Raw genomic sequence first — 72,089 nt, 5'->3', positions numbered from 1 at the left:
CATCCTACAAGTGTCTCTTCTTCGTTGACACACAATAGCAGATTAGCTTAATCTCTTTTGTTCGCTTTTTCACTCATTGTACTTACCAATTATGTACTATAAGGGCCTGACATGCACCTGGAGACATTTTTGGAGAGTTTAGACAACATAGCCTACCAGTACTTGCGGATGTCTCACCTGAATAAGACTTCTTCCCCCTTTCTTGCTAACTTATATGTATTGTTCTCAGTTTGCAGGTCTTTATCTTGCATTTATCTTTAGTTGCTAATGTCCTTTCCCTTTAATTAGTGGATTTTAAGTCCACACAAAGTTTAGGGCATACGAACTAAGGAAATGCCATTCCTTCACGGAAAGTGTGTGATTGCCTTGGTTGATTAACAAGATGCTTATGCAAGTTGAATGTGCTTTGGCAGTAGTGTTCTACTTTTTTGTTTTTTAATTTTGGATTGAAAAGATAGCATTATTAGTACTAGTAAAATTTTTCGTACATATTTAAAGGGACTAGTCCAGGGTGGTTTGTTGCTTGCAAATCTCTTACAAAAGAGAGTGATGAATCATAAATCAAAATAGCTTTGTATTCATCTCTACGCTTTGTTTGGTGATTTTATCCGCCACTTGATTTTCCTCCCTGAGGATAGGGTCTTCCAAGCTGGTCAAGCAGGAACCCTGAATCAGAAATTAAGTGTGAATGTTTGTTATTTCCAACCTTGATCATTTTAAATATGCTTCTTTAGAGATAAAATTGACTTCAAAAGGCAAAATAAGTCTTTTACATTAGTGGTCATAGATAGTTGTAATAAAAAGCGTCTTACCCCCAATAAATGTAAGTGTTTTTTCCCCAACTAGTATAAGAATATTTGTAAAAGACCAAAAATAAGAAAATATGATCTCATGAAGGAAAATATTTCCACTTCATGTCTTATCAGATAGCTGCTGAAGACTGTATATTTGATTGGTCAAAACAGAAAGTTAATTAGGATGTCATTTAGTTGCAAGTTAAAAAGTGTACTTGTCAACTAGTACTATATATGGAAGTATATCATTGTGAAGTCCAATGATTAGTTAGAAGAGCAAAATTGAAATCCTTACTATTTTAATACCAGGATCGCAGGATGCGGACATTGTAAACAATCAGCCGCGAGGAGACATTGCAAACAATCAGCCGCGACTCTGAAGGAGACCGGCAAACGACAGCCACAGAGGTAGCCAAAATTTTTAGTAAATTCGAGGGGCCCCAACAAGAGCGAACCGAGGATTTATCCTATCGGGCACAAGAGGCGAACAAGGTGACTGCCATGCAACAAATCATAAACAACTTGACGGGCCAGCTCAATGTTGTCAACGCTGCATTGCAAGGCTTATTTCGAGGTGGCGGAAAGCCGGAAACCACATTGGGGGTGCTGTCTGTGCCACAAAAGCTGAAGATTCTTGTATCAAAGCCCTACAATGGGGCTCGAAATGCCAAAGAAGTAGAGAACTTCATCTTTGACATCGAACATTACTTTGATGTCGTGGGGCAGTTAGATGAAGCAAAAAAGATAGCAACTGCTGCCATGTATTTTCAGGGTAATGCTAAACTCTGGTGGCGGGTGAAATACGAAGCCATCAGAGCTAGTGAAGATACTCTTGAGACATGGGGAGACCTGAAAGCAGCCATACGCTTACGGTTCTTCCCCGAAAACATTGAGTACAATGTGCGGAGAAAGCTCCAGGAGCTCCGCCAAGCCAAGTCATTCCGAGATTATGTGTGGGAATTCTCCACACTTACGATGAACATACATGATATGGGGGGATAAAGACAAAATCTTCACATTCCTCGAAGGTTTGAAACTTTATGCCCGTATGGAGTTGCAAAGACAAAGGGTAGACACTTTTTCCAAGGCGATCCAAGCAGTGGAATGCCTTGGGACAACCAAGTGGAAATTCGGAAGGATAGGCCTCAACTGCATGTCCGAGGAAGATACAAAGGGGCTAGCCTAGCAATGGTGGCCCTAGCAGAAGTGGGGTAGATCGGAGTGTGACCAAATCTAGGACTCCTTCCTCAAGCAGAAATAATATTGCGTCTCACAACAATGATCGATGGAGGAAGCCTCACTCAGGATGTCGTCATTACGGCGGGCTGGATTGGAACAATGAATGCCCACAGGCACAAATAAACGCCCATTGAACTTTTGATGATGGGACGGATGGCGACACATATGAATCTCACTATACAGAACCAATATGTGCCTTAACAGACTTGTTTGTTCTATTTTTGAGGCCTTAGCGGGAACCAGTGTCGGCATCTGTAAGAAGAAGGACTCATGCCTAATCACCAAGAAAAGGAAAACAAAGGCGGATGAGGAGCCTTCTCTTAACCAAGAGAAGACCCTAATGTTCGTCGAAATAAAAGTTAATGGCAAGCCCATTAGGGCGATGATAGACACATGCGCTACTCACAATTACCTAGCCTCAACTCAGGTAAAGAGCCTTGATCTAGTAGTAGGAAAGGGCAGAGATCATGTCAAGGCTATCAACTCACCGCCTCAGCTAGTGGGTGGAACAACCAAAGGAGTGACGGTGAAGTTGGGACCTTATGAAGGAAAATTCAACTTGCGCGTGATGATCATAGATACTTCGAACTTATAGTTGGATTGGAATTCATGAGGCAAACCAACACTATTCTGTGCCTTATGCAGACATGCTACTGATGATGGGAGAAAACGGGGCCAAGCCCTGTATTATCCCATGCACAACCATAAATATAGACGAGGGGAACATCTCGGCCTTGCATCTGAAAAAAGGGAGTCAAAAGACATAAACCTATGTTCTTGGCTACCCTATGTATTGAAGATATTGAACACTCTTCGGATCCCATTCCTGCACCCGTGAAGGTACTGCTGAAGGAGTTTGAAGACGTCATGCCACAGGATATGCCAAAGCGGCTCCCACCTAAGCAAATTGTGGATCATGATATTGAGTTGGTGCTGGGTGCGAAGCCACCCGCCCGGGCGCCTTACAGAATGTCACAACCCGAACTCACCGAGTTTCAGAGACAGTAGACGAAAATTCTAGACACAAGGATCATTGTGCCCTCCAAGTCCCCTTATGAGTCCCCGATGCTGTTCCAAAAGAAACATGATGGTACCCTACGACTCTGTGGGAACTATTGGGCTCTTAACAAAACACGATGAAGAACATGTACCCAATCCTACTAATGGCAGACTTGTTCAGTAGATTGGGTGGTTCTACAGTGTTCACCAAAATAGATATTAAGACAGGTTACTAGCAAGTCTGGATTGCTGAGGGAGATGAACAAAAGACAATTTGTCTGACAAGATATGGGTTGTACGACTTCCTAGTCATGCCATTCAGCTTGACTAATGCTCCAACCACATTTTGCACCCCGATGAACCAAGTCTTCCGAGAGTACATTGACGAATTTATGGTGGTCTACTTGGATGACATTGTGATATATAGCAAAACATTGGAGGAACTTTTGGGGCACCTGTGGCAGGTCCTAGCTCGACTGCCGGAGCACGAATTATATTTGAAGCTATCCAAATGCTCATTCTCCCAAAAACAGATCGACTTCCTCGGACATGTCACCGATGAAGGGCGAATCAAGATGAACCAATAAAAGATTTAGGTTGTCACATATTGGCTGCCACCTAAGGATATCCACGCCTCGAGGGCGTTCCTTGGCCTATGCAACTTTTATCGGTTTGTGAAAAATTACTCTCTCATTGCAGTGCCGTTGACAGGACTCATAAATAAAGTCATGCCATGGGATTGGGGTCCCAGGCGAGCGGAAGCCTTCAACGCATTGAAAACAGCTATGTCTAGTAGCCCTGTCTTGGATCTTTCTGATTTGGCCAAGCCGTTTGAAGTACAAACGGATGCCTCCGACTAGGCTGTGAAGGGAGTCTTGCTACAAGAGGGGCATCTAGTTGTGTATGAGAGCCGAAAATTGAAGGTTGCATAACGGCACTACGCCGCCCATGAAAAAGAGTTATTGGTTTCCTTTCACTACGTACGCCTTTAGAGGCACTATCTGCTGGGAACCCTGTTCGTGGTCAAGACAAACATTACAGTTGTTAGTCATTTCATGACTCAGCCAAAGCTGAATGGACGACATGCCAGGTGGCAGGAACTCCTAGCGGAATTTCACTTCAACTTGGAGTACTGGAGTGGGAAGACCAACCAAGTTGCTGATGCGCTTAGTCGGAGGGCTGACCTAGCATCAGTGTGCCTACTCGCCACCCTAAGGGGGAGTGAAGTGGCCACCACTATAAAAGACCAGATATATGATGTACTCACTAAGGATCCTTCTGTACAGTATTTGGTCGACTTAGCAGGACATGGCAAGAATCGTCAGTTCTACATGGAAGATAGGTTCCTAAAGGCGAAAGGAAACCGACTTTATGTTCCTAAAGGAGGAGATATGCGAATAAATCTTCTAATGGAATGCCATGATTGTGGGTCGGACACCCAGGGGAAGAACGCACTATGGCATTGTTGCGTCGTGCCTATTATTGGCCTCAAATAACAGATGATGTTGCTCAGTATGTGAAGACTTGTCTAGTATACCAGAAAGACAAGTCTGACCGCTTGACACAAGCGAGACTTTTGGAGCCATTGCATGTTCCAAAGAGACCTTGGGAAAGCGTGTCACTGGATTTCATCACCGGATTACCTAAGGCCGGGGATCTTTTAACTATCTTGGTTATGGTAGATCAATTTTCAAAATACGCCACATTTATAGCAACCCCAAAATATATATCAGCAGAAGATACAACTCAACTCCTTTTCTCTCATGTTGTCAAATATTGGAGCCAACCTAAAGACATCGTTAGTGGTCAACTATAAATTTTTGGACTCAGCTCTTTAAGTGCCTCGGGTCCAAGTTGAGCCACAGTTCAAGTTTACATCCGCAATCTGATGGCTAGACGGAGAGGTTCAATGGCATGCTGGAGGAATACCTTCGCCATTTTATTACCAAATCGTAAAAGAATTAGGTGAAGCTTCTGGATGCTGCTCAATTGTGTTTCAATTCACAAAAAAGCTCTAGTATAAATAGAAGAACTTTTGAAATTGTTACCGGACAACAACCGCTACTCCCACATACTGTGAATGCCCCAAACATGTCAAAATTTCCTTGAGCCGCTAGCTTCTCGAAAGAATAGAAGCGAAATTTGGAGATAGTGCGGAGCTATCTTGTGAAAGCCCAAAAGCAGATGAAGAAGCGTACTGATCAAAATCGTCGCTTTGTTGAATACCAAGTGAGAGACAAAGTAAAGGTGAAAATCTCAAAGTGATACCTATTTGTAGGGGACCATGACCCTCGCCTGTTGCAAAAATACATTGGGCCCTTCTCCATTTAGAAGCGCATTGGAAAAGTTACATACCGGGTGGATACCCTAGCCTGGTGTAAGATTCATCCAATCTTCCATGTCAGCCTTCTGAAACCTTTTTGGGAAGACATAGAGGATCCTTCGTGGAGCCAACTCACAATACCCAGTATTCGAGGCTCCAATTCAACTGGAAAAAGGCGTGCAGAAGCTGGTCACGATGATCGAGTGATTCACGCTTCAAGGAAAGATCACCGAGAATTCTTAGTGAAATGATAGAGCTGTGATACAAAGGAGAATACTTGCGAGAGGGGAACAAACCTCAAAGCGTACAAGAGCCTGATCGATGATTATCTTGCAAGTAAGGCGCCGAGGACCTCACCGACTCAGGTGGGGGAGAATGTCATGGGCGGCTTTCCAGTCATGCCCCGTGTCCCCTTGGACGAGTCCCATGGCGTCCTGGCAGAGCCTCTCAATGCTTAGCGCCATGGACGACCCCGTGGTCTTAGCCGCACCAAGCGACAAGCGCGCATGTGCCTATGTCGCCCCATTAATATCCCTCGCTAGCGCCAAGCCGCAGGCAGATGCCAATAGCGCCCCTCGACAGGATGTGCCCCAGCGCGCCCGTTGTCAGCGCAATCGACCCATGCCCTGCGGCCAGTGCTGCGCGCGCAAACCCTGATGCTAAATACAAGGTTGCTGCTAGCGGACTTGTTCTTAACTTGTAGGAATTTAATTACTTTTTGTTATAAATATAGAGTAGTTTTACATTTTCATTATGATTTTCTAGCTTATTTATGTCAAGTCTTGTAACTTTATTTTTTTTTAAAAAGTATTATTAGGGTGGATCAAGTAGTCAAACTTTCAGGCAAGCAAACAATTCTCTGTATTGGTGTTTCTCCCCCTCGACACTGTGTTGCCTTCTGCAATAGCTTTCATTAATGCAATCAAGCTTTCTTTCATTCTCATTCTCTTTTCTGTTCTCTCAATTACTCTTGACATCGGTTTGCACATACTGCACTGATAGTCTCGTCTAGCGTACGGAGGGGACCCTAGTTGGCGGATAGTAACCGCACGGATATCAGTTGCTTAGCCTTATGTCGCCCTTCCAAGACATCTCAGGAAGGTGTCGTGTGACAATACGCTTGTTAATAAAATATTAGAACAATTATATTTAAAAGAAAATGACATTCATTTAACTTTCTGTGAAGAATATATCAATTTTTTTTTTTTGGTCAAGAAACGATTACTATTTTGGTATGAACTAAACCAGAAGTGTGTAATTTCATTTTCCTAAAACAGAGGCCTCTTTCCCAAACATTTTGGGATAATTGCACGTTGGGTTCAAAGAGGAAGAGTGCAAAATTTATTTGGTTCTCTTCCTCTATCCCCCAAAATTAATGACAACAAAGTTAAATACATATTCTCCTTCTATTTTTAGGTAGGCATTGTATTTATTTTTGGTGCATCAACTTAATTAAGATGAAAAAAGTAGTTTTACATGGATCGGCTTTCACCTCTTCCATTTTTCTATCTAACTTGACATTGCAAAAAAGGTAAATCAGTTTTAGAGAAATGTAATAAGTCTGCTGAGTCTAAATGCAAATTACCAACTCCATTAACGTGGTTACAGCCTATTTAATTTTATAATATACTTTGTCAAAATCAATCATATTTATTTATCTTTTAGTCATATCTCTGCATAAAAGTAAAAATAGAAGAAAAGAAATTAGCTAGTCAGCTCATTTCAGAAGGCCGCTCTCGTGTTTAGTGTTTTGTTTTGGGTTCAAACTGCTACATTACAATGACTATTAATCATCAGATTGGACAGCTATAGAAAAATTTTGATATGCGCAATTTTAGCGGGCGTTTAGACATAGATTTGGTTTAAACTTGAAAAATGAGTTTTTGAAGATGAGATGAAAAATTATTTTTAAAAGTTGAAATTATAAGTTTTGTGAGTAAAAAATTTCAAACACTTCAGAAACTACTCTATAGCTGTTTTGGGATTTGAAGATTTTTTTTCAAAATCTATCAAAAAATGATTAAAATCTATAAACAAACATATATTTAAAAAATAACTCCCAAAATTCTATGGTTAAACGGGAGCTTATACCTCACAGAGTTGCAGGCCTCCTGCTACAATTAAAAGGAAAAAAAAAATTATTTGGATCCGTTAATTATACCAAACCAGTTAACTTTACCATAGTTAAATATAACTTAAATTGAAGTGAGAATACATATTATCAGCCGTGATCAAATGATAAAGTTGTATGCAAAAAAATATACATATAATATATTTATTGATTTAATATAAATATTGGATGTAGATAAAAAATATACGTACCTTTTTTTTTTCTTGTTATTTGCACTGTTCCTTTATGTCTTTTACGATGACTTGTTTTGTTTTTCTTTTTTTGGCACAAATACTTTGAAATCCCCTGAGAAGAAAACAAAAGAAAAAAGAAAAAAGAAAACTCAGAATTTATGACCAACACCAGCCATCTATGAGCTCACTTCTGATAGGCGTGGTGAATCGCCACGGAAAAGCTAAGGGCCCGTTTGGCCACAAAAGAAAAATTCACTTTTTTTGGGAAAAAATCAATTTTAACTTGAAGTTGAAATTTAGAAATTTTTGTTATTTGAAAAACTCCAAATTTTTTTTAAAAATTTTCACTTCAAATTAAAAAAAAGTTCTAAATAGTATTCATGTGCAAACGCAACTGTAATTTTCAAATACCATTTTCACTTAAATTCTTTTTCAGAAATTTCACAATTCCTATGTCCACACGGCCACTAAATCATGGAGAAAACGTTAGAGAGGAATTTTAGATTGCGTGCAGACTAGAAAATAGTTTGGTTCTGTTTTATTTTTGTTTTGAGTTTATTACTATGTTTCTTTTTTCTCTTTTGAGTGTTTGGATTTGATTTTGAAAGGTTTTATCTTGAATTTGTTTTGGTTGTGATAGTTTTGCCTAGAAAATAAAATAATCACTTGAGTTGAGTACTATTAGTAGAATAAATGATTGCTTCCACTAATAAACCTTTTGGAAATATTCATTTTCTTGGAGAGTTAAACATATTCCAACATATTGGCGTTTTGCTACCATTAGGACAAGAAAAAGAAGTTCCAAGAACTCTAAAAAGGAAAAAAGTGGACCTATATTCAACGTATAATTACACCTAGTTAAACAGACTTTCTCTAGTTTGACATATATGAAATAATGGATACCAAACAATTCGATTAAGGGTCCGTAACAAAAATTTATAGTTATTTCTATTAATTGTTATTTATTTTTAAGTTCATAATCTTCACGATAACTTCATCAAAAATACCTACCAAGTGAATAACATATTTAGGAAAATCATCTAATTCTCCAAAAAGGATCTATTCATTAAATTCTATAATTATATTTGCTAGAAAGAGCAGATAAATACTTCTGCTGCGAAAAAGAGGTGCGATAGATATAATGAAATTATCTTTTCTGGAATTTGTTCAATCCAGGATAGCTCTAATTAGGTCCTTTGTGACATTGCTGCAAAGGATGCTTAAAACAAGAATGATTCTTCTTTCTTAATTTGATCATGACCAACTAATCCGAATTCTACACCATTAAAAGAATATACTGTATATGATTTTTGTGGCAAAGGAGTAAGCTTTAAACTCTAGAATACGTCCTCGTTTTAAAATGTTTCCAGTATGTATTTGCATTTCAGTATCATAAATAAAATTGCTTAGTTGCTGCTCTATCTGTACTATACCTTATTATAAATCAGTTCCAATATTATTTATTAGAAGTTGGTTGATTATCATCTTGATGCGTCACAATCAATGTTCAATTAAAGGGCATTTTATTGAGGAACTTCGATGAGGTATTTTGTCACATGTCAGGACCATCAACTTATATATGCATTTATTGTAAGTTTTCGTGACAAAGAAAAATGGAAAACAATGGTATTTTCATTTTCATTAAAATGTTAAGTAAAAAAATAGAACAACGTTAATGGAAATACAAAATGTAGAGGCTAAGTAAGATAGAAGAGAGCCAAAGAACGGGACGAGAAGCACAAAGTCTAGAATGGTGATGAGGAGAAACATACACTTTACTCACAATACGACTGTCCTGTATCTCCTCCCGGATCCTATATAATGTCTTAGCATTTTATTCGGTTGTTTAATCATTGGACCTTTAGCTCCAGGCCCAATACTACCAACTGGATCGGCCCCGTTCCACATTTTTGGTCTATAATGCCTTGTTAAGTTAGGCTGGTTCACAACAATACCCCATCCGAAAAAAGAACCTTGTCTTCAACATTGATATCCTAGTGCTCGAGGTCCACTTGTGTGCCACAAACAAACCACCAGTCCCATAGTTCATAACGATACTAGTGTGTGAAGAGATGCTCAGAGTGTACATGATGTCGTCCTTTGAGTTGGATATGTAGATGAGTTCAAGTATCGAGGAAAGTACTCTTCTAATATCTTGCTCTCGATATTATAACAAAAGTTGTAGATTGCATATTGCCTTTCCAAGCCTCATTTTTCCATATATATGTGAAAGAGAGCATTTGGCTAAACTCCTTTGAGAACTTGAATAGACAAGATCTGTTGCGCAAAAACAGCCAGAGTTTCAAGGAAAATGAGAAAATCATGCCAGCATGCACACCAACTCATCTATTCAAGCAAAGTTACGACCTCATCAACCTTATGTTTAAGCAAACCAAAAAGCATCTCTTCAGCCGCAACACAACCATTAGCTAAAAGGAATTGTCTCCTCCCTCGCTTTGCAATTCTTATAGGAAATTCAAACAATGCCAGGTGGATGGATTGGCTAACACTAACGATAGATGTAACAATGAACTTTAGTAGAGCTCCACTTAAAATCACAATCATAAATCGAGCCGAATGCTTAGTCACCATATCATAATTATCAAGCTGGTGACCATAGGACATGAAATTCACTTTCTCACTAACTGCAACAAGTGTCTCCATTATCTATTTGCGATATTTAGAAAATAAAAAATAATTCACGTGTCTATAAATCACGTTACAAATTCAACTGTACCATTTTAGGGGTAAACGTGATGTATCAAGGGAAATGCAATATCCTGGACAAACTCTCTGATTGCATGAGTGAAAGTATACCATTTTCAAAAATTGATCAATAGATACAACCATAACAAGAGTAATATCATTAATAAATATATGAGTGAAGTTACTAGAGATCTGCTCATTCTAAACACTAACATAAGCATAACTCGAGCATCTTATAGTTCCTCTTCGAATTGAGGAATTCGCATCAGCACAAGTAAGTGCAAGAGCAATTTTACTAGCCTGAAGATCCAAGGGTTCAATGCAGGCATCCCACATGGTTGACGACAAATCCAACGCCTCACAGAAATCACCATTTTGTGTAGTCCCAAGGCATGTAGCAAGAAAACTAGTACCAGGATCAAAAAGAAAGTCACAACCGTCAAATTCAACATTCGTGTTTTCATATTCAGCATCATTAGGTACCAAGAATACAGATGGTTGTCCGAATATGTAAGAAAAATATGTTACAAATTCGACACATTCACATACTAACTCTGGGTGGGTGATAAGTGATACAAATCCGTCAAACTACTTTAATTCTTCAGATTCACTAGATAAAAGCGCATTGGAATCAGCCTGATAATCATCTTCCGAACCAAATGTCCATGCAACTACAGGATAGACTAAAATAAGTACAAGCAACAATAATATTTCTGGCATATTCAAGCATCTCAGATGCCTCCATGGAAGAGACATGTGTTGCACAAGCTGGAACTATAATTAAGGACAGAAGGCCGAAACTCGAATTGTTTAACTTCAAGGGCTGTAGACTTAGTCCTGGGTCCCATACATGAAAACTTACACCCTTTTCAACTAAATTACTTTGAGAAACCAGATTTTCATGTCATTACCACGGCCTTGAGTGAATCCAGGAGGCAGGTCCAAGGCACAAACAATAAAATAACTAGCATAGTGTTGACCATCAAAGGCAACTGCCAAGAGAATATATTTGTGCATACTATTTATAAAAAATTCTAGACAAGAACCACCGACCTCGATTATTTATCCCGTAACAACCCAATTGCATTTATGTAAGCTAAAATCTTGATGATGGAATAATATATTTTGATTAGCACCATCAAATGGAAATTATATCCCAGGAAATCTCCCAATAACATTCGACATGACAGATCCTTGACTAGCAAAAGGAATCTGATAACCTCTTTCTATCCCTCGGAGGAGAATTTTCAAACTCCCGAGCTACATTGTTTGGTGCATTTACCTCTTCTTTATGTTTATATACCAACGGTGGAGTTACATGATGATTATAACCAATTGAAGCCACTAAGGAAGTAATGGGAACAAAGTGCAAAGAAATACGGGTAGCATTGTCGAATGATGCAGTAGTCACCTCAGCTTGCAAGGTCTCACATCTAGACTGGAGTAAGATATTATTCTCGCAAAATTGTCATTAATCACCTTGTCAATGGTCGTGGTTGAGTTTTCTTCATCAGCGACACAAATTGGAGGACCAGGAATGATTGGCTAGCTGTTGTAATGGAAGAGTTGTCATTCACTGATTGTCCAGTGTCAAAAGTGGATACTGACTTAGATTTGTTTTTGTAAGGGCTTCCATCAAATACTTGGACCTCTTTTGATTTTGTAATGTTTAAAGTTGAGGACTTTTACATCTGATTGCTCAGTTTCAAACACCTTGGAAGTTTTGTCGAACACCTGGGCTTTGATCTTTGTGGAATATTCCTTGGCCAAATGACCTTTCGTGACTCGAGACGATGTTTACGTAAGAGAATCAACACTTTCTCAGTAAAATATTCCCAATACGCCAATTTTTTATTCCGGCAAAGCCTAAAATTGGTTTATAATAAATGGTCGAATGATAGCATTACACGTGGAATCAAAGACAGGTAAAAGGCGAGTCGATTAACAAATAGTGCCGGATACGACAACTGCGATCGACATCGGGTAAATCCCAAAGGGAGCGTGGTCAATGGGAGCAGATCAAGTATTTTCCATCGAGCCGCATTCAATGAGAGAGTATTCTCTAACATTAAACAGGCAACCTTTATAGAGAATATCTGCATTCATAACCTGCCGTTATATATTCATCAATGACTCATTTATTATCATTTAAGTTGGGTTTGTTCTTAGGATATTGTTTCCCTAGGTATAGCTATAAAAAGCAGGCTCATTGGCCATCATAACACACGAAATTCTTGTCGACCATATGCTATATTTCATTTTTGCTCTTAATTAAATAATTTTACTCATTCTTGTCATTACTTTCATTTTTGTCCTCGGAGACATAGCGCTCGGAGCTAGACTTGTCATCTTCTTCAATCTCAATTGCTAAGTCACAATTTTAATCTTATTTCTTTATCATTTTTGGATCAAATCAATTCGCTTTTCTATAAACAATGTAACAACTTTAACTGTACTGTTTTACGGGTAAACAGTTTGGCGCCCACCGTGGAGCTTAGACAGTTGTGTAATTTCTTTGATCCTTATGTTTATTACTAACTTGTTTGATTTTTCCTTAGCAATAAATCAGAAATTGCAGCTAATGGGTCAATATCACACACAACATTGAGGGACACAAAGATTTTCCTCAACATGATGACTCAATCGGCGACACTCGTAACGAAGGAGACAAAGCAACCCCTGTTCGTGAAGGGTAGTAACCCTGGCATGTGCGGTAGCTAACTCCTGATGACGCGGAGGAGGGACATGTCGTGGAAACAGTGAAAATCTTAAGAGAACAACAAAAATCAATCACGAGTCACCTCTCAAGGCAGGACCGGGTAATGACGAAGTTAAAACAAGTGTTGTCAGGTGCTTCAATTCGGAAGGGACCCGATTCCTCCTAACTTTCCTGTAAATCAAACGACTCAGAGGGTTGACAACAACACCCCAATGGGTGAAGTCGGTTTCGATGGCGCCGAGGGAACTGGTAGCGGATCTGGGAATGACCAATTCAAAGTCGTGCTCATGAGTTTTATGAGGTAAATGAATGAACAAATGGATCAAAATGCGAAGGAATTTCGCAACCCAAATAGATCATATTTCGGGTGCACCGCCAGTTTTGAAAGGCCCAGATTCGAAAAATACAGGCAATTTCCATTTAAGTTGAGCGCAGTGCCAGATTTAATTTTGAAGATTCAAGATGCCGGACATACCAGAATACGATGGGACTTCGGATCCGCTGGAACACATCACAACCTGCACCATGACTGTGAAAGGGAATGATTTGGTTCAACATGAGTTGAATCGGTTTTATTGAAGAAGTTTGGTGAAACCCTCAGAAAAGGGGCCCTGGCATGGTATTCACTCTTACCCGAATATTCAATTGACTATTTTTAAGTACTTGTAGATTCATTCATAAAGGCGCATGCCGGGGTAAAGAAGATCCAAGCTAGGAAAGCGGACATATTCAGGATTGCGCAAGATGAGTCCGAATTGCTACAAGAATTCGTGATCCGGTTCCAGAAAGAAAGGATGCTGCTATTGGTTGTACCAGATGAGTAGGCATCAGAGGCGTTCACAAAGGTTTTAAATCCACGAAGCTCCGACGCCTCCCGAAATTTGAAGAAAAACCTGCTCGAATTCCAAGCAACTACATGGGCGGATGTCTATAACTGTTAAGAGTCAAAAATAAGAATAGAAGGCGATCAACTTGGGTTCCAAACATCAACCCAGGGACGGGACTATGACAAAAACCAGGACAAGTTTAAAAGTGACTTCGATGTGGATCAATAGTTTTATAAAGGTCGTTTCCTGCCATATGAAAGAACCGAGGGACATGATTTTCCCCGGTTGACTATCAACATGATTTTTGGAGGGAATGAAATTAATGGTGTAACCTTCTCGGCGGCCAAGAAAATAAAGATATCGGTGACTCACAACAAAAGACTCCAAGAGTTTGCGGAAGATGATATCACTTTTATGGAGGAAGATGCTAACATACTCCTTCTTTCGCACAATGATACTCTAGTAATCTCTTAATGTTTTAGATTTCAAAATTAAGCGTGTTTTGGTTGACCCAAGAAGCTCAGCCAACATCATCCAATGGAGAGTGTTGGAGCAAGAAAAGCTGACAGGAAGAATAATTCCGGCAACAAAACTCTTAGCTAGATTCAACTTGACAAATGTGATAACCCAAGGGGAGATCCTGCTGCCCACGAATGCCAAAAGGGTAACCAAGACCACCTTATTTAAAGTAGTAGATGGCGACATGTGCTACAATGTAATCCCCGGGAGGCCATGGATACACGAGATGAAGGTTGTGCCCTCAACGTATCATCAATTGTTGAAATTCCCGACCCTAGAAGAAATCAAGCAGATACGAGCAGATCAACGCGGTAATTGTTTCCAGCAGCAAGGGAAATGAGCCCACCAAATAGCAATCACAGGAACCAATGCCTTCTCCCGTTTCGAACGAAAACGATAAAAATGAGGAGTCATCATAATCTTATCAAGTTCCAAGATATGTTCAGGTACCAGAGGAGATGGATGCGACCAAGTCGACCGTAGAGGAACTTGAGAAATTCTCCTTATTCGAAGAGTTCTTGGAGAGGAAGTTCCATATAGGGAAAAGACTAAACCCCCGAGCTCAGGTTAAGGTTTATAAATTTTCTTAAAGCTAACGTTGACTGTTTTGCATGGTCGCACACAGACATGACAGGTATCCCATTTGAAGTGGTAGTGCACAAACTAAGCCTGGACCTAAACTACCCACCTATAAGGCAGAAGAAACGTCTGATCACCACGATCAAGAACAAGTTTGTCAAAGAAGAGGTAACCTGACTACTCAATATTAGTTCCATACGAGAGGTAAAATACCCAGAATGGATAGCCAATGTAGTTGTAGTACCAAAAAAGAATAACAAGTTTAGAATTGCGTAGACTATAAGAATTTAAATAAGGCGTGCCCTAAGGACTTGTTTCCATTACCAAAAATTGATCAAATGATTGATGCTACGGTCGGACACGAGTTGATGAGTTTCCTTGATGCTTTCACGACCCAAAATCCCACCATAGGCGTCGTGATGGCACTTAGTCTCTAAGACTAGGTAAGGCAATTACAATTATAATTCAAGCCTTTTTTTAAACATATAATTTAATAAATATGTCAAAACCAACAACGGAAATAATTATAATACCTTCCCAAGACTGGTAATACTAAGTCACGAACTCTAACTGAATACATGCAATGAATCTCAAAGATTGAATATACAATACTGTTCGAATAAGAGTTGACAGTACAATAAAATGGAAAGACTCCAAGGGACTGCGACACACAGCTCTACCTTGAATCCTTGCGATCAACACACTAACTCTGCCCGAGTCCTATATCTCCAATACCTGGCTGCACAAAAATATGCAGAAATGTAGTATGATTGCACCACAGTCGGTACCCAGTAAGTATCAAGAATAACCTCGGTGGAGTAGTGATGAGGTACAGTCAAGACACTCACTAGTCAAATAACCTGTGCAATATAGCAGTATACAATAGTACTGGAAAATAACTAGCAGTGATAACAACAAAATCAACTAGTGATATAACATCAAGGCAACAAGAACATCATAATTATTGCTCAGACGAATAAGGAACACAAGTACAACCAATTAAACATGTCCTTCAAATATAAATATTTAACATATAATTCTTTCGAACAAATACCTTCCGAATATAATTCTTTGAAATAATATTTTGAATATAATTATTTCAAATAAAAGTCACCTTGTGACACCTCATTTCAAAATCATAAATATATGGGTCTCAGCCCACTTTCATATTTCTACGGTACCTCGTACCCATATTTCTATCACAACTACACGGACAACTCACGCGCCAATAATATCAATATATATAAGATCCACACGATCAATTTATTTTCACTAAAGTGAGTTTATAATTTTTAAATCAAGTAAGAAATCAACAAAGAAATGAATTTATTTTAGAAATTATTTGGGTGAAGAAAATAGCATTGCACTTATATTAAAGCATAATATAAACTACTAACTTGGATGTAAAACTATTTAATTTAAAACATAATAATAATTTATTTTACTTAAATCAACACAATCATCGAAAATCAGTAAGAAAAACCAGAATATACTTCTTCAGAATCTCGTGCTAAAAAGCCAATCCAACACAATACAACTAGGAGCACAAAACATATAATAATAAAGTCAACTAGTACATCACGGAAGAAGACAATAATTTACATATTAAATGAAACAAAATCACCCAAGACAAGAACATAAATAAAGAAATATCAACATGGCACTCCCGAGGTACCGCCTCATAGTCCCAAATCATAAATAAATTCACAATATCTCATTTTCTTATATCACCGTGGGAGCCTTCACATTTCATTTTTTTTAAAAAGAAATTATTTTTCTCAAAATAGCATCTCGCGTTTTAGCCACCCTTATCACACTGCATGAATTCTAGTAGTTTCCCTACTAGCCACGCGTTTCAAGCCACCATTATCTCACCGCATGCGTTTCAACACCCAGACCTTATATCACCGCATGCGTATCAATATCATAATATTTCACAAATCGCACCTCAAATGCCCAAATATCATAGCATAATACAACCTGCACCTCAAGTGCTCACATATCACAAATTGCACATCAAGTGCTCAAATATTATAACATATCACAAATTGCATATCAAGTGCTCAAATATTAGAACATATCACAAATTGCACATCAAGTGCTCAAATATTACAACATATCATAAATTGTACATCAAGTGCTCAAATAAGGAGCCCACGACTCGATCATAATGTGTACAACATCTTAACAAAATATTCGGGAATGAACAACTCAACCGAATAATATTTCACAATTTGTCACTTTGCCTCAATATGATTCACGGCCTTTATAAATCAAATTCTAAATTTTCAACAACGTGAACCGAAAAGTAATTCATCAAGGAACAACATCTCTTTCCATTTAAATTATTTGTAGGTAAAAATCAATAATGAAAGTGTTTTCCATAAAAATGGCAACTCAAACAAACACAGAGTTCACATAAAAGTCAAGTGGAAATCACACCAAATTATCATATAAAAACAACCTCGGCAAACAAGGAATGGGGCATGGCAAATAAGGGGTTTAATAAGTTACAACAATTTTCTAATTTAATATTTAAGGGCGTCTACGAATTTCAACCGATACAATATGCACATATAAACTAAGTACGTACTCGTCACCTCGCGTACATGGTTTCAATTACACAATTTTCACATAAGACTCAATACCTAAGGGGTAATTCACCCACTCAAGATTAGGCAAGATACTTACCTTTTTGAAGTTAGGCTGATATTCCAAAATTGCCTTGTTGCTTGAATTAACCTCCGTACAACTCAAATCTAACCAAATTCAATTCAATTTAGTGAATACTAATTATAGGAATTAATTCCATATGCAAATACTAGTTTTCCAACAAAATCCGAAATTTAACTAAAACATCGCCTGTGGGGCTCACATCTCGAAAACTGACAAAACTCACAAAATCCGATAACCCGTTCAATTACGAGTCCAACCATACCAGTTTCACTCAAATCCGACTCTGAATCGACACAGAAATCTCAAAAGTTCGTTTTTATGAGATTTCTAAAATTTTCCCAAATTTCAATCTCAAAACACTAATTAAATGGTGAAAACAAATGATGAATTCGGGTAATCTAACTATAATTGAGTTAAAAATATTTACCCTGATGTTTTCTCTGAAAATCTCTCAAAAATCGCCTCTCCAAGCTCCAATTTGTCAAAAATGGAAAATGGGACGAAGTCCCGTGCTTTATAACTTACAGTTCTGTCCAGACTGCCTTCGATCCTCGGCCCTCGATCATGGGCCTCGATCCTGGGCCTCAGATTCTCGACCTCGATCATGGCCTCGATCCTAGCCCTCGATCCTCGGCCTTCGATCCTGCCCCTGAATTTCCAGCAGAATAAAAATTGCAGGAGCTGTTTAAGTCCAACTTTTGATCCGTTCACCATCCGAAACTCACCCGAGGCTCTCGGGACCTCAACCAATTACGCCAACAAGTCCTAAAATATCATACGAACATATTTGAAACCTAAAATCACATAAAACAACGCTAAAACCACGAATCATACCCTAATTCAAGCTTAAGGAAACTTAAAAAATTTCAGACTTCTACATTCGATGCCGGAACCTGTCAAATCAAGTCTGATTGACCTCAAATTTTGCGCACAAGTCATAAATGACATAACAGAGCTATAAAAAAATTTAGAACTGGATTCCGACCTCGATATCAAAAATTTAACTTCCCGGTCAAACTTCCAAACTTAAATTCCTATTTTAGTCATTTCAAGCCTAATTTAACTACGGACTTCCAAATAAAACTTCGGACACTCTCCTAAGTCCAAAATCACAATATAGAGCTATTGGAATCATCAAAATTTCATTCTGGGGTCGTTTTCTCAAAAGTCAACTCTCCGGTCAACTATTTCCATTTAAGCTTCAAAAATGAGAATTGTTCTTTAAATTAAATGTTGAATCTTCCGAAAACCAAACTCAACAATGCACGCGGGTCATAATACATATTACTAAGTTCTCGAGACATTATGTAGCTAAATGGGGCATATATTCTTAAAATGACAAGTCGGGTACAATCAAATCAAGATGAACCCAGTGGATTAGAAAAAACTTCTTTTATAATGAACTTTGGCATATACTGCCATAATGTGATGCCATTTGGGCTTAAGAATGCCGAAGCCACATATTAGAGGCTCGTTAACAAAATATTTGAAAATCATATAGGCAAAACAATGGAGGTATACATTGATGACATGTTAGTCAAGTCTTTGAATGCAGGAGAACATTTGAAGCACCTCAAAGAAACTTTCGATATATTGAGGAAGCATAACATGAAACTCAACATAGAAAAATGTTCATTAGGGGTTGGTTCCGGAAAATTCTTGGGGTTCCTGGTCCCGCAAAGAGGGATCGAGGTAAATCCTGACAAGATTACAGATATCAAGGACATTCTATACCAATCGACAAATTTAAAGAGGTGTAGAGGCTGACCGAAAGATTGGCGACCCTAATTCATCTCGAGATCCTCTAAAAAGTGTCATCGCATCTTCTCACTCCTAAAAAAGAAAATCAATTTCGAATGGACTCCAGAATGCCAACAAGCTTTGAAAGACCTAAAAAGATACCTATCAAGCCCCCTGTTATTGTCAAAAATGGGGAAGGCAAGCATCTACTAATATATTTAGCGGTCTCAAAAGTAGCGGTAAGTGTCGTTTTAGTCCGAGAGGAAGAAGGTATGCCATTTCATGTTTATTATGTTAGTAAAATATTATCGGGAGTGGAGACTCGCTATCTGCATCTCGAAAATTTTGCCTTAGCTCTCGTAGTCGCCTCTCGAATGCTTAGGCCTTATTTTCACTGCTACCCGATAGCCGTTGTGACAACCTTTCCCTTAAGGAATATCCTTCACAAGCCTAAGTTTTCAGGCTGGTTGGCTAAATGGGCAGTCAAAATTAGTGAGTTCGACATCGAGTACAAACCCAGGACTGCGATCAAGTCACACGTTTCGGCCGACTTTATGGCCGATTTCAGTCTCAAATTAATGCCATTGGCTGTTAAGGAAGTAGTGCTAGTGTCGGAAATCACATCAGGAGTTTGGAAATTATTTACAGATGGAGCCTCCAATGTAAAAGGGTCTGGTCTCGGGGTAGTCCTAATCACGCCCTTGGGAGAAACCCTAAGGCAAGCCATTAAGGTTGTTCCATTAACTAACAATGAAGTCGAGTATGAGGCTTTAGTTGCAGGACTTGAACTGGCCTGAGGACTTGGCTCCGAGGTCATCGAGATAAAATGTGATTCCTAGCTGGTAATAAACCAAGTGTACAGGAGTTTTGACACAAAGGAAGAACGCATATAATAGTATGTGAACAAAGTTCAGGCATTGCTTGCATAATTTAGGAAATGGTCGATCAGTCGCATTCCAAGGGAAGAAAACATGGAAGAAGATGCATTGCCCAATTTAGGGTCATCTACGAAGATGAAAGGATCTGACTCTGGTACTGTCATTCAACTTCTACATTCGGTATTGGACGTGGATAGTTACTGCGAGGTCAATTCAACCAACCTAGTCTGGGACTAGATAAATGAGTTCATTGAATATCTTCGGCATGGAAAATTACTCGAAAACCCAAAGGCATCCTGGGCACTACGAACCAAAGTAGCTCGTTACTGCCTCATAGATGGGAAATTGTATAGAAGATCATACCAAAGACCATTGGCCCGATATTTGGGAGCGTCGAAAACGGACTATATGATGAGAGAAGTCTACGAAGGGATTTACGGGAACCATTCCGGTGCAGATTCGTTAGTTATAAAGATGGTTAGGGCAGGTTACTATTGACGCTGGATAGAACAAAATGCTAAGGCATTCATTGAGAATGCGACAAATGTCCATGCCATACGCAATTGGTGCACCAACCAGCAGAACTCTTGCATTCGGTGTTGTCTCCATGGTTATTCATGAAATGGGGAATGTACATAGTTGGTCCTCTGCCACCGGGCCCGGGAAAGGTAAGATTCATGTTAGTTTTAACTGACTACTTCACTAAATGGGTTGAAGCAGGTCCTTACCAAAGGATCGGTGAACACGAAGTGATGGACTTCATATGGGACCACATAATCTGTCGATTTGGAATACTGAAGGAAATTACTTGTGACAACGGGCCGCAATTCATAGGCTCAAAAGTCACAAAAGTTTTGGAAGAATTGAAAATCAATAGGATTACATCTACACCATACCATCCGAGTGTTAACGGGCAAGCGGAATTGAGCAGTTTCTTGATTGTGGACCATTTTCTATTGCTCACTCTGCTACAACCGAGCCTCGAGCTCACCCATCTCAGTAGCCTTTGCCTCCAGAACCGGGAGGCGCACAACAAGTTGATTCTTTTCGGCCAATAGTTAACCCCGCTCGAAAGCGAGTCCTTGTTTATCATGTATCAATCTCTGCAAGCCTTCGGAAGTGAGAAAGTTGGCATGTAAAAAAGATTATCAAGGCTAGGATTCCCATTGTAGCAGGTAAATAGAAAAGAAGTGATAAGAAAACAAGTACGGTACCGTTGTCGCATTGTGCATGGCATTATTTAACAAGCATTATCCCGAGAGGGAGCACATTTTCTTCCAATATTTTTCAGAAGTCAGTAACTTCATATAGGTCGCAAGCTCCACCGGCTTGGACAACATATGACACTCCTTCGAAACTTAAAGACTAGGATTTCTCCTCCCTCGAGGATCTAGGGAACGGGGTGAATAATTGCACCCTAAATTCCATGTTGCTGGTAACGGAGATGCAGTTGGTGCTGGTAGTGAAGGTGCAGTTGGTGTTGAGGGGCATGAAGTTGTTGGTGTGGACGGAGGAGAAACAGTTGCGGCAGGAGCATTACTGATTGTTGTTTGCTCAGTGGTCGAAGGTAGAAGAAGCCTAGTGTTCAAACTCCTTAGACCGGAGGAAGCAATGGGGATTAGAAAGCGATAATCAACATTATCCACCAAGTCCATCTCGCCACAAAGTGCTTGGGTTTCTCTTGCGGACGGGTTTTGAAGCTCCCCCGGCTGAGCATCCGGTTGAGCTGATGAAGATTTTTTCCTCCTTTGAAGGAAATCCCCTCCATCACTAGCTTTCCCATCATCATAGAGGATCACTATGTCTATAGCCGACTCGGTCGTTGTTTCCTTTATCTTTTTCCTTTGGGACCCAGCTGAGGAAGAGCGTCGTCTTTTTGGTTGATTTTTCTTCGGTTGTGGACTCCGAGAAGAGGAACCCTCACTGGAAGTAGGTCCACGTGCACTTCTTCGAGCAAGGGCACTTTGTAGCACCCTTCTAGCCTCTTAGGGGTCAGCTAAGACGTCGATCTCAGGGCAGGTGACAAAGCCTTGTTGAAGTCCCGAATCAAACAAAAAATGGAATTAACAACTTTTTTATGAAGTTACCTGTGTTTGTACAAAGATAAAAGGAAGAAAAACTTTGATTACCATGCTTTTTGGCCTTCCACTAGTATTTGAGGGCCATCTGCTTCCATCGACAGGATTTTGGTTTTGTGATTTCCAGAATTTTCTGGACCATTGGTCCAGACCTTGAACTCGTGGTGGCTCCCATCGGTTAGTTGGAACAAAAGAAACAAGAAGGTTATCAACAACGGAAAACAAAGTTTTCACGAAGGAATGAAATGAATCAAAAACTTACAGAAATGATTCCACGACTTAGGAAAAGACGGAGTTGTGGCCAGGATGATTCACTGGTAGCAATGATGATGAATTGCTCCATCCACAAACGATCATTGTCATTATCCATGCTGGTGAGAATAACGTGGTGGCCGCATTTGCTGAATTTTATTACTCCCCCATAGAAAATTTTGGGAGTGTAAATAATCATTGTGTGTGCAAGGGTTAGGGTTTCCCCGACCTTTGTGCACAATTGGCTAAGGAAAGCCACCATTCGCCATATAGATGGGCCTACTTGTGCTAATCAGGCCCTATACCGGTGGCAAAACTCCAAAATTATGGGGTTGATCCCTTCATTTGATCTCTGGGAGAATGGACCCAAGGTAAAGGGATACATATAGACATATGTAAAACCCTCCTTATTGAAGGTAACCCGCTCTATCATGTTCGGAGCGAGGATTGCAAGATAGGGCAGTTGCAATCCTCCTTCACAGTTGGGATACTAGAAGGGCGAATAGAGGAAAGGCTACCTACTAACAACCCAAGTCCGTGAAGATGCAGAAGGAGCCTTCTTTTGGAAGTCATTAGCAGTACTGAGGTGTTTTGGTATGGTGGTGTTTATAGTGGGAGGTTCAGAATGGTTATCACTTACTTTATCCTTGTTTCTCTTTGGGCCTCTACCGAAGAGGAGACCAGAATTTCCAAAAAGGGCAGTGAAAGAAGCCATGAATAATGGTCAGAAAAAACTTTTGTTAAGAGCGTTGAAGAAGATGGAGAACCCTCTAAGCAAATGCAGAGTAAGTATAGAGAAGGAGAAGGACTACTTATGAAAACTAAAACTTTGGAACTAAAGAAGAAAAGTAATGAGTAGGAGTAAAGATATAGATGGCAAAAATCGTGGTCATGAGTACCACGAAAACCGGCAAAAATATTTATTGAATCATGGGGCAACACGTGTTCGCGGTATTAAATGCGTGCAATTGTGTGTCCTTTCAAGTGTTAGAAATTGTTCAGGACCTTTCTCACCAAGAAAGGGATCTTCACCAACTTTACGGTAACACAAAGATATTTTACTGAAAAGTAGAGGAACTATCTGTATGGGGTAAAATTATTTTGTAATAAATGGCCGAATGATAGCATAACATGTGGAATCGAAGACAAGTAAAACACGAGTTGATTAACAAATAGTGCCAGATATGACAACTGTGATCAACATCGGGTAAATCCCAAAGGAAGCGTGGTCAACAAGAGTAGATCAAGTATTTTGCATCGGACAACATTCAATGAGAGAATATTCTCTAATATTAAATGAGCAACCGTTACAGAGAATATTTGCATTCATGGCATGCCGTTATATATTCATTAATGACTCTTTTAAGTGAATAGTTACATTCATGTTCTGTGACTGGTAAAATAGTGCTTGAGTTCAAACATTATGCTTGATTTGGTTTGTCCACTGTATTTTATTGGCAAAGGATTCGAACTGTGGTGTGTACAGTTAGATTGGCCTCCACAAAAGAGGCTTTCTACAATTATCCATGGGCCGAAATACTTTCAGATGGACTATTGATTATCTTATTAAATATATGAAAGAGCGTCAACAATCTAAGGGGGACTCGTATAACCTCTACGGATTTCCTTGGACTTTCATGGTAACTAAATAAATGTTGTTCATTACTTCTATTTTAGTGTTATTTATATAATTTTCTATTTACTTTTTTATCACACAATGTAGGCTTGGGCATTTGAAGCCATACCTCAATTCAGGCCAAATGACAATCCAAAAGAGATGACATTGCCAAGGATGAAGAAGTGGCTATTTGAAAAAGTAGAAAAAGACATGCCCGATCCATTTCAAATCAAAGATCGTCCGGTAAGGCTCATTCTGATAGATGTTTAATGTTTGAAAGATATTTCAAACATTAGATATTTGAAACATCTTTGAAACTGTCACGATCCAAACAAAGCCCTGTCGTGATGGCGCCTATCGTGAAACTAGGCAAGCCGGCTCATTTCCAAAACAAACCAATATTTTTATTTCAAATATAATTTTAATGCTATTTAACATAAAAACCTTCGCAAAGGAGTTCAAATCAAAACAAAAGTGCGGAAAAGAAAAGCCTGATATCGGGGTGTCACTAGTCATGAGAATCTACTTCAATCTGTCTAACAATATAAAGGCTAACTCAGCCTGAAAAATAGCTAAATACAACTAGACAAAGATAATAGGGAGAAGAGTAGGGGCTGCGGTCGCCAAGCAGCTACCTTGCTATCCCCGAAAATATCTGCAACCAAAATAATAAACAACCGCTACCGTGTCCAGCTACACCTGGATCTGCACACAAGGTGCAGGGAGTAACGTGGGTATGCCAACTCAGTAAGTAACAACAATAAATAAAGACTGAGCAGTAGTGACGAGCAATAAAGCATATAACGTTCATATCGAGAAATCTCAGTAAATTACCACATGCTTTAAAAATCAGGATTCGAATCAAAACATCTCGTTTAAACCCAATTCCAGTAAAAAAATCATTTAAAGATATTTTTCAAAAGTTTTCAAACAGAGGAAAAATGCAAAGGTTAGCAAAAATGATGAAATCATAAATAGCCCCTCGGGTAAAACATCACCCAAATACAGCACCTTGGGGCAAACCTCATAGTCACTCGTGCCACTCGGGCATACCTCACAATCACTCATGCCTCCGAGTCACTCAGCATTCAGCACTCGCACTCAGTAGGTACCTGCGCTCACTGAGGGTGTGTACAGACTCCGGAGGGGCTCCTTCAGCACAAGCACTATATCAAGCCAAATCATGGCATAAATCACTCAGGCACTCGGCCTATATCAAACATGCTGCAGCGTGCAGCCCCGATCCCATAAATATGCAACATGTTACGGCGTGCAAACCGATCTCATAAATATCCTCACAAATTAGGCCCTCGACCTCACTCAGGCATAAACCTCTCAAGCCACTCGGGAATTTCAGTAAAATAGGGCATTCGACCCAAAATATTTATATGCATCAAAATATAGTCATAAAACTGAGTTATGCATTAAACAAGTATAAACATGACTGAGTATAAATTTTCAATCGAAACCAGTGAGAGGATAGTCGAAAAGGCCCCTAAGGGTCCAAACAACACTGGCACAAGGCCCAATAGTGCACGCCCACACGCCCGTCACCTAGCATGCGTGTCACTAATAATAGTAGAATGATACAAAATCCGGGGTTTCGTACCTTCAGGACTAGATTTACAATCGTTACTTACCTCAAACCGGTCAAATCTCTACCCCGCAATGCTCTCGTCTCTAGACTCGGCCTCCAAATCTATTTTCAATCAGTACAATACCATCAATATACGCTAATGGAATGAATTTCACAAGAAAACTATCAAATTAGACCAAAAACCGAAATTGGCTCAAACCCGGCCCCCGTGCCCACATCTCAAAATCCGACAAAATTTACAAAACTAGAAAGCTCATTCACTCACGATTCTAACCATACCAAATTCATCAAAATCCGACATCGTTTGGTCTTTCAAATCCTTAAATTAAACTCTTGACAATTTCAAGCCCTAACCCCTCATTTTCACTAATTACAATGATTAAACAAAGGAAAATAACCATGAATAGAAGTATCAGGGCTCAAGCAACTTATCTCGCTGATAGCCCTTGAATCACCTTTCGAAAATCACTCCAAAGCTCCGAAAATCGACTTGAAAATGTTGGAAATGAACCAAAATTCGCTAAGTCCTATCTATACATTCTGCCCATATTTTCGCACCTGCGGCCTATTCCACGCGCCTGCGGTAACAAAATCCTCGCACCTGCGAGAATCACTTAAATTCTCAGCCTCCGCACCTGCGGGCTCGAAGTTGCGTCCAAATCCTTCGTGCCTGCGCTCCAGCCTTGGCCTCCCATTTTCCGCATCTACGCTTCACATTCTCGCGCTTACGGTAGCGCACTTACGCATTTCCTCCAGCTTCTGCAAAGCCTGTCCAGTGCCCTCCTTTCCGCATCTGCGGATTCCCCTTGCGTACCAGCGACCTCGCACCTCTGACTCCTCCTTTCGCAGGTGCGGAAATAGCAGTAGCAGCAGCTTCAGCTGCATTTTCCAACTTCGACAAATCCTTTAACCACCCGGAATCACCCCCGAGGCCCTCGGGACCTCAACCAAAAATACCAACAAGTCATATATCAACACACAAACTTAGTCGAACCTTCGAATCACTCAAAACAACATCAAATCACCAAATTACCCTCAGATTCAAGCCTAAGAACTTCTATATTTCCAAATTCGGCAACCGATATCGAAACCAACAAAACCACGTCTGAATGACCTCAAATTTTGCACACACGTAAAAATAATGACGCTACGAACCCATTCCAACTTCCGAAATTCCATTCCGACCCCGATATCAAATTTTCCACTGCCGACCAAAAATTGCCAAATTTCCAATTTTACCAATTCAAGCCTAATTCTACCACGGACCTCCAAATCACATTCCGGATGCACTCCTAAGTCCAAACTCACCTAACAGAGCTAACTCAGAATTCAAATCCCAGATCGTTTACACATGGGTCAACATCCGATTGACTTTTCCAACTTAAGGTTCTAAATAAGAGACTAAGTGTCTCATTCCACTCTGAAACTACTTCGGGCCCGAAACAACTAACCCGGTATATCATAATATAGCTTAAGAGCTTAAAGGAAACAGAAATGGGGGAAATGGGCCTTTAACTCCCGAAACGACCGGTCGGGTCATTACATCCTCACCCACTTAAACATACGTTCATCCTCGAACATGCCGAGAGTTATTCCAAAAGCCAAGAAATGGATGTGTAACCTTCCCATGCACATACTCGGGGGTGATCCCACGTCACCCTATTTCATACAGGTCTGATAGTACAACATAACTGAAATTCCTCAATTCAACCTAGCCCACAAGCCTTCGAATCAAATTTCCGACATCCGAAATTTCTTATAAGATTAGAAGTTCGCATCTACATACCATATAAATCTGAACAAGCTGGACCAAAAATCGTAACCATAACTCAAATACTCAAATTCAAATACTGCATAACTCGAATGCTCGAAGCAATGATTTAAAATCATAGTATCGACTCAAATTAACCTAGTGCTGGTAATAAACCTCGTTCTAAAACCTTCGTACACTGCTGATGATGAAAGAAACATACCGAATTCATAATCATTCATTAGACCAACAGATCATGGAGTTTCCGTTCCTTCTACAAGAACTATAGCCAATTTCAAAGCCGACTTCCGATATTATCCTCCCAATTATACCACAATCAAATCTGATAGCATCCATTCTAGGCCCAATGACCTCGTCTCATCCAACACAACCACTCTAGTGACATGACACATCAATACAATCTAAAGCTACAACCCGTGCAAGCAGTGCACCAGATAGCAACATTACAAATGTACCCAATTGTAATAATGACCTAAGCAGGAGAACCGTTCCGCAAGCTCGACGAGTACCACCCCGACGTAATCCTAAGAACCCATCACACACCGCAGAACCATAACACACGAATCTTACACGAGGGATCATATTTCTACATAACTCTGCTGCAATACACGACCCTATCCAATTATTGGTCCATATAAAACACCTCAAGCCACCCTGCTAAAATCAATAACCATGTGCAAATCGACAACAAGTACCCAAAGTTCATTACCATAACCGCGGAGAAGCAAACGACACCATGCCACACAAAACCCAAAAGAACATGACCAATACGCCATCAACCAAGCAATATCCAATACTATTCTCGCTCAAATTCTGCTATAAGGCCACAATAGAACCGCACCATAGGTGCATGTAACCAACGAATCACAACTCCTCGTAGCATAGAAGCGTAACTCATAGATCATTTCAGAATACGAATAATCTTCACATCAACTGAATGGCACATCCTTAAACAATAGCAGTATGGAGCCAGCCAATCCGGCTCGGTGTAGAATACACATCCTAATTGGGCCTACCAATGGCCCCCAAATCAACACTGGTCAGCCACCAATAGTTAAATAACCTCTGAAAGTCCACAATGACTGAATCATAACACATTCTATCATCTGGCTAGCTCCGTCCACAACTTCACAGTCCACAACCATGAAACAATCTACTCCTGAGAACTCTCAATCTCCAATTCCATAGAACACACGAATCACCATATTTGATTCCACCTCCACCACCCGAATGACTAATACATCTCTCATACACAATCATCCCATGAGAAATATTTTAAAAATTCTTCCGTTCCACCTGGCAAAAATTTGAATATCAGCAGTCGATCAACCGGGAGGGTGCCACAATATCAGCGAAGTACCCATAAATCAAAACACACTCCCCCTTCTGAAATGTACACTCTCATCAAGCCATACCAAATAGTAATATCATTTACCTAGTCATCGGAAACCGTTCATGTTGCCTAAGAATTTATGTCATTCCCTTCAAAACTAAACCGAATTCCTCTAACTCCACCAAGCCACACATGTTGCCAAATTCGAGAGCATTGCCACGAATCACCTGTAGATACTAGCCACATCATAAGTACCCAAAGAACCGATCATACCCATTACTGTGCTAACCCAACCTACTACCAAACTATCCTATTTCTCCAAGTTATTTCTAAATTTCCTTCAAATTTCCACTTTTTCCTTGTTAGAACACTATTATCCTTAACTAAAACTTACCCCACGAACTCTAGCATAGAATCACGCTGCCTAAGGCTTATAAGCCGCCGAATTCCCTTTTTATGTATCCCAAAGGTTGCACAACCAAAAATGCTTACTCTGAAGAGACTTTATGTGAACCTAAAATTGTTTCCTTCACCTTCTTGATACTGAAATGCATAATTCACAATGATATAAGATGCCACGAGTCTCAACATCATTCAATGCAACTCCTAGTTTTCTAGCCATATTTATAAATCTTGAATCCATTGGCATTCTCGAGAGTCATCCACTCTAATTAATTGTCGAATTAACCGACCAAACAGACCGAAACGACTTGTGCCCCATTAGCATACCAACACCCAAGGGAATAAAGAGTAACCCACACTCCTACGCAACCGAGCAAATTCCCGCTCCATGTACACTATATTCTCTGTGAATAACCACTCAATTATTTTATGGTCCTCCTATAACAATAGAGTGTAACACAACTTGTGTCTAGAAATTCCTTTACCCGAGTCATCCTCGATCTTGACCTCTGTAAGTTATAACTAATTCACTGGTATACCCTGAACCGAAACTAATACGACCCATAACCGTGCACTCAACTCGTCGATAGCGCACTCCCCCACTTAACCTTAAGCTGCAATTATATAAAATTAGAACCCGTAAGGATTTCACCTTCTCAATTACCAAGGTCTCGCACAGTTAACCTGCCAGAATTCTCGAAGTCTTTTATTAAGCCTTTCATGAACATTCTGAATCTCCAGCCAAAATCACATACGCGACCTCCTACTGGGTAGCAAGTAATATTCCTCGCAAAAGCTTCATCAACATCACTCCACCGCTAGCTGCACACAAGAGATAACCCACATGTGGAATTCCTTACCGACATCTTCCAATGACACTGCACTGAGTGCAACGACCACTAAATTCGTAAATTCTCCTGAGTTCATACTCGCCCACCATTTGTATAAGTCTGCACTTTCCCTATTGACATCAACTATACGTCAACAATACCTTCCGAACTTAAGTCATATTGCACCTGACACGATAATCAGATCTTCACGCCTCTATTCATTTCAACCACACTCCTTTATGCCATATTCAATTTTCCTTTGTACATTAACCATCACTCCAAATAGAGTCTTCAGGCTGATTCACATACTAACACAATTCCAAACCATTCTACACTTTCTCAAGGAGAACGACTACCCTACTAGTGAATTCATATGCTAACCTGCCACTCTTACTTCGGTAAAATCATCTCCTTTAAGAAACTTCTCAACCTCTACTTCTCCTACTTGACCTGCTAGTACTTCAACCACCGCGAAACACTTCCCAGCATGTGTTCCCTCATACTTTGCTACCCAACTGCTGCATCAAATTGAAATGTGTCTTTGTCACACCTGAACCAATAAAATGTTATCGACTCTAAGTCTCTTCGAAGATCATCTTTCTCGATCCATCAACATCAAAAATACCCATTCCACAATTACTACACAATCACTTACTTTTCTTGAGTCCAAATTCATTGACAAGACATGAGAATTTAATTTGCCCCACAATTTAACAATGTGAAAGATCCTTCAAAACATTCACACTCGAGACTGTACGTCACATCAAAATAAAAATCAAGCGCCCAATGGCCTTCCTTTACATTTCAAGGAAACACTTCTCATCTCATTCAAATCGTCTTAACACATCCCGCAATTACATCATACTCATCACAAAGCCATTCCACCGCTCATCGAGCCACGAATTCCACTCGTAGGGGCATTACCGAACATATGAGTCCAAATGTACAGGTTACAACTGAAGCTACAGAGCCAAAGCTACGGTTTAAACATAGCCTCAAGTCTTCCAGACTAGCCCATTACCAAAACACATAATACATATCTCAAACCTCATTCATAGAATCACAAGTCGACGATGCACAACTGATACTGAGCGCTCATGTGCGCATACGAATGCATGGAAGGAATTCAAAGAGTTATGTTTCAAGCTGAATCAATTTTGCACGATAGAATACAAGAAAGTGTAATTTTCCTAAGGGTTTTGTAGCCTCTCAAAGATAAGTAAATACATCTCTGTACCGATCCGTAAGACTCTACTAAACCCGCTCATGACTCATGAGACCTATGTAACCTAGGCTTTGATACCAATCTGTCAAGACCCAAACAAATCTCTGTCGTGATGGCGCCTATCGTGGAACTACGCAAGCCGACTCATTTAAAAAAGAAACCAATATTTTCATTTCAAAGATAATTTCAATTTTATTTAACATAAAAAACTTTGCAAAGGAGTTCAAATCAAAACAAAAGTGCGGAAAAGAAAAGCCTGATATCGGGGTATCACTAGTCATGAGCATCTACTACAATCTGTCTAACAATATCAAGGATAACTTAGCCTGGAAAATAGCTAAATACAACTAAAGGAAGATAAGAGGGAGAAGAGCAGGGGTTGCGGTCGCCAAGCACCTACCTTGTTATCTTCGAGAAAATCTGCAACTAAAATAATCAACAACCGCTACCGTGTCCAGGTACACCTGGATCTGTACACAAGGTGCAGGGAGTAACGTGAGTACGCCAACTCAGTAAGTAACAACAATAAATAAAGACTGAGCAGTAGTGATGAGCAATAAAGCATATAACGTTCATATCGAGAAATCGCAGTAAAATACCACATGCTTTAAAAATCAGGATTTGAATCAAAACATCTCGTTTAAACCCAGTTCCAGTAAAAAATCATTTAAAGATATTTTTAAACAATTTTCAAACAGAGGAAAAATGCAAAGGTGAGTAAAAATGATGAAATGATAAACAACCTCTCGGGCAAAACATCACTCATATACAGCCCCTTGGGCAAACCTCACAGTCACTCGTGCCACTCAGGCATACCTCACAATCACTCTTGCAACTCGGGCATACCTCATAATCACTCATGTCTCCCAGTCACTCAGCACTCGGCACTCGCACTCAGTAGGTACCTGCGCTCACTTGGAGTGTGTACAGACTCCGGAGGGGCTCCTTCAGCCCAAGCGCTATATCAAGCCAAATCATGGTATAAATCACTCAAGCCCTCGCCCTATATCAAACATACTGCGGCGTGCAGCCCAATCCCATAAATATGCAACATGTTGCGCGCGTAGCCCGATCCCATAAATATCCTCACAAATCAGGACCTCGGCCTCACTCAGTCATAAACCTTTCAAGCCACTCGGGCATTTCAGTAAAATAGGGCATTCAGCCCAAAACATTTATATGCATCAAAATAGAGTCCCAAAACTGAGTTATGCGGTAAACAAGTATAAACATAACTGAGTATAGATTTTCAATCAAAAACAGTGAGAGGATAGTAAGAAAAGGCCCCTAAGGGTTAAAACAACACTGGCACAAGGCCCGAACATGGCATTCAACCCAATTTACAGAAACTCTTCCCAAAACATATAAGTATCATATAGTTTCAACAAAGTATGCAACTTTACAGTTGCTACGGGACGAACCAAGTCACAATCCCCAATAGTGCACGCCCACACGCCCGTCACCTAGCATGTGCGTCACTAAAAATAGTAGAATGATACAAAATTCGGGGTTTCGTACCCTCAACACTAGATTTACAATCGTTATTTACCTCAAACCGGTCAAATCTCTACCCCTCAATGCTCTTGTCTCTTGACTCGGCCTCCAAATCTATTTACAATCAGTACAATACCATCAATATACGCTAATGGAATGAATTCCACAAGAAAAAACTATCAAATTAAACCAAAACCTGAAATTGCCCATTAAATGATGGATTCAAAGGTATAATCATGGAAATAAATCAAAACTTGATAAGAATCACTTACCCCAAACACCCACGAAAGAATCTCTCCAAAAATCACCTTCTACCGAGCTTCCAATTTGATTTTGTGTTTTGAACTCAAAACCCTAATTTTGGAACTTTTAATTCTACCCAGATATGCCTTCATCGCGAACGTGGAAAGAGCCTCGCGTTCGCGAAGCACAATGTCGAATGCCCGAGAAATTCTCTTACGCGAACGCGAACTCCACCTTGCGAACGCGATGCCTTGCCTAGCCTGGCCTACGCGAACGCGTCCACCTGACCGCGAACACGATGCCTTAGGGACTAAGTCCGTTTCACCCTTCTACGCGAACGCAATCCTAGCTTCACGAACGCGAAGCTTTTATACCCCACTCCCAGAGAATGCGACCACTACCCCACGAACGCAATGCTACCTCAATCTAAGCCTTCGCATTCACACCCTCTTCTTCGCGAATGTGAAGAACAAAATTCTTCAGCACATAAACACCCTTCGTGAACGCGAGACATCTCTCGCAAATGCGTAAGGGGAAACCAGTAACATCAAAAACTAACAATCATCAGCCAATATGTGGGAAGTAAAAATCAAATCAAGATGAAAGGGTTATGAATATGTACCTTATCCTCCAACCAAAATTGAGAATCTTGAATGTTCTTTAAGTCTTCATAATTGAACGTCCTCCATGTGAATTGTATCTGAGGTCCCCTATTTTTGATAAATGTCACGAGGGAATTTCTCCTCTCCTAGTCAATCGGTTTATAAATATCAACTCTCAACCTCTCCCTATTGATCGCTATGCAAGTTTTTTCCTTTCTAGTTTTCTTTCTCTTTCTATCCCTTTTTTTCTTTAGTGTAATTATCCCGAATAGCTTGGGGAAGAACCACAAGTCTCTTTGATGGCTTTTGAACCAAGTCATCCAGTGTCTTGTGCATAGAGGTCAACTGATTATTCATAAGGTTTAATTGACATTGCATGTCATCCTACCACTTTATTTGCTCATTTTCCTTTTCCTGACAATCAGGGGATATGCAAGGACAATGGATACTAAATGTACCCGTAATAACACGATCTTTTATTTCATCACCCGTTTTTTCCATAGAAGCAGCTTCTCTGCCATCATCATAATTAGAACCCTCCCCCTACCATTATCATCATTAAAGTGCATTCCACCATCACCATCATCATCATCAACAACTTCTTCTCCCATTTTACTATCTCCACCAATTGATTTTTCTGTTCTATCATCGTATCCTCCAACCACATGGCTATCTCCAACTTATGAGGTTTGCAAACTACCCTTCTCTATCTTAAGGGCACCACCCAAATGTCTTAAGACTGTCACTCCATCCAACTCTTTATTTAGGTTATCTATCATCATGTCCTCTTTATTAGATAAGATAATAAGATTTTGGATGTAAGGCTCCATCTTTTCAGCCTTTGTAGGGTAAAGAAAAGGGTGTACCACCTGGGTAGATAACAAAAAAAATTATACGCAAAAAATATTAGAGGCATGCTTGATGTTTAAAATACTTTCTGCTGAATATTGAAAAAAACATCCACATGTTGTTTGAAAGATGTTTCAGCCATTATGTGGATGTTTCAAATGTCATGTGGATGATTTTTGAAAGATGTTTCAAACATTCTATGGTTGTTTCAAACATCCTGTGGAGATGTTTCAAACATCATATGTATGTTTCTGTAACGACCCGGCCGGTTATTTCGGGAGTTATAGAACCCTTTCCCCCATTTCTATTTCCTTTATGCTCTTAAGATATATTATGATATACCGGGTTAGTTGGTTCGGGCCCGGAGTGATTTCGGAGTGGAATGAGACACTTAGCCTCTTATTTAGAACCTTAAGTTGGAAAAGTCTACCGGATATTGACCTATGTGTAAACGATCTCGGATTTGAATTTGGATGGTTCCATTAGCTCCGTTAGGTGATTTTGGACTTAGGAGTGCGTCGGGATTGTGATTTGGAGATCCGTGGTAGAATTAAGCTTGAATTGGTGAAATTGGAAATTTAGCGATTTTTGGTCGGCAGTGGAAAATTTGATATCGGTGTCGGAATGGGTTCGTAACGTCATTTGTGACGTGTGTGAAAAAATTGAGGTCATTCGGACGTGGTTTTGTTGGTTTCGGCATCGGTTGCCGAATTTAGAAATTTAGATGTTCTTAGGCTTGAATCCGAGGGTAATTTGGTGATTTGATATTGTTTTGAGTGATTCAAAGGTTCGACTAAGTTTGTATGTTGATATATGACTTTTTGGTATTTTTGGTTGAGGTCCCGAGGGCCTCGGGGTGATTCCGGGTGGTTAACGGATTTGTCGAAGTTGGAAAATACAGCTAAAGCTGTTGCTACTACTATTTCCACATCTGCGGAAGGAGGAGTCGCAGGTGCGAGGTCGCTAGTGCGCAAGGGTAGTCCGTAGATGCGTAAAGAAGGGCGCTGGGCAGGCTTTGCATAAGCGGAAGGAAATTCGCAGGTGCGCTACCGCAGGTGCGAAAATATGAAGAGCAAATGCAAAAAATGGGAGGCCAAGACTGGAGCGCAGGCGCGAAGGATTTGGACGTACCTGCGAGACCTGGGCGCAGGTGCAGAGGCTGAGAGTTTAAGTGATTCTCGCAGGTGCGAGGATTTTTTACCACAAGTGCGGTTTTGGAGCTTTGGAGTGATTTTTGAAAGGTGATTCAAGGGCTATCAGTGAGATAAGTTGCTTAAGCCCTAATAATTGTATACATGGTGATTTTCCGTTGTTTAATCATTGTAATTAGTGAAAATGAGGGGTTAGTACTTGGAATTTTTAATAGTTTAATTTAAGGATTTGAAGGACCAAACGATGTCAGATTTTTATGAATTTGGTATGGTTAGACTAGCGAGTGAATGAGCTTTCTAGTTTTGTAAATTTTGTCAGATTTCGAGATATGGGCCCTATGTTGTTTTGTTGAGAGTTCTCTTTTACCAGTAAATTATATATGCAGTGCAATTTGAGTTTGGATCGCTTGTGGAAGTTGACTTGATTTTACGAGGCTGAATGCGTAATTCGCAAATGATTTGAGGTATTATATGGTTTGTGTTACATGAGCTTAGGAAGGATTTAGTTGAATCATATTGCGGTGTTATGCCAGTATGGGGGTGCCTATTGCAAGTTATCAGATGCTTTATTTCTTGGCCTTAAGCCAAGTGGGGAAGTCTGCTATTGACGGGTTGATTGCGCGGTTATGTGTTGTATTGGTTTCAGTTTGAGATATACTGGTGAATCAGTTATGGCTTATAGAGGTTGAGATCGAGGGTGACTCGAGTAAAGGAAATTTTGGATAAGGGTTGGGTTATGCTTTGTGGGTATATGAGGAACACTGGATGATTGAGTTGTTATTTGTAAAGGATGTAACGTGCATGGGGTAGGGATTCACTCGATTACTTAGAAAAGTGGATTACTTCCTTGGGTGTTGTTGTTCTAATGGGGCACAGGTCATTCGGTTTGTTTGATCAATTTAATTGAGACCTAAGTAGAGTGGAAGACTCTCAAGAATGGTTCTAATGGATGCAAGATTTAAATGTGGTAGTTGAGAATTTTGCGGATTTGTGCATGGCTAAAATCGGAGGGTTACACTGGATGGTGTCGAGACTCGCAGTATTTCTACATCATTGTGGATTCTACATTTCAGTATCAGAAAGGTAAGATGAACAACTTGAAATTCACAGAAGGTCTCTTCAGAGTGGGTATCTCAATTGTAGTACTTTTGTGGTGCTTAAGAGAGCATTTAGTGGCTTATGAGCCTTAGGGCGATGTGGTTTTATGCTAGGGTCTCGTGTGGTGAGTCTTGGGTTGAGGATTTAAGTATTATGGCAAACATGAGTATCAATTTGAAGGTAATTCAGAAGGAACTAGGGGAATTAGGAAAATTTAGTAATGGATTGGATCATCATGGTAACTGATGCGATTGGCTCTTTTGGTTCTTATGATGTAGTGAGTTTCTACATGTGTTTTGTGGCGATACTCTTGGGTTTTGTCGGCCTGCGTATCCTGGTTGAGTTAGAGAGGTTCAGTCCTGACAGTTTGGTTTTGTGCAAATCGGATTCGGAGAGTTCTTGATGGTTTCTACCTCTGTTAGAGATGTATATTTCCTACTGGCGTGAGCAGTATGTGATGTATAGTGATTTTCTCCTGGATGGGATCAAATGGAAAGTTCTTGGCTAATTAAGTATGCAGTTGCTTGTGACTCAGAGTGGATTACGAAGCTCTCGTATTTTTCGTATGATGGCATGGTATGTGCGGTGTATTGTGTAGGATTGAGAATTTCATGTGTAAGGTCACAGTTCAAATTTGAAGGGAAGGTCATGAATACTTAGGCATCATAGACAGTTTCGGATGACTAGGTAAATGATATTACTATCTGGTATGGCTTGATGATGGTATACATTTCAGAAGGGGCAATGTGTTTTGATTTATGGATACTTCATTGGTATTGCGACACTCTTTTGTTTGATCGACTGTTGATGTTCAAATTTTGCTTTGTGCACAGAAGAATTATAGAAGTATTTCTAGTGGGATGATCGTGTATTGGAGAAATGTTAGACATTCTGGCGGTGGAGTTGAGATCAGATATGGTGATTCGTGTGTTTTATGGATTTGGAGACTGGGAGTTCTCATGAGTAGATTGTTTGGTGGTTGTGGACTGTGAAAACGTAGCCAAGGTTAGTCAGAAGATAGTATGTTTTATGATTCAGTTATTGTGGCCGTCGGAGGGTTATTTATCAATTATGGGTGACGAGAGTTGACTTGGGGTTCATTGGTAGGCCCAATATGGATGTGTGTTCTGCACCGAGTCGGATTGGTTAGCTCCATACTAATATTGTCGAAGAATGTGCCATCCGATTTATGTTGAGCTTATTCGTGTTCTGAAATGATTTGTGAGTTATTCTTTTATGCTACAAGGATTTATGATTCATTGGTTATACGTACATATGGCGCGGTCCTATTGGGGCCCTTGTGGCAGAATTTGAGCGAGATGAGTATTTGGGTATTGCATGATCGATTGCGTATTGGCGCACAGATATCACGAGTTATAACTCTGAGTTATATTGGTGCGACATATCTGTGGGATAGTTGTGTTTAATAATATAAGGTCATTGGGCCTAGAATGGGTACTACCAGGTCTGATTACAGTATATTCGGAAGATAATATTGAAAATCGGCTCAGAAAACGATTATGGCTCTGGTTGGGGAGAGAGAGCTCCGTGACTTGTTGATATGATAAGGGGTTACAAGATTCTGCGTGTTTCTTTTATTATCAACATTGTATGAAGGTTTTGGGATGGGGTTTGGTTTGATATGAGTTTAATACTAGTATTTGGTTGGTTTAAAAGTAGTCACTGTGACCAGGAATGGTGCTACGAGCATGCGAGTTGTGTAATATGTTAGGTGATTATGTCTGTGGTTATGGTTATGGCTCGATGCAACTTGTTCAGACTCATACAGTGTGTAAATGTAAGATTCGTGTCTTGAAAAGAAATTCTGAAGGTTGGGAATGTAATTCCAAGTTTTTTGGGCTAAGGTTAAATTAAGGATTTTTAGTTGTATTGTGTTGTCAGGCCTATGTGGAATAGGGTGACGTGGGATCACCCCCGGGTACGTGCGTGGTAAGATGGAATAGTTATTTGATTATTTGGAAACAACTCTTGCCACGTTCGTGGACGAATGCATGTTTAAGTGAGGGAGAATGTAACGACGCATCCGGTCGTTTCGACTATTACAACCCCGTTCCCCCAATTACTGCACAATTTATGCATCACAGTTGATTTATGGCTTATCGCGTTGGTTGTTTTGGGTCCGGAGAGATTTCAGAATGAATTGATACACGTAGTCTCATAATGAAAAGCTTAAGTTGGAAAAAGTCGACCAGATGTCGATATATGGGTAAAACGACCTCGGATTTAAATTATGATAATTCCAATAGCTCTGTATGGTGATTTTGGACTTAGGAGCGTGTCCGGAAAGTTATTTGGAGGTCCGTAGTGGAATTAGGCTTGAAATGGCAAATGTTGAATTTTTGGAATGTTTGACCGAGGGGTTGACTTTTTGATATCGGGGTCAGAATCCGATTCTGGAAATTGGAATAGGTCCATAATGTGAAATGTGACTTGCGTGTAAAATTTGAAGTCATTCCGGATTGATTTGATGTGTTCCGGCACAAGATATAGAATTTGAAAGTTCAAAGTTCATAAATTTATATTTGAGGTGTAATTTGTTGTTTCGGTGTTGTTAGGTGTGTTTTGAGGCCATGAGTCAGTCCATATCATGTTATGGGACTCGTTGGTATATTTGGTTGAGGTCCCGGGGGCCTCAGGTGAGTTTCAGACGAGGTTCAGAACATTTTGGAAGTTTTGGCTAAGGCTAGAATTTTTCTGGTTCTGGTGTGACTGCACCTGCGGTGTGTTGGGCGCAGGTGCGGAGCCACAAAAGCGGCAGTGCCATCGCAGAAGCATTATGGGAGTTGTGCATGAGGAACGTAGATGCATATGCTTGGACGCACCTGCGCAATCGCAGATGCGACCATGGCCATCGCAGAAGTGGCCAGCCTCGCAAATGCGCACCTTCTTCCGCAAAAGCGAGGGTCGCAGGTGCGACCTCTTGTCCGCATCTGCGAAAGGGATGGACAAAACCCTTTAAGTTCGGGTTTGTGATTTTTTACCCATTTTCGGATTTTGGAGCTCGAATTGGGCGATTTTGGAGAAGAAGTTTTCCACACAACTTGGGAAAAGTGTTCTTGACTCCATTGTGATGATATTCCATGAATCTATCTTCATTTTTAGGAATTGGTTGATGAATTTAAAGAGGAAATTGGGGGTGTTGGCCTAAAGTTCATAATACGAATTTTTGAGTTTTGAACATCGATTTGGGTTCAGAATTGAGTGAAATTATTATGGTTGAACTTTTAATTGGATGGGGTGTCAGATTTTATGAGTTTCGTCGGATTCCGAGACGTGGGCCCCATAGGCAATTTTTGGAGTGTAATTCGGATTTTATGGGAAAATATTAGTATTTTGGTATGGAATTAATTCCTATAATTGTGTGGACTGAATCAAATTTATTGTGGCTAGATTCGAGCAGTTCAAAAGTTGATATGCGCAGAATGGGAATTCTGGAGCATTGTTTAGCTTGCTCGACTTTGGATTCGTCTTGTTCGAGGTAATTAACTCTTCAAATCATGGAGTTGAGGGTATGAACCCTGAATTTACGTATTATGTGAATTGTTTGAAGGTGACGCACATGCTAGGTGACGAGCGTGTGGGCGTGCACTATAGAAATTGTGACGTAATTGTTTCTGTGGAATTTTGTAGTCAAATAATCTTGGCATTTTCTATGTAGTTTTATATGTTGAAGAAATCTAGCTGAGAATCATATTAAAAATCATGTTGAGGCTATGTGCCAGTATTATTTGGACCCACATAGGTCATATTGCCTGAATTATTTGTTTTAAATTGAAAATTTATACTCACTGATATTCATTTCATTGCGTATCATATCTCAGTCTCTGTTGTTATTTATTGATACATCATATCATCATTTTGGGCTATTTTCATGAAATTGTGAGCCCATGAGATAGATACTGAAGAGATTGATGACCGAGGGAGGCTGAGGGCCTGTCTGTGAGGATATTTTTGGGATCAGGCTGCACGCCGCAACATGCCATGTTGGTTATTATTATTATTATTATTATTATTATTGTTATTATTATTATTATTATTATTATTATTATTATTATTATTATTATTATTATTATTATTATTATTATTATTATTATTATTATTATTATTATTATTATTATTATTATTATTATTATTATTATTATTATTATTATGTGGATCGGGGCTGCCCGCCTGCAGCAGGACTTATAGGCTTTATATAGCACGTGAGTTGTCCGTGCGGCTTATTGCGCTTGGGCTGAAGGAGCCCCTCTAGAGTCTGTACACCGCTAGTGAGCGTGGATGATACTATTGAGGGATGAATTTCCCTGTACATGGATTTGTCTGAAGTACTTACTACCTGGAGTTGGATTTCTCCACAGGGTTGGATTTCCCTTTTTCCTCGGTACTGGATGACTGACTCAGTGTTGTATATGTTTTTGGATGTATTTCCCTGGGCCGTATGGGCCATATACATAACCGAGTAGTTGAGCGTGATGAGTGAAAAGTGAGAAGCAGTGAGATTGAGTACTCTGAGAGTGTGAGTATATGATTCATCTCTGAGATACATGGCATTGGCATGCACACATGACATACATGCATAGAGACGCATTTTCCTCATGCTGTACGGTATCACGTCATTCATGACTTTTACACACATTGATATGTGAGCATAGAGAGGCATTTCACACTGGCTATCTGGAAAGGAAATGAAACATCTTATTTATTATTGAAAGGATTTTGGGAAAATCATTGTTTTCAAACTTATTCATATATTTGGCAATTCCAGTAAACGATTTGGGTTTTCATTGATATACTTGAAAGGCAGAACTATTTTCAGAAATCATGATTTTTCCGAGCATTTTATCTCTGAGTTACTTCTTGTATTACTTGCTTTACGTTGTTATGGACTATTGGTTTTGGACTCGACCTTGGTACAAACCCGTCACTACTTTCAAGCTAAGGTTTGGTTTGTTACTTATTGAGTACATGAGGTCGGTTGTACTCATACTACACTTCTGCACCTTGCGTTCAGTTATTGCCGTGTTCGTTGGGAGCTAGATCTGAAAATGTACCTGCGCTCCGGTTGTAGCTGCCTCTTGTTTATTGTAGCCTTAGATTCATAAAACTCTGTTTATGTACTTTTCAAATAGATGATGTATTTACTTCATACCAGCGTTGTATATTCTATTCTTATAAGCTAATGATTTGTACTACCAGTTCTTGGGGAATGTATAAGATTAAGATCTTTATTTACTTAAACTGCTTTAATAATTGTTATTGGAATTGGATAGTTGAAAGTTGGCTTACCTAGCGGGTTGGGTTAGGTGCCATCACGACTAGTTGGATTTTGGGTCGTGACACAACCCCCGGGTCAAACTTCCCAAAAATTCGACTTTCGTCATTTCAAGCCTCATTCCACTACGGACATCCAAATAATTGTTCGGACACGCTCCTATGTCCAAAATCACCATGCGGAGCTATTGGAATCATCAAAATTCAAATCCGAGGTCATTTACACATAAGTCAATATACGGCAACTTTTCCAACTTAAGTTTTCAATTATGAGACTAAGTGTCTTATTTTATTACGAAACCCTTCTGGGCCCGAACCAACAAACCCGGTAAGTCATAAAATAACTGTAAAGCATAACTTGAGCAGTAAATGGGGGAACGGGGGTTATAATACTTAAATTGATCGGTCGTGTCATTACATTCTCCCCCTCTTAAAGAAATGCTCGTCCTCGAACAAGTTTAGAATCATACCTGGATTCCTAAATAGGTGTGGATATCTTCTATGTATCTCCTGCTTAATCTCCCTAGTAGCTTCTCCGACTGGCTGGCCTCTCCACTGTACCTTCACTGATGCTATGTTCTTTGACCTCAGCTTTCGAACTTGCCGGTCTAAAATGGCCACCGGCTCTACATCATCATCAAATTACCATCCAGTTGCACTGTACTGAAATCCAGAATACGAGATGGATCCCCGACATACTTTCGGAGCATGGATACATGGAATACTGGACGAACACCTGATAGACTAGGTGGAAAAGCAAGTTCATAAGCCACATCTCCAATTTTCTTAAGTATCTCAAAAGGCCCATGATACCGAGGGCTCAACTTGCCCTTCTTCCCTAACCTCAACACACCTTTCATGGGTGATATATTAAGCAGAACCTTCTCCCCAACCATGTAAGCAACATCATGGACCTTCCCGTCGGCATAGCTCTTTTTTCTAGACTGCACCATGTGAAGCCGCTCCTGAATAAATTTAACCTTCTCCAAAGCATCCTGAACTAAGTCCGTACCCAATAGCCTAGCCTCACCCTGCTCAAACCAACCCACCGGAGATGGACACCATCTCCCATATAAAGCCTCATACAGAGCCATCTGAATGCTCGATTGGTAGCTGTTATTGTAAGCAAACTCTGTGAGTGGCAGAAATTGATCCCAAGAACCCCCAAAATCAAAGACACAAGTACGTAGCATATCCTCAAATATCTTAATAGTGCACTCGGACTATCCTTTCGTTTTAGGGTTAAATGATGTACTCAATTGAACCTATGTGCCCAATTATCGCTGCACTGCTCTCCAAAACTTTGATGTAAACTGCGTGCCCCGATCTGAAATGATGGACACTGGCACACCATGTAGGCAAACAATCTCGCGGATATAAATCTCAGCCAACCGCTCTGAAGAATAATTAGTACCAATTGGAATAAAATGCACAGATTTGGTCAATCGATTCACAATCACCCAAACAACATCAAACTTCCTCAAGGTCTTTGGAAGCCCAACTACGAAATCCATGGTAATATACTCCCATTTCCACTCCGGAATTTCAAATCTCTAAAGCAATCCTTCCGGTCTCTGATGCTCGTATTTCACCCGTTGACAATTTAAACACCGAGCTACAAACCCAACTATATCTTTCTTTATTCGCCTCCACCAATAGTGTTGCCTCAAATCCTGATACATCTTTGCGGCACCTGGATGAATGGAGTTCCGCGAACTGTGAGCTTCCTGGAGAATTAACTCATGTAACTCATCTACATTAGGCACACATAGCATGCACTGGATCCGTAATACACTGTTATCTCCAATAGTCACTTCCTTGGCATCACCGTGTTGAACCATGTCCTTAAGGACAAGCAGATGAAGTTCATCATACTAACGTTTTCTGATACGATCTTAAAGAGAAGATTGAGAAACCACACAAGCCAAAACTCGGTTTGGCTAGGAAACATCCAATCTAACAAACTGGTTGGCCAAGGCTTGAACATCCAAGGCTAAAGGCCTCTCTGCTACCGGTAAGTATGCTAAGCTGCCCAAACTCTCTGCCTTACGACTCAAGGCATTGGCCACCACATTGGCCTTTCCGGTATAATAAAGAATGGTGATATCATAATCCTTAAGCATCTCCAACCACCTTCGCTATCACAAATTAAGATCTTTCTGTTTAAACAGATGTTGTAGACTCCGGTGATGGGTATAAACCTCACAATGGACACCGTACAAACAATGTCGCCAAATCTTCAAGGCATGAACAATAGATGCTAACTTAAGGTCGTGGGATGGATAATTCTTCTCATGTACCTTTAACTGTCTGGACGCATAGGCAATCACCCTATAGTCTTGCATCAACATTACACCGAGACCAATACGTGATGCGTCACAATACATAGTATAAGACTCTGAACTTGTAAGCAACACCAATACTGGGCATGTAGTCAAAGCTACCTTGAGCTTCTGAAAGCTCTCTTCATATTCATCTGACCACCTGAACGGAGCACCTTTCTAGATCAATTTAGTCATAGGCGCCTTAATAGACGAGAAACCCTCCACGAAGCGACAATAATAACCAGCCAAGCCGAGAAAACTCTGAATCTCAGTAACTGAAGATGGCCTGGGCCAACTCTGAATTGCCTCTATTTTCTTCGAATTCCCCTTAATCCCTTCACTGGACACTATATGTCCCAATAATGCCACCGAGCTAAGCCAGAACTCACACTTAGAGAATTTGGCATAAAGTTTCTCCTCTCTCAGCCTCTGCAATACAATACCCAAGTATTGTGCATGCTCCTCCTGGCTACGTGAGAAACCAAGATATCATCAATAAATACCACGATAAATGAGTCAAGATACGACTACAATACGCTATTCATCAGGTGCATAAATGTTGTTGGGGAATTAGTTAGCTCAAATGACATCACAAGAAATTCATAGTGACCATAACGAGTCCTGAATGTTGTCTTTAGAATATCCGAATCCCGAATTTTCAACTGGTGATACACGGATCTCAAGTCAATTTTGGAGAATACCCTCGCTTCCTCGAACTTTCAAATAAGTCATCAATATGCGACAAATGATATTTATTCTTGATTGTAACTTTGTTCAATTACCTGTAATCAATGTGCATCCGCATAGTACCATTTTTGTTTTTCACAAACAGAACCAGTGCACCCAAGGCGACACACTAGACCTAATAAACCACTTATCAAGAAGTTCCTGAAGTTGCTCTTTTAATTCCTTCAATTCAGCTGGTGCCATACGATATGGAGGAATAGAAATGGGTTGAGTGCCCTTCACCAAGTCAATACCAAAATCAATATCCCTGTCGGGCGGCATACCCGGTAGGTCTACAGAAAATACATCCAGAAAATCTCTCACTACCAGTACTGAATCAATAGTAGGAGTATCTGCATAAACATTTCTCAACAAGGCCAAATATGAAAAACACCTCTTCTCATCCATACGTTGGGCTTTCAAATAAGAAATTACCCTACGGGGAACATGATCTAGAAAACCTCAAATCACAACTAACGACATCGGAACGACGAATCACACCTCAAATCAAAATCTATCAATTTTGAACTTTCAAATTATATATCTTGTGCCGGAATACATCAAATCAATCCAGAATGACTTTAAATTTTGCACACAAGTCACATTTCACATTACAGACCTATTTCCGTTTCCAGAATCGGATTCCGACCCCGATATCAAAAAGTAAACCCCTCAGCCAAACTTCCCAAAATTTCAACTTTCGCCATTTCAAGCCTAATTCAACTACGGACCTCCAAATAACTTTCCGGACATGCTCCTAAGTCCAAAATTACCATACGGAGCTATTAGAATCATCAGAATTCAAATCCGAGGTCATTTACCCATAAATCGACATCCGATTGACTTTTACAACTTAAACTTTTTATTATGATATTAAGTATCTCAATTCATTCTAAAATCTCTCCGGACCCGAACCAACTAACCCGATAAGTCATAAATCAACTGTGATGTATAAATTTCGCAGTAATTGGGAGAACGGAGTTGTAATACTCAAAACGACTGGCTGGGTCGTTACATGTTGACACTTTGATATCGGGGTCAGAATCTGATTTTAAAATTTTTAATAGGCTCGTTATGTTATTTATGACTTATGTGCAAAAACTGAGGTCAATCGGACTTGATTTGATAGGTTCCGGCGCCGTTTGTGAAAATTTGAAATTTCAAAGTTCATAAGGCTTGAATTGGGGTATAATTCGTGGTTTTAATGTTGTTTGAGGTAATTTGGATTCGACTAAGTTCGTATGATATTTTGGGACTTAATGGTATGTTTGGTTGAGGTCCCGGGGGCTCCGGTAAATTTCGGATGATTAACGGGTCATTTTGGACTTAGCATGTTGGCTGATGACTCCTGGTTTTTGCTGTTACTGACTTCCTCTTACGCATTCGCGAGAGATGTCTTGCGTTCGCGAAGGGTGTTTGTGGGCTGAAGAATTTTGTTCTTCGCGTTCGCAATCTATTGATCTTGTGTATAATTATACGTCAACATATTGAATACTTCAAATAATTTATCATCAACACTATTGACTTTATGAATAATTAAACATAGAATAATTGAATACTTCAAATAATTGATCGTCAACATATTGACCTTACAAAATTATTCATCAACCTATTTAATATTTTGAATAATTGATCGCAACTTATTGATCTCGTGGATAATTAAACATACAATAATTGAATACGTCAAATTACAATAATTGATCGTGAACCTATTGACCTTGGGAAGATGAACCTATTTAATATTTTGAATAATTGATCGCCCACTTATTGATCTTGTGGATAATTATACACCGATCTATTAATTTGATATGTAAATAAGTCTAATAATTTGTAATCAACCTATTGACCTTATGAAAAAGTAAATATCAACCTATTGAATACTTCAAATGATTGATCGCCAACCTATTGATCTTGTGGATTTAATGACAATCAATATCAAACATCCTGATAGATGTTTGAAACATATGTGTTAGATGTTTCAAACATCCTTAGGATGTTTCAAACATCTATGAGGATGTTTGAAGAAATTAGATGCTAGTTGAAGGTGAAAAAAAATACAAGGACATAATAGCATCAACATCAAACTACCATTAAACATCAACCTACTTAATACTTCAAATAATTGATCGTCAATCTAATGATCTTGTGAATAATTAAACGTGGAATAATTAAATACTCAAAGGATCGATTATACATCGACCTATTAAATTGATATAGTAAATAGGTCTAATAATTTGTAATCAACCTATTGACCTTATAAAAAAATAAAAAATATCAACCTATTGAATACTTCAAATGATTGATCGTCAACCTATTGATCTTGTAGATTTAATGACAATCAATATCAAACATCCTGATAGATGTTTGAAGTATCTGTGTTAGATGTTTCAAACATCCTTAGGATGTTAAGGATGTTTGAACATCCCAATGATTTTTAAAACATCTAACGCATATGTTTCAAACATCTATCAGGATGTTTGAAGAAATTTAGATGGTAGTTGAAGGTGAAAAAAAAACGCAAGGACATAATAGCATCAACATCAACATCAAACTACCATTAAACATCAACCTACTTAATACTTCAAATAATTGATCGTCAACCTAATAATCTTGTAAATAATTAAACGTGAAATAATTAAATACTCAAAGGATCGATCATCAATCTATTGATCTTGTGGATAATTATACGTCAACCTGTTAAATACTTCAAATAATTTATCATCAACCTATTGATTTTATGAATAATTAAACATAGAATAATTGAATACTTCAAATAATGATCGTCAACATATTAACATTACAAAATTATTCATCAACATATTTAATACTTCGAATAATTGATCGCAACTTATTGATCTCGTGGATAACTAAACATAGAATAATTGAATACGTCAAATAATTGATCGTGAACCTATTGACCTTGCGAACATCAGCCTATTTAATACTTCGAATAATTGATCGTCCAGTTATTGATCTTGTGGATAATTATACATCGGCCTATTAAATTTATATAGTAAATAGGTCTAACAATTAATAATCAACCTATTGACCTTATGAAAAAGTAAATATCAACCTGCTGAATACTTCAAATGATTGATCGTCAACCTAATGATCTTGTAGATTTAATGACAATCAATATCAAACATCCTGATAGATATTTAAAATATCTCATCCTAAGGATGTTTGAAGAAATTAGATGGTAGTTGAAGGTGAAGAAAACACAAGGACATAATAACATCAACATCAACATCAAACTACTTTAAGATGTTTGAAATATCTATCAAGATGTTTGAAGAAATTAAGGTACTTAAAGGTGTAAAAGAACACAAGTACATAATAACATCTACTAAATGATGTTTGAAAAATACAGTAATTGTTAATACAAATCTAAACATCATTTAGTTCTCCAATAACATCAACATCAAATTACCAAAACAAGTACAACAACAAAGTCATTAAGCCACATTGGAGTTGCTTGTTCCTTTAGTTCTCTTCTTGCAAGTAGTTCTTTTGTGGCCAGTCCTTTTGCATATGGAGCATCTATTTTGCTTCTTTTTTACTTTCCCGCTTGCTGGAATCCGCTTTGTCTTCCTTCTTCCCAGTTGAATTTCACATGAAGGTGGAGGTATTTTTCTCTCAACAAGCTCAGGAGAAACCTCCCAACATTCTTCAGAAGGCACCTGATTAAATTTTATGACATGCATTCAAGTATGTGTTTATATAATAAAAGTCAGAAGTATAGTCATAAATGCTTGTTTCGTATTGTGCACCAAACTCAACTCTAAGGGCTGCCATAGCGTGTGGACAAGGTATTTTGTCTAGGTCAAACTCTCTACAAGGACATGTATCAACCTTTGCAACCGCACCATGACCGGTGATGTTGAACACTTGTTGCCTTATTGGATGGACCAATAGCTTGTTGCCCAAAGTTGAATTTTTATTAATCTTCTTTTCAACTGAAGGGACACAAATGGTTGAAGTGTCGAGGAACTGTATACGCCTTTCATAGAATATTTTGGGCAAACTTCCTGTTAATAGCATCGAATAAGGCAGTGATGGAGAATTCTCTTTTGAGTAGAAACACTGAGTTAACAAACTCTACAATATTCGTGGTCAATACTTCATACCTGAAATAATAATATATAAGACTTTTTTTAGAATCTAGAATATAAGCAACAAAGTTCAAACATCTTGCATATGTTTCAGACGTCAGGAGAAATGGATGTTGGGAACATTTTCATGGATGTTGGAAACATCTCGTAAGATGTCTGAACTGGGAAGTCCAGTAACATGTTTCATATGAAGCCTGAAACATCTGAAGAGATATTTGAAACACTTTAAGAGATGTTTCAAACACATTAAGAGATGTGTCAAACATCTTAGGGAATGATTCGAACACCTTCAAAGATGTTTTACCAGGGAGTTCACATTAACGTACATGTTACCAGGGAAGTGCGCTCTGCTCCATTTGTGAAACCCAACATCCTCCTCAAGATATTTGGTAACTCTTACATCGTTATCTTTGATTTGTTAAAAATTATCATTGAACTCATCAATCCTATATGCTTTAGCTACAGATTAATAATGGTGAAGCAAATCGCCGCAATGAAAACTTTTTAGCAAGGTGCCTCATGCAAAATACGTGATGAGCCTAAGGGTAAAATTTTGAGATCCCATTTGCTATGATTATGTGCCTATCAGAAATTATACACAACTCAATACTGTCGGGTATATGCTGGACAATTGTTCAAAAAAAATATTCATATGTGGCATCACACTCCTTGTCTACTACACAAAATGCTACATAAAAATATGGTTCTCTGAATCCTGTGCCACGACACACAACAACACTCCACGATACTTTCCTATAAAAAATGTCCCATCAACAGCTACGACTTTCCTCATAAACTAAGCCCCATGAATCTAAGTTTCATAAGCTACAAAAAAGTATGGAAACTCCCCACAGTTATCAAGCTTCAGTGCCATTTTGCTTCCTTCATTTGCCTTCTTAAGCGTGTATCGGTACGCATCTAAAATTGCATACTCGTGCTCTGGAGTCCCCCTTACCATAGCCTTTGCGATATGACCTCCTTCCTACACTTCCAATAACTAACATTACAACCCAAATCTAAACGAACTGTTTCCATAATTTCTTTGTTAGATGGACCTCTGCCCTCTTCAAATTTAGAATGGATGTATTCACCAATGACATCCGCTGAGGCATGTAAATGCTTTTCTGTAAGATGTTGTGACCCGCATGTATGTTCATTCTTGTACCTCGTAATATAAAATATGTCAATACTTATATATTTGATGGCTAGCAACCACCACTTGCAATTGTTGTCTACACATTTGATACAGTACACAAATTTAGTACTCTTCACTGATTTGAAACGGAAAGGAGCCTTCAAGGAAGCAAGCTTCAATGACACAACTAGCTCACACTTGTTTTTGAAACTTAAACCCTTATAAAACTTTGTGTCATCTTCATAATTGTGGCTTCTTTGTGTTGTTAGTTCTTTCTTGTGAGTTGCCTTCAACTCCAGGAAAGTTTGCATATTCTTCTTCTTCGGTTTCTGGAATATCCATATTCAAAGGATCTATTTTTTGAATATCGATATTCAAAAGATCTTCTTTAATATCATCCAATCCATGGCTATCATGTTGTTCCATTGGAGGTGAATTTGTAAGTTCTACCAATCTTTCAACCACAGATACCCTTAGAATGGACCTATTTTCATCTTCCAAATAATAGCTCAAACTATCATAATTCTTTATTTTAAAAGGAGCTACTTTCTTATGCTTTTCACCAATGCTATGCATGTAAATTTTGGAGATATTACTCGGATAAAAAGTTAATTCACAACCGACAATAATCTTGTCAACAAACTCATCATACGTAACATCTCTATGCACCTTTATTAGAACCGTCTCTTTACTCTTCGAACGCCAAGTAAAACGTGTAGAAGACTCCACCCATTCACCATGACAATCAACTCCCAATACAATATAATCAACCATTTTGTAATGGAATACCTGCAAATATCATAAGTATATAAAGAATTGGTATAAAGAATCAATTTTTTGCAAACATCCGAATAATGTTTCAAACTTTCTAAAAAGATGTTTAAAACATCTTGAGAATATACTTAGGGCGTTTGCAACATCCTGAATGGACTTTCAGGATGTTTGAAACAACTACATACAATTATCAGGATGTTTTAAACATCTCACAAAATGTTTTAAACATCTCACCGGATGTGTGAAACATCTCACCGGATGTTTGAAATATCTCACCGGATGTTTGAAGAATCACATAAAACCTGATATCTGCAAACAAAAAAATAAGATTAAATACCTATCTTTACTTACCAACAATGACTAATAGACTGAATATCTCCCTTGAAAAAAATGCACAAGTCAACTTAGCAAATCACGATCAAGTGTTTTTCAAATGGTGCAAGGGTCAATCTCCAATTGTTCTTGTTATGTTTTCACCAATTTTTCTCAACAAAGAACAAGAACCTCAAAGACGAAGATATGTGAAAAAATAATGTCGGGATTAAAGAAAGAAGAAGAAGAGATTGAACACAACAGAAGAAATAATAATATAATAAGAAGAAGAAGAAGAGGAAAAATGTAGGTTTTGGTGAATTGGGAATGAGGAATGGGGGCTGGAAACGGGAATAGGAGTTGGGGATGGTTTCCATTTTTTTAGAGTGTGGGCCCATTTGGGGCAGTTGTGATAATTGTAAAAGTTTTAATTTTTTTTAAACCTAGTTATAAATATTAAACACTAACAATGAAAGTGTTCTTTTTATACCAATCTTAACACTTTTGTCTTATAAATTGCTTTAAGTGTTCAAAAGTCCTATAAATTTAATTCCCCCTACTAAGTTAGGTTGGTTCACAACATAATCAATTCATACATTTTTTAAATAACCTCTAAAGACACCAAAAAAAGAAAAAAGAAAAAAAAGAACAACAACAACCCAGTGTAATCTCACAAGTGGAGTATGAGGAGGGTACGATGTACGTAGCCTTACTCCTACCTTTGGAGAGCAAAAATAATGTTTCCGATAGACCCCGGCTAAAGAAAGAAAAAGAGAAAAGAGAAAAATGTTATGAGAAAAACGCCTACACAAATTATTTTGAATCATTTACCTTTGAACTACAAACGGAAAGGGATGGGAGATTTTTTAATTTAAGTAATATGAAAAATAAATTTTTACTTTGCTTAACTAAAGTTTACCTAGTTATAGCATGTTAATTACGTTTTAGGTAACTAACTACACTTATTACAATTAGTGATCTGCGATTTTATTTTTAAAAATTAAGAATTTAAGTTATATGTGTTGATAGTATAAAATTTTTGTACTACTAATATCATAATTTAGTAGTGCACAATCACAAAAGTATACTTAAGGGTCGTTTAGTTACCGAAATAAAAATATTAATTTCGATTTAAAATTTTGGATTATATTTACATCGTATTTGATAATAAATCTTATACCAAAATCTTAGTTTAGCTATCCCATCTCCATATGTGAGATTATAATTTTGAGATTAACTCGTGAAAAAAGGCTAAGAAATAGTACATACTAGCGGGGACCATTAGGGGCAGAATTGGTATTACAAATATTATTAAAACGCTCCTTAGCGCCAGATCCCCTCAATTTCAAAAAAATTCAAATCTACTCACTCTTCACCCTGCAGTTCTTCCTCCCCAAACTACGCCGTCGTTTAGTCCTAATTCCGCCGTCGATTAGTGCTGAGAAAACAATCACACAGAGAAAATGGAAACAATTAGGGGTTTCCCCTTTTCACTGTCCGAGAGAGAGTGAGAGTAGAATTTGGTTTCAGTTAACGGCCCACCCCCGTAAACCCGAAAAATAACTTCCCGAAATCCCATCCCTCTGATTGTTACATCTCCTCTCTCTCTTCTCTCTTTCTCTCTCTAAATTAAAGGCAGTAATTTTCAAATGGCTCCGAAGAACCAGACTCTCTCTCTCTCAATTAAAGGCAGTAATTTTCAAATGGCTCCGAAGAACCAGAACAAGCCGCCCCTTCATAGCCCTTTCAATGTAAGTTTTTTTTTCTTTCTCCAAACCCTTTTTTATATTACTCATCGGTCTCTACTTGGCTTATGCTCATTTTCTCTGTTTGTGTTGTTGAATTTCACATTTTTGGCACATTTCTCCGATAACTGTTTGATCTTACCTTTCCATGTTCATCAATTATTTTAATCAATTCATTTTTTTTTTTTTTTGCTTTTCCAGTCCAGAATTAGTACTCTGAATTCTGGGTATTTCTTATTTTACGTTCAAAGGCAGAAGTTCCTAGTTTATGTGTTTTTTTTTTGTTTGTTTATCTTTGTGGGTTCCGTTATATTCGTCGAGCAATTTAAGTTATATACACTAGCTATATAAAGAATTTTTACACCATTAGTTCAATTTAAGTAGCCATAGCAAGTTATATTTGTCTATTTTCCATGGTACCATACCAAGCTTGCTGTGAAGATTTACCTGATGATGTTAAAAATGTATACACAAACTTCTCCTTATTCTGATGCTTATGTGAAGAAGTTCTTTTGCATAGAACTTAAACTCCTTATTTTGATGTTTAAGAGAAGGAAGTTCCTAATTTTTGGGAGTTTACTGTTTGGTTTTGCAGAGTGCAGGTGAGGTTCCAGCAGGGAAGAGGCGGAGAATAGAGAATCCAGGAATGCCTTCCACAGCTACTGCGGCAAGAACCCGGCAAGCACTTGCAGTGGTGAATGGGGGTGCATCAGATATGCCTCCAACTAGTGGTCCGCCGAGTTGTGCTGATTCAGACTGCGGGATTGTTGAGTTTAGCAAAGAAGTTATTGAAGCTTTACTCACTGAGAAATTGAAAACCAAGAACAAATATAACATAAAGGTAAGTAGATAAGCTGTTTTTTCCAATTAAGGCAATATTGGTATGAATATGGTTATTGTTTTGGTTAATTTGTAAAATTAAGGTTCTAACATTAAGTTGCAGAATTTTCAAATTAATGGCAATGTGTATCTGCTTCATGTCTGTTGATGCAAAGATTTTTGCTATTTCTATTAGGAAAAGTGTGGTCTTATGTCAGAGTATATAAGAAGACTCAAGTTATGTATTAAGTGGTTCCAGCAGCTTGAAGAAAACTATATTACAGAGCAGGCGTCAATTAAAGGCTTTTTAGAGTTGGCTGAGAAAAAATGCAATGAGATAGGTATGGTTGTGTTGCATTAAAACGAGTTAGTTCTGTGGAATGAATTTTACACTTATATAAGCTTTTGTTTTTTCTTTTAGAGATGCTAATGAAAGCAAAAGAAGAAGAGTTGAATTCAATTATAATGGAATTGAGAAAAAATATAGCGGAACTTCAGGAAAAGTTTGCCAACGAGGAGTCAGCCAAGTTGGTACGCTTTGCAGGGCAATGTCATGAGTTTTTGGTTTGGATGTTTTTGGCGCTTACTTTATAGATATGTTTTTCTCGGAATAAATTGCTTAATATGTTGATCAGGAAGCAACGGTTTCTTGTAAAAGAGAGAAACATGCTAGAGAGGCAGCAGAGAAACTGCAAGCTTCTCTTTCAGAAGAGCTCAAAAGAGCTCAACAAGATAATGCAAGTGCAAATCAGAAGGTAAAAAGAATTCTTCCATATATTGTTTTGGTTTCATTACAGTTGTGAATCCATTAGTAGGAATTTACATTCAGCCTATTATCTGCAGATTCAGTCACTAGATATCTCGTACAAGGGGTTACAGGAGTACAACAGAAATTTACAGGATTACAACAGTAGGCTCCAGAAAGACCTTGGAACCGTCAATGAAACACTGAAGCGCGTGGAGACGGAGAAAGCTGTGGTGGTTGAAAATCTCAGCACACTGAGGGGTCATTATACTTCTTTACAAGAACAAATCACTTCTTCAAGAGTAAGTCTTTAAGTTTTTCTTCTGCTTTTGTTATACACGACTACACGTAGTTAGCAGCACTAGTGATACTCTCATGATCGTATCTATATACTTCTATTTCTGTATTTTCAGCATTGTCATCTGTCATTCATCTGCTGAAACTTGTAGTCTGTAGCAATAAATATTACTTCACTTCAGGAATGTTTAGCTCCTATCCGTGTCTTCTTTTTGTTGATTTCTGCAAACTGTCCAGCAGCTTGCTATAAGGTCCAGAATATGATTGTTTTACAACTCTTTTCAGATTTCCGAATGATTGTTTATGATACTATAGGTGTTTTCTTTCTGGTTTGTTTCTGGAAAAATGGGTTTTCATGTATTGTGTTGGGTTAATTTACTGATTTCATATAGGCTTTTCATGATATATTTCTCCGAGATGCAGTTTGTTCATCTTGATTATCTGGACTATTAAGTTGCATAATCTGAAGATCAGGTGTTGATCATCAACTGATTCATTTTCTTATTTTACCTTTCGACATCATCAGGCTCTTCAGGATGAGGCTGTCAAACAAAAAGAAGCTTTAGCAAGTGAAGTTGGGTTTTTGCGAGGAGATCTGCAAAAAATGAGGGATGATCGTGATCAGCAATCATTACAAGTTAAGGTTCTAACAGCTGAAGTAATAAAATATAAGGAATGCACTGGAAAATCTGTGGCTGAGTTGGATGGCATGACGATTAAGACCAATCAGCTGGAGGTTTGTCTGTTTTGATTTTTCTCATATGGGCAAAGGCAAATATATATCATCGGATGATAATATTTCTGAATTATTTCTCAGGAGACATGTTTGTCTCAGTGTGAACAAATAAAAAGATTGCAGCAACAACTTTCCTTTGCAGAGAAGAGAGTACAGGTGATAAACACATTTCTATGCTATATGGAGACCCTTCAAGATTGAATTTATTGTGTTCTATCTAACCTCAAGAGCTTAGCGAAGATGTGCCTCTCAAATATTTCAATTGTTTAATCACTTTGTTAGATGTCCGACATGTCTTCCGTGAAGACAAAAGAAGAATATGAAGAGCAGAAGAATGTCATTTTTGATTTGCAAAATCGTCTTGCTGATGCCGAAACAAAAATTGTGGAAGGGGAGAAACTACGTAAAAGACTGCACAATACTATTTTGGTAATTTATGTTAACTATTGTGCAACTATCTTAATTTGACTTTTGGATTTTAATTAGAGGTTCACTTTGAATCTTCTGCCAATACAGGAATTGAAAGGCAATATTAGAGTTTTCTGCAGGGTGAGGCCGTTACTGTCTGATGACACTGTCAATGCAGCAGGGAAGGTTATCTCTTTTCCAACATCAACGGAAGCACAAGGAAGAGGCATCGATTTGACACAAAATGGTGTGCACTTGTTTGTGTAATGCATTCAACCAGAAGGAATTTGTATTTCCCTTTTCATTTTTGTTTTATTTCGATATTGACCTTTGACATTTGTGTTGTTTTAAGGACAAAAGCTTTCATTCACATTTGACAAAGTTTTCATGCCCGAGGCCTCACAAGAAGATGTTTTTGTTGAGATCTCCCAACTTGTACAGAGTGCTCTTGACGGTTATAAGGTGAGATATCCTTAAATCTTTTGCACTACTGCAAATTATGTCTTAACTCTTGCCAAAGAATCAATACTCCGTACCATTCTATGTTATGTTTTCCTTAGAGGTTTCTGGTAAACTGATGTTACTTTTGAACAATTAACATTGGTTAATATCTTCAACTGTTTTAAATCATTTAAGGAAGCGAAAGCGAATGTTCATCAGCAGCCTCTCAAAAATTATTATTTCATTACCCTTCTTTTACTTCTCAGGTTTGCATATTTGCTTACGGTCAAACTGGTTCTGGTAAGACTCATACAATGGTAGGTAAGCCAGACTCTGATAATCAGAAAGGGCTTATACCGCGCTCTTTAGAGCAGGTATTTGAGACCAAGCAGTCTCTTCAAAACCAAGGGTGGAGTTATAAAATGCAGGTTAGCAATGAAGTTTGTCGTGATCGATTGGCTCTATTTGATTTGTTTCTATTCTCTGAAAGTGTTTTCACCATATTTCAGGTCTCAATGCTTGAAATTTACAATGAAACAATTCGGGATCTTTTATCACCATCAAATTCGTCTGGTTTTGATGCATCCCGACCAGAAAATGGAGGAAAGCAGTATGCAATCAAACATGACGCGAATGGCAATACTCATGTATCTGACCTGACAATTGTGGATGTTCATTGCTATAGTCAGGTCTCTAAACTTTTTGGGCTGGCAGCAGAAAGCAGGTATTAACACCTGGTTATTTTCTCATCAATCTTTTAAGCAAATTTTTATGTCATCAGCCTTTACATAAGTAGGCTTCATATTTCTTCTTGATATCTGTAATTTACTGTTGAAACACTTCTTTTGCTACTTGGTACCTTTGATATGCGTTAATTCATATTTTAAATATAGTAGCGGATCCGGTTTTCCTATATTTGAATGAAATAGATTTGAATCTGTGATACCTGTGTTTTATCAAGTTATTTTTCTTTTTCGTCTTTGTGCAGATCTGTTGGGAAAACTCATATGAACCAACAGTCTTCAAGGAGCCATTTTGTCTTCACTCTGAGAATTTCGGGTGTGAATGAGGTTTGGACTGGCTAGACATTTAGCACGCCATTTTGATTGCTTCTTTTTATAAGCATATTTTCAGTTGACTAATAGTAGCCTATGTTAGAATACCGAGCAACAAGTACAAGGTGTACTCAACTTGATTGATCTTGCTGGAAGTGAGCGTCTATCCAAGAGTGGGTCTACTGGAGACCGGCTAAAAGAAACTCAGGTATAAGCATGAAACTCCTAATATCTTTTTAAAGAACTTGCCTATTTTCCAAGATGTTTCTTGCTACTTATTTCTCTGTTTTCCATGAGCTGCATTCAGGCCATCAACAAGAGTCTATCGTCTCTAAGTGATGTCATATTTGCTTTAGCAAAGAAAGAGGAGCATGTACCTTTTAGGAACTCAAAGCTTACATACCTTCTCCAGGTAAAAACAAGTCAGCTCCTAGTTAAAATACAACATGGTTCTGGGTGTAATTTATTTGAGTCATAAGGCGTTTCCACAACTAAACTAGTAGAGATAATAAAACACTTCCAGTATAAAGGTAGTCCTTATAGGACTGATCTATATATTCCCAATGTCATTTTAACAGTTGTGAAATGTGTCCATTATATTCACATTTTCCGCACCCCCTTATCTGTGCTGATTTATTGTCTTTCCACATCTAATGATTTTGGCATGTTTTATTCAGCCCTGTCTAGGTGGTAATTCAAAGACATTAATGTTTGTTAATGTTTCGCCGGATCCTTCTTCAGTGGGTGAATCCCTGTGTTCACTCCGATTTGCAGCACGGGTTAATGCATGCGAGATTGGGATCCCAAGGCGTCAAACTAGCTTGCGTCTCCCATCAGATTCTCGCTTAAGCTTTGGCTAACTTTTTGGCAGAACTCTCGTTCTAGCTTTTAGAATTGGTTGTCTGTAATTCTTTGTGTGGCAGTTCGATTTTTAAATACCTCTAACAGCAATCCACCTCTAATTTGTATAGTGGTGAAAATAGTCTCTGCATCAGTAATAGCATGGGGCTTTTCCTTTCAGCCATATCTGTATTTACAAGGTTTTCTCCTTCTGTATTAATACTTGATTTATCACTTTACCTCCTCCTTGTACCACTTTATTGGAGAGATTTTTTGGTTGGAAATCTTAAAAAATGTGAAATAAATTACTTGAAGTATCCATAGTTGTTGCTCTCCAGGTTTCAAGTTAATTGTATTTTATTTGCACTTTAACTTTTTTGGATTTAACTTCATGGATGGTCATAATATCCACACCTACCATTGCATAAATAATATTACTAGAAAATATTTCCGATAAAACATCTTCCCACTTTGCCTGAGTTCAGTTGATATTCCGTAAAACATGAAGGATTAGCCGATTAGGTAAAGTAACAAAAACATTAAACTTGGCTCCTTTACTCCCTTTCTTAGCTAATACGTCTGCAACTGAGTTAGTTACTCTATAATTATGCAACGATTAATAAATTGCAAAACGTGTTGTATATGCGGAATTTTGTGGTATATTACAAATCCAATTGAATCTAAAATATTGAATGTGGATTTGAAGGAGAGAGAACGCAACCCAATTATTATTTTTTTTACTCCAAGTGAACATTTGTTTGTGACATTGGGAATAAAGTTAGATTTGGACTGCAAAAAAGAAAAAAAAAAGAATTTTAGTTAGCGTTTGGCCATAGATTCCTAAAATTTGTTTTGAAAAATCTATTTTTGAAGTTTTGTTTGAAGATGAAAATGTGTTTGGACATCAGTTTTCAAAACATATGTCAATTTTTTTTTTAAACATGACTGATACCCACAAGTTTTAAAAACTATCACAAATACCCAACAATAGGGATATACATGAACCGGATTGGTTCGGATTTTATCAAAACCAAACCAAACCAATTATATCGGTTTGGATTGGTTCGGTTTTGTCGGATTTTTAGGGTTTTTCGGGTATTTTTTTTTACATTAATATTATTTTAATCTTCCATTATTAAAGTTATAGATAAAATTTTGATAAGTGAATATATGTTTACTAAAAATTAAAAAATAATAACAAACATATGATCTATTAAAGTGATCTTATGGGAGAATCTTTTTTAGTAACACATAATAGTTTATTTTCTTAGTCGTCTACCAATAATTTTTGGTTGATATGTACGCTTTCAGGGTTAACCAAATTTAATAATTAAACATAAAAATCAATATGATACCTAAATAATGATATGTTCTATGTAATTTTAGATTATCGAAATACCACTTCAAATTCGAAAAACATACAATAAATCTTGACATATGAATATGAAAGAAGAAAGAGATGATTGGCTTCAATAACACATAATAAGAAAGTAATACAATCTATTATTTAAAGTAAATACAAATGAATGCACTTTATAGTTCTATTAAATATTATATTCCATGAGAGGATCTCAAATATTTCTAGACATCTTTTAAATAAAATTCTATTAAAGTTTTAAAATTATATATTTATATGTCGGTTTGGTTCGGGTTTTAATAACTCAATACCAAACCAAATCAAACCAAACCTAGTCGGGGTTTTTAATCGGTTTGGTTTTACTTTTCGGTTTGGTGCGGTTTTCGGTTCGGTTTGTACACCCCTACACATCAGTACTTTCATCAATAACATTCATTCTATTATCACCAACCATAGTCCTGAACATAAATAAATTTGGTACAAAAATTATCATTTTTATAAAGAACTACATAATACACTATCAGATGACCGAGAAGACGAAACAGTATTGTTACAAAATAATAAATGGCGGGCTCTTTTATAAAATACAAAAGTTTGGGGCAATTTTTAAAAAATATAGTAGTAATATTTTGGGCCAAGAGCTGGTTTTGGGAATTTACCAAAATATGAAAAAAATTTATGAACAAACATGTATTTGCCAAAATAAACCCAAATAATTTTTGGCAAAATCTATTGCCAAACGGCTCTTAGAGTTGACGTTGTAGTTCGAATGTGCATTTAAATTTCAATTAAAATTTTCTCTCGCAAATCTTCAATATTCACAATTTGTTTTTCTCTCAAAAAATTAGAACTATTCATACACAAAAGCTTTATCTATACTGCCTTATCCAGATGAACACATGTTCCCGGAGTTGTAACAATTTCTTTCCCTTTGACAAGAATTCACTTCAAATGTCTTCCAATCTTCTTAAATCACATGCACAAGCCATCCAAATCTCCCACCCTTTGTTCCATTTCAAACTGCCAACCTCAACTTCCTTATACTCTGTAGGATCAACACAACAACTTAACAATCTTTATCTGTCTGTCTCTTTCACAACACCCCTGCACTTAACCAAGTTCAAATCACCTCTTCAGTGTTCAGTCTCTTCTCCTACCCCACCAACTACGAAAGAAGATGCCATTTCTCAAGCAAAGTTGTCTCTTTTAACTACTTTAGAGAAACCCCTTAACAATCCTAAGCTCGTTGGAAGACTCAAGAAACTCAAACAACCAAGATTTCGTGTTGAAATTCCAGTTGTTGATGACTCCTCATCTGCACTATCTCAGCTTGCTCTTGATATTTTTGCAAACGTGCCCATTAAAAGAAAAGGCCCAAAAATCAAGATTCTGCTTTTATGGCCTAACCAAAGCTTAACTCAAGCTGCACAAAAAGCCTTTGAGAGTAAGTCTTCAAACCCCATTATTGAAAATTTTGATATTTCATTAATAACAGATGATGTGGATATCAGAATGGTGAGTTCTGGAGATGTGGTTGTGTTTATGGCTCCAGAGGCTTCAAGATTAAGTGTAATGGAGGCTATTGCTGATGCATTGTATCCAAAGCCTGTAGTGATTTTCAATCCCAAATGGGGGTTTGATGAAGAGAGTAGCTTTGGTGAGTTGAGTGGATTTGTGGGTTCATTTGAGGTTGTGTATTCATTTATGGGATTAGAGGTTAAAGGAATATTGAATAAGAGAAATGGTGTGATGTTTAAGTGTGTTAGAAATGGGGTTTTGAGTGGTGAGAAATGGTATGTCTTTGTTGAAGAAGATGGAGAATTGAAGGTGGTTTCGAGGTTTAAAACAAGGCCATCAATTGAGGAAGTTGAGAATGTTTTGTATAACTTGATGGCGATGAATTCACCAATCACAAAGTCAGCAAAGTTCTTGAAAGATTTGGTGTCAAATGTAAGGGGACAAAAGTAAAGCACAATAATTCAACTTTGTGTAGTTTTCATTAGAACTCTTTTGGTGAAAAAGGTGACTCTAATTTTTAGAACAACAGTGTCTCTCTTGATCCTTTACAACGATATTACTGTTTTGCTACCTGTTTCCTTTTCTGTCTTCCCAATAATTACAGTATTATTCCTCTAAGATGTCCATACTAGCTTTGCCAGGTTTTAGTGGATGTTACAACTTATACTCTGCTGCAATTTCACTCTCTCCACTCCCTCATCCTTACTTAAAAAGGGACAAAAATGAAAATAAAGGGAAGAAAGAACGAATTTTATGTCTCTCTGCAACTATGGGAGTAGAACTATTGTCTTCACAAACTAGGGCAAGTAGGCATTGACATATGTACTGTTATTGCAAGGAGGTGGAAGCTATGTATCCGCCATCTTTTGCTAGTATGGTAATTTGATCTCCTTCCTCATAATTTTGCATGATATATCCAAAAAGGTGAAAAACACATTTAGCACCATCTCAAGGATGAATCACTTACGTTATCTGTGTAAGCATTCTTTGGTGAAATTCCATCATATGTTGCATAATTCTAAAACCTACCGACTAAAACAAATCAGAGAACCAGAAACTCCTGTAGTCATGAAAAGTTCCAGAATGTCAAGTGGTGCTGTTGCCAATTTACCATATCTCATTAAGAATTGGAAATCTTCTGGTCGTTTGAACTCTCTTCAGACTTATGTTCTCTCATTTACAAGCAACACAGCAACATACTCTGTTGCAGGTAATCTAGAGATGCTCTAATATGACAGCTTTTGATAATTTTCAGAGAAGTTAACATATTTGCACGTGCAATCCTTGTGTTTTCTGAAGGGGACCCTTGGTGTAACTGGTAAAGTTGCTGCCATGCGATAAGGAGGTCACGGGTTCGAGCCGTGGAAACAGCCTCTTGCAAAAATGCAAGGTAAGACTGCGTACGATAGATCCTTGTGGTCCGGCCCTTCCTTGGACCCCGTGCATAGCGGGAGCTTAGTGCACCAGACTGTCATTTTAATGCTTCTGTTTTCTGGTAACATAGTCCTAGCACGTGCCAAAACGGCTCGATGAAATGGACACGGCCATGAAGATGAAGTGCAATTAGACAAGGAGGTAATGTCCCTAGCTGCCACAAACTTAAGTCTGATTTCAAGTTCTGCATAGGTAAAGAAAAACTTCATCACCGAATATTCCAATAAGGACTATCAAGCAGTTTCTAAAGCTATGTTGGTTTATAAAATCTGGCTTTGTCTAAACAAAACCTTAAGATTGTTTACAATTTTTTGGGTATGAAGGTGTGAAGGTCGAGAATCAAGGAAGACAACTAGTAGGTAGTCGAGAGTATTAGTGTTAGTCTTGTATTCTGTTATTGTTAGATTTTTTAGTATTACTTGTTGTTCCTTTCGTTTCGTTTTCTTACTATCTTATTGTTGTTATTGCTTGGTGCTATTGCTTTTCTTCTCGTCTTTCGTGAGCCGAGGGTCTATTGGAAATAACCTCCCACCCTTCAAGGTGGGGATAAGGTTTGCGTACACACTACCATCCCCAGCCCCCACTTGTAGGATTACACTGAGTTTGTTGTTGTTGCAATTTGTCGAAGTGACGGATCATTTTGGCTAACTCGCAGTTTAAGACTTCAGGCTAGAAGTGGTATGTTTGACTTATAGTTGTTTTCCTCCATGCTTCTAGATTTAGCAATGTTGATGCTGTAGGCCCATGCATCTCACTAAATCAAAGTTCTTTGCTATGAGGGAATGAGAAAAATCCAAATCGATTTTGAATCACTTTGAAGTTACAAATTGTCTTCTCCCATGCACATCTCCATAGCTCCATTCGCCTTTTCATTCATGTGGATGTCCCACATAGGCGAAAAATGATTTTGAACTATGATGCCGTCATCCAGCAAAACAACCTTATCAAGACTGGGTTACACTTTAAAGATATTCATACTTAGTAGAAATATTTAGGTTGAGCAGGGAGATGTGCTCATCCAGCTCTTTGAGAAGTTGAGTTTTGTTCTAGATAAGTTGAGCAATGTTTTAATTTCCAGATGGCTACAACACAAAGAGCTAGAAAGGTATTGTTTGGCACCTGTCAATTTAGACACAAAAAGTGCTTTGATATTGATGGGTGAAAGACGAGAGCAATCAAATAAGGCAACAAGTTTTAAGACTGGTTCTACTATTTACAGCTTCATAGTTTATTATTTACAATGTCAAATTACTCACAATTTGAGCATCACAGTCAAGGACCCTCATACCTCTTACTTTACGTATTCACCAACAAAATACTAACACTTCCAGGAGCCTTCCACATAAATAATTGGAGGAAAGCCTGAAAAAATAACCATATTATCACTAATTAACCATATAAATGTAGAAATTCTAACTCTTAAATAAATGAATAGACAAAACAAATGAAGTGAATTCAGAAGATGTTATTCATAGAAATATTTGACTCATCAGAAATGAACAAAAAGAGAACAGAAGTTATCAGCATGCCGATCTATCTTCCAGAGTTCAAGCTGTTGCTACTGCACTCCTCTCACAAAAGAATGAGAGAACAGAATGAATCTCTGGAGCAGATATTGGAGCCACTACAAGCAAGCCTTAAACAAAGATCATAACATTAAAACCCCTTTGACCGACTAAATGGTGGCAGAGCAGAGCCATGTCACATATAAGCAGAGATAAGTGCAAAAACAACAACAACAACAACCCAGTATAATCCCACTAATGGGGTCTGGGGAGATAGTTTGTACGCAGACCTTACCCCTACCCTAGGGTAGAGAAGCTATTTTCGATAGACCCTCGGCTCCCTCCCTCCAATATAGCAGTTCAAATAAAACACTTATTCAAACCAAAGAAGCCACGAAAAAATTGTGCCAAGCAAAAAAGTGTCATAACATTACTCAGTTATAGCACAAAGCTGATCAGAAAAAACAAAAGCAAAAACCGGGTTGCAGGGCATTACCTTCAGTTTCAATTAGACTCGCCAACTTCATCTTTGAAATGATTCTCCGTTTTGTACAAAGTAGTTTTGCGATTTACAAACTTTGATTTGTCTGCATCATGGTGCTCCTTGTGTTATTGACAAAATCTAGGCGAGTGGTTGCTTCAGGGCTGTCACTACTATTTATAAAGTCTCTACTTATATGACTTGTCATCCGAAGACTATTGCACGCGGTTTCTCTGCAATGGTTAAGTTCAATGCTGGATCCATCACTAGAGGCACAACCACTATTTAATGTAAGCTTGCTGTTTTCAGAGATCTCCGGCCTTCGAGATAACTTTTGGCCATTGTCGCTATGAACATGAAGCCTAATTTATACATTAAACAAAAAAAGAACCTCAACTTTAGATAGTGAATTTGTGTATCTACTAAAATAGATCCCTTTGAAGGAACCATCACACAAACCCAAATTTGATGGATTACTTTCCGCACAAAGGAGAATGCATCTATACGTTAAGTCAAGAAAGAATTTTGATTACCTCCCTTGTTGGGTCTTGGAAGCTTGAAGGTGATTAAAAACTGGAACTAAATGTTTTGACCTCGCCTCAACCATATGGGTTGGAATTACTTCAACCTCAGCCTCTCCACCACAACCATCAACTACATAAATCCTATCCATATCCAATGATTGAAAATATACCTGGACATAAAATAAATAAAAAGATAATGGAGATTTCAGCAATTACACAAGGATGGAAGCAAGATTTGCTGGATAAAGATCATGGTACCATACAACGATTAAAGTACCTCAGGTTTTGCCCACAGCGGATTTCGAGGTTTATGCATTTGAAGCTCTGCTTCAGATATGTATATGTGATGTTTTTCCTCTGAACTTATCTTTCCTTTAGTGATTGTGTCCCTAGTCTTGGAATAGAGACCACTTCCCTTTGTTATTCCTTCAGGAAATACTTTACTGCTATCAGAACTTCCAAACTCACCATATATATCAGTATTATCATCTCGTTCTTTGCAATTTTGTTTCTGGAAAATATTCCACTTTTGGATTGCCTTTACCACTAATCTTGTATCCACTTCAGGACCTGCTCCGTAAGTTGAACCAATAGCAGGAATAGTTGGTATGAAATCTAACTCAGAACACATACGCAATGCATATTGTGTCATACACCCCGGAGATGAAAACACAAGCAGGTGATAATTTGCTTTTAGAAGGCCTAAATCTGCACATTGATTAGTACTTTTGCAGTGGCGAAAAGCTGAAGTTATGGACCCAGAAAAAGAACTCGTCCATCCAGTTGCAGCAGCTGCAGCACCATTTACAGTATTTCTCCAACCATTACTTCCACTCCTTATTCGACCAACAACAGAAAGGGTCGCTGGAGGGCCAGTCTCACCGATGTTCTGTTGATTAAGCACCTGAATTTTTGAATTCGAGGCGCAATGTACTGCAAGTTTTTCCATCACACCAGAGCCATTACTCCTCGTAGTAAGACATGCATCTGAAGATCGAAAATCAACTGTTTCCCCTGAAGCAGAAATTGTAAATAAATGGCTAGTCCCTCTGGAAGAACTTATCATAATCCACTGGCTATCACTACTAAAACTTATGTCCTGTATGGCCTGAGATGTCCAAAACGATAAATTAGTTGACAACAAAATTAAACAGGAAGAGAATGCAGATGCACTACACCTACCGCATTAGTCAGTCCACGCTGCAGCCTGTAAAGATGGACATAAGATGAACCAGGATCACTAGCCGAGGTATTTTCAGATAGTATAGGCATTATCCGGAATACATTGATATTATGACCCTGAACTGAAGCTGTCACCAGAAGAGTACTGCTAGGATCAAAGCAAAGAGCTGAAATAGGACTCTTATGTGCCCTAAACTGAGCAATAAGAGCTTTGCTGACGATGTCTCTGACTATGACCTAAGATGCACAAAGTGTATGACGTTAACATAGAGGTCCAACATTGATCCACGACGGCGTATTGCATAAAGCACCAAATGCCAATCACTCCCCAACATCCAAACATAATTAAGAGAAAGGAGGAGCAACAATTATACACATACAATCCATAAAGCAATAACCACAATATAAGAGTCCATTATGATGATTAAAGAAACTTATTGCAAAATCAACAGAACATAAAAATCAGTCTAGAGCTATTTTTACAGTAATCAACTCAAATGAGGAAGAGAGCAAAAATTATTCTATCCACAACAAGGAGCAGAGATAGAAACAAGTGATTGAAATGGCAATGAAGACATAATTTAAACCACCATTCCACAGTGAGATAATTTGTACCATTCCAACACTGCCTGCACCTGGGAAATGACCATTAGCAATCCCTGGTATCTTCGCACGAGCATTCCCGGATTGAGAACTATTACCATCTGGTGACAGGTCAGAATAGTACCTAGCGAGCTTCTTATACCCGACGTCTCCTAGAGTCGCAATACCAGCAGCAAGTTGCTTGCTGGATTCCTTTGCATAATGAGCAATAACGCTCCCATTTGTAGCCGGACTGGAGAGACTATCTGAAGGAGTAACGTGTTGCGGATTGACATGACCAGAATTTGAGATTGTAACTGGACTTCCACTATAGGCCATCCACCTGGGACCTAATGCGAGAGGTCCCACACCTACACTTCGGGACCCTGAAAAACCCGTGATGACAGGATTGGTAACAACAGTATATTCCCTATCTAGAGTTGCAGCATCAAAGCAGTGTATCTGCAATAGAAGCAACTTAACACATGTCTAGCAAGAAAAGATTAACCAAACGTTTGTAATATCATGCACATACCTGAGCTGCTTGTAAGATTGCAATCACTCGAGAGCTACATCTTACCAAGTGAACAACTGATCTGAACTTCAACTGATGCACATAAGAGTGAGATGTCAGGGAATAAAACCAAACAGCAGTGGGCACAAAACCGATACTTTCTTGGTCATGATACTGTTGGATGGTTCCATCATGAAGTTTCCCTATGCCCTCCCGAATGTTACTACCTCCAGAAAATGACGCATCAGCACAAAGTATCAAAACTGGGGGACTACCAGAAAATTTGTCCTCGTGCTTCTTTGATGCTATTGGTTTTGGTAATATTTGCATGAAAGAAACAGGGCCATCTTGCCTGGAAACTAAGTTGTGTACATTATCAGAATCTTCAACATCCCAAACCTGAAAACCATACCGACAGCCCAAAAGCAAAATTTGACGAGTGGCGCCTCCCTCACATTCCAGCTTGTCAAATCCAGCCCACAGAACCTGATGTGGTAGAAAAATATGAGAGTGCATAATTCTCATTGGGAATTGCGGTAAAAGATTCCAATGAATAGCAATGGGACAACCACCACCTCTTAGCACTACAAGTAAGTATTTGAACTGATATTATCAATATTGCTGATCAGCAAAAAAAAAAATGTTCAACATTCTATAATATATTTTTGATCCATGATACAGCCAAATTTTTGTTTGCTAGCTTTCAGTAGTAAGCTTTTCTCAGAAAAGGAGAATAATTTCTTAATGATGGGGAGAAACACCCCGTATACAAGTCGTATACTGAGAAACTTTCAGTATTAAGCTTCTCAAGGATGATAACCTAGGAATTTCTATGGCCTCTAAATTTGATCCACAATATATTGGAACTACATTTCAAAATCTGACTACCCTAAATGCAGAATCACAATTACATTAACTCCTTGACTGGTGAAGGCATCGTGCCTGATCTACAACCACTACAGCACTGATGGAGGGAACACTTAGTAATCTTTTCAATCCCAAAATAGAACAGCCGATAGTCATAAATTAGTCTTCTCTTCCCAAGGTTAGCACTCATCACCAGTGAGGATTACTCCAAGGGGCCGCACACTAACAATGACGCTGCTAAGAGTCAAAGTAGCCATTACTGACAACTACTCCATCAAACTTCATAAAAGAATTTCATCTTGAAATCCATAAAACTGCATTAACTAGCACCATTCAGCATCAAAATTTCATGCAACACCTATGATCCAGCTATAACGGGATCAAAAGTTTAGCAAGCAAAGTTCCAGCCTTTTGCTAAAATACAAGCTATATACCATGATATTTAACTAATTCAAAGTAATTTTGGAAAGAGATACAACAACAACGGCTATATGAATCCTCAATAATCATGTTTCCCATTTAAATTCATCTCGGACCAACATTATACAAAATAAAAATGATAAGTACATAAAATAAAAAATGAAAAGTACGAGGGGGCGGGGAATGAAATTAAATTATTTTTAAAAAAAGAACACGGGAAATTGCACCTGATCATGGGTAGAATCATTGTCCCTGTCCACAATAGCAGAAGCAGCTGACCTAACTGTGGAAGCAACCGTTGCAGCACCAGAGGATACAATCCTCGAAAGTGCTCTAAACGAAGTCGGAATGAAGCCGTTACTACTCTTCCCTGACTTTGCTCCTTCCATTTGACCATCACTGTTCTTCAGCCCCATGCCCCCCAAAACACAAAAGAGAATACAGTAATCAAAAAACACCCCTTTGCGTCTTCAATCCTCTCTTTTCTACTATAGCCAAAACATGTTTACGATAAAACCACAAATGAAATTTTTAACTTCTAAATTACAACAACTTTATCAAAAATTTCTGTGTTGTATGTATTCTGATAAAATTATACCACTCTAGTAAATGTTCATAAGGAATAAAAAAAAACCCGAGAAGTATTATACAAATTTGAATTAAAGAGTATATGATTATTAGTTCAATTGAATCGTCAGGGCTTCAAGTCTTGGACACAAAGAAAGAGAGATGTTTTAAATACGAAATTGAAGGGATCGGATAACGAAGAGATGTGAGTAAAGAAAGTAGTAATAAATACTATTGGAGGCTTTTTTTCTTCTTCTTTTCATTGTCTATTTGTCTCTCTCGGAATCCTCTTCTATTCTTGTCTTTTTTTCAAAGCAGAAACTTGAAAGTTGAAAGCGTGACAAAGTGGAAATTCTACAGAAGAAAGCTCCCTTCCCACGTCTGCATTTGTCCCTCTCCAATTCTCATGTGCAGTCAAAGCTGCTTTCACCGAAAAATAATATAATTTTGAAACCAAGTTAAAGAAGATAAATAAATAATACAGCTCAATAGTAGAACAGCAGAAATCTCCCTCCATTTTTCCCGGAAAAAGATTCGCTAATGAAGAGATCATACAATACTGTTAGTATAAGCTGTTCCGCTCAACTACCAATTAAATTGTTTCATCTCTTTATTAATTATGAAAAAGAAAAATAAACTATGTGAAAAGAATAGGAATGTTATAAATATATTTTATTATGGATGTCCATTTAGTATTCCGTTGTAAATAAGCTTCCTTAAAAAGCTTATCCATATGAGATTCTGCCGTATATATGTTTATCTATTTAATACTCTATTGGAAATAAGCCTCCTAACGAAGATTATCTTTTTGGTACTCCGTTATGGATAAATATTACCCTGTACTTGTACAATGAGCTTATCCTTTCGGTACTCTGTTATGGATAAATATTATCCCCGGTAGAAGATTATCTATATCTGGTACAATGAGCTTATCCTTTCGCCACAGCACCTTGCAGTAGCAGCTTACACAACAGCTTGTAGTAGCAGCTTGCAGTAGCAACTTACACAACAATTTTCTTTCTTCTATAAATAGAGGAGATTTCAGTTCATTATGTAGATGAGGTTGAAGTTGAATAAAAATATCAATCTCTTTCTATATTTGTTTTCGATTTATTTACTTTACAGTTTTTATTTTATAACACGTTATCAGCACGAGACTCTGCCATTTTGAGCACTTACTTCGAATTTAATTTCTATTTCAGTGTTCATCTCCGATGTAAGGCGATACTTTTATGTCCGTGGTTAGATCTTGTTCATTCCGAGTATCATAAGGCAGATTATATCCTTGAGGTGGTGAGTTTTTCTTCTTGGCAGTAGTGATGTAAATATCACTTACATCTGGAGTGGCCAAATTTGCATAATTTAATTTGAGCCTTTTGCTTATATTTTAATATCTTTATCATCGCTTGCTTTGTTATATGTTACATATACAATACCTATTTTGGTATTTGTTTTCATCCTAATTATCTTAATAAAGGATTACAAAGTGGATAATATTGTTAGATCCACTTAAACTCCAGCAGAGTTTGCAAGAAATATACATCCACCATAAGTGGTTATGTTTCGTATATCTCATTGTAACTAAATTTTGTTAACCACCAGAAGTGGTATATGCCTATGACCACCAGAAGTGATAATTTAGGCTTTCTACAATTACAATTAAAGATAAGCTAGAGAAATATTTTCTATATTACATGCACGCCTTGATTTGCTCCTGAAGTAGTAAATATTTTAAAAGAGGTTGAAGCATCACAATTTGATGTGATTAATGCGTGTTCAGATAATTATGTTCGATTTTCTGAAGGATGAGAATTTTTGATAAATATTAATCCATTCCCTGAAGTGAATGTGATAATATTAATAAAGCCATAAATATAAACGCGCTCTTGAAGTAAATATATTACAATTCACCTCCATAAGAGTTAATATAATTAAGAGAATATATACTTAATATTTTATATTTTAAATTTGCTCTTGAAGAAGTAACACAATTGAAATTTCCTCATGAAGTAGGAAAATATTAGGAAGAGGTGTTTTCTTATGCTTAAACAATTGTTTTATATTGTTTATCTGATTATGATTTTCTCTCATGATACCAGAAGTGTCTGAGCAATATTTGATAGTACAAAATGCATCAACAACTCCTGAAAAGCTAACTGTTTGTCTATAAGACACATGACACCAATAGTGTCTGATAAATATTAGATTGTGGATAATAAATGAAGGCTCTCGAAGAGCTTATATATAAATATGTCATTCACATTATATGATTATGGTCAAAACATATGTTGTAGTAAACCTGAAGTTTACTAATACAAATGGTTATCATATTGAGACTATAAATGACTAGAAGATTGAAAATCTTCATGTTTCCACAATCATAGGGGTAAAATAATATGTATATGACAAATGGCCTGCCTTATTCTTCAATTTGTACTATATCATGTATCACAATAAACCAGAAGTTTACTAATGCAAAAGCAGTTACAGTAAATCAGAAGTTTTACTGAGGCAAAAGTAGCTACAGTAAA

The 72,089-nt window shown here is 38.2% G+C and overlaps 3 protein-coding genes across 4 annotated transcripts; 2 read left to right on the top strand and 1 right to left on the bottom strand.

The window, feature by feature from the left end:
• The first annotated feature begins 53,013 nt into the window (after positions 1-53,013).
• Positions 53,014-58,824, top strand: LOC107784406 (kinesin-like protein KIN-14C). Its single transcript, XM_016605534.2, has 17 exons — positions 53,014-53,272; positions 53,862-54,107; positions 54,282-54,426; positions 54,507-54,616; positions 54,721-54,840; positions 54,929-55,132; positions 55,654-55,863; positions 55,945-56,019; positions 56,146-56,292; positions 56,380-56,518; positions 56,624-56,733; positions 56,979-57,140; positions 57,222-57,436; positions 57,701-57,782; positions 57,871-57,975; positions 58,075-58,179; positions 58,445-58,824. The coding sequence occupies exons 1-17, from the start codon at positions 53,171-53,173 to the stop codon at positions 58,625-58,627; spliced, it is 2,460 nt and encodes an 819-aa protein (XP_016461020.2). The 5' UTR covers positions 53,014-53,170; the 3' UTR covers positions 58,628-58,824.
• Positions 58,825-60,772: 1,948 nt separating this feature from the next.
• On the top strand, positions 60,773-63,393 carry LOC107784408 (uncharacterized). Its single transcript, XM_016605538.2, has one exon. The coding sequence runs from the start codon at positions 60,856-60,858 to the stop codon at positions 61,930-61,932; it is 1,077 nt and encodes a 358-aa protein (XP_016461024.1). The 5' UTR covers positions 60,773-60,855; the 3' UTR covers positions 61,933-63,393.
• Positions 62,424-70,001, bottom strand: LOC107784407 (autophagy-related protein 18f-like). 2 transcript variants are annotated; one of them, XM_016605537.2, is made up of 9 exons: positions 69,219-69,998; positions 67,726-68,190; positions 67,224-67,652; positions 66,609-66,845; positions 65,704-66,534; positions 65,436-65,596; positions 64,918-65,264; positions 64,205-64,278; positions 62,424-63,100 (listed from the first exon to the last, which is right to left on the bottom strand). In XM_016605537.2, exons 1-7 carry the CDS (start codon positions 69,405-69,407, stop codon positions 64,991-64,993), a joined length of 2,586 nt encoding a protein of 861 aa, XP_016461023.1. In that variant the 5' UTR covers positions 69,408-69,998; the 3' UTR covers positions 62,424-63,100; positions 64,205-64,278; positions 64,918-64,990. The 2 variants fall into 2 exon arrangements, with proteins under 2 accessions (XP_016461023.1, XP_016461022.1); XM_016605536.2 differs by lacking the exon at positions 62,424-63,100 and having other exon boundaries at positions 63,940-64,278; positions 69,219-70,001.
• Positions 70,002-72,089: the final 2,088 nt, after the last annotated feature.

Source organism: Nicotiana tabacum, chromosome 21, assembly GCF_000715075.1.
Source record: "Nicotiana tabacum cultivar K326 chromosome 21, ASM71507v2, whole genome shotgun sequence".
In the NCBI taxonomy this organism is placed as follows: Eukaryota; Viridiplantae; Streptophyta; class Magnoliopsida; order Solanales; family Solanaceae; genus Nicotiana; species Nicotiana tabacum.
The sequence above is the reverse complement of the archived record's forward strand: the minus strand, read 5'-3'. Positions and strand labels throughout refer to the sequence as shown.

What these genes read in the sequence shown, in the direction of transcription:
- LOC107784406 (XM_016605534.2), top strand. Translation starts at nt 53,171, where the DNA reads ATGGCTCCGAAGAACCAGACTCTCTCTCTCTCAATTAAAGGCAGTAAT. An exon ending in GGTGGAGTTATAAAATGCAG is followed by an intron (nt 57,141 to 57,221) that starts GTTAGCAATGAA and finishes ACCATATTTCAG; the next exon opens with GTCTCAATGCTTGAAATTTA. An exon ending in ACCGGCTAAAAGAAACTCAG is followed by an intron (nt 57,976 to 58,074) that starts GTATAAGCATGA and finishes AGCTGCATTCAG; the next exon opens with GCCATCAACAAGAGTCTATC.
- LOC107784408 (XM_016605538.2), top strand. Translation starts at nt 60,856, where the DNA reads ATGAACACATGTTCCCGGAGTTGTAACAATTTCTTTCCCTTTGACAAG.
- LOC107784407 (XM_016605536.2), bottom strand. Translation starts at nt 69,407, where the DNA reads ATGGGGCTGAAGAACAGTGATGGTCAAATGGAAGGAGCAAAGTCAGGG. An exon ending in AGCGTGGACTGACTAATGCG is followed by an intron (nt 66,535 to 66,608) that starts GTAGGTGTAGTG and finishes TGGACATCTCAG; the next exon opens with GCCATACAGGACATAAGTTT. An exon ending in CGCTGTGGGCAAAACCTGAG is followed by an intron (nt 65,597 to 65,703) that starts GTACTTTAATCG and finishes TTTTATGTCCAG; the next exon opens with GTATATTTTCAATCATTGGA.